Source organism: Silene latifolia, chromosome 8, assembly GCF_048544455.1.
Source record: "Silene latifolia isolate original U9 population chromosome 8, ASM4854445v1, whole genome shotgun sequence".
In the NCBI taxonomy this organism is placed as follows: Eukaryota; Viridiplantae; Streptophyta; class Magnoliopsida; order Caryophyllales; family Caryophyllaceae; genus Silene; species Silene latifolia.
This window is the reverse complement of record NC_133533.1, coordinates 104,668,572-104,739,784: the sequence shown is the minus strand read 5'-3', so window position 1 is coordinate 104,739,784 and position 71,213 is coordinate 104,668,572. Positions and strand designations below refer to the sequence as shown.

The 71,213-nt window shown below is 42.6% G+C and overlaps 5 protein-coding genes, 1 non-coding gene and 1 pseudogene across 6 annotated transcripts; 2 read left to right on the top strand and 5 right to left on the bottom strand.

Moving 5' to 3' along the window:
- Positions 1-4,284: 4,284 nt before the first annotated feature.
- LOC141595811 (uncharacterized) lies at positions 4,285-7,406 on the bottom strand. The gene is made up of 9 exons (XM_074415777.1): positions 6,939-7,406; positions 6,590-6,665; positions 6,161-6,472; positions 5,960-6,063; positions 5,531-5,573; positions 5,283-5,416; positions 5,158-5,189; positions 4,933-4,997; positions 4,285-4,848 (listed from the first exon to the last, which is right to left on the bottom strand). The coding sequence occupies exons 1-9, from the start codon at positions 7,355-7,357 to the stop codon at positions 4,600-4,602; spliced, it is 1,434 nt and encodes a 477-aa protein (XP_074271878.1). The 5' UTR covers positions 7,358-7,406; the 3' UTR covers positions 4,285-4,599.
- Positions 7,407-23,500: 16,094 nt separating this feature from the next.
- Positions 23,501-23,607, top strand: LOC141597698 (small nucleolar RNA R71). Its single transcript, XR_012522918.1, has one exon. It is a non-coding gene; the product is annotated as a small nucleolar RNA R71 (small nucleolar RNA).
- An 8,507-nt stretch (positions 23,608-32,114) lies between these two features.
- On the bottom strand, positions 32,115-35,435 carry LOC141595810 (uncharacterized). The gene is made up of 9 exons (XM_074415776.1): positions 34,976-35,435; positions 34,635-34,710; positions 34,217-34,528; positions 34,016-34,119; positions 33,670-33,712; positions 33,422-33,555; positions 33,297-33,328; positions 33,073-33,137; positions 32,115-32,988 (listed from the first exon to the last, which is right to left on the bottom strand). The coding sequence occupies exons 1-9, from the start codon at positions 35,392-35,394 to the stop codon at positions 32,740-32,742; spliced, it is 1,434 nt and encodes a 477-aa protein (XP_074271877.1). The 5' UTR covers positions 35,395-35,435; the 3' UTR covers positions 32,115-32,739.
- A 1,574-nt stretch (positions 35,436-37,009) lies between these two features.
- On the top strand, positions 37,010-40,030 carry LOC141595639 (uncharacterized). Its single transcript, XM_074415603.1, has 2 exons — positions 37,010-37,300; positions 37,361-40,030. The coding sequence occupies exons 1-2, from the start codon at positions 37,010-37,012 to the stop codon at positions 40,028-40,030; spliced, it is 2,961 nt and encodes a 986-aa protein (XP_074271704.1).
- Positions 40,031-53,628: 13,598 nt separating this feature from the next.
- Positions 53,629-55,346, bottom strand: LOC141595638 (uncharacterized). The gene is made up of 3 exons (XM_074415601.1): positions 55,299-55,346; positions 54,512-54,791; positions 53,629-53,663 (listed from the first exon to the last, which is right to left on the bottom strand). Exons 1-3 carry the CDS (start codon positions 55,344-55,346, stop codon positions 53,629-53,631), a joined length of 363 nt encoding a protein of 120 aa, XP_074271702.1.
- Positions 55,347-57,747: 2,401 nt separating this feature from the next.
- Positions 57,748-58,601, bottom strand: LOC141595637 (mediator of RNA polymerase II transcription subunit 4-like; annotated as a pseudogene).
- A 1,086-nt stretch (positions 58,602-59,687) lies between these two features.
- LOC141597173 (F-box protein SKIP1-like) lies at positions 59,688-63,827 on the bottom strand. The gene is made up of 2 exons (XM_074417544.1): positions 63,383-63,827; positions 59,688-60,636 (listed from the first exon to the last, which is right to left on the bottom strand). Exons 1-2 carry the CDS (start codon positions 63,736-63,738, stop codon positions 60,066-60,068), a joined length of 927 nt encoding a protein of 308 aa, XP_074273645.1. The 5' UTR covers positions 63,739-63,827; the 3' UTR covers positions 59,688-60,065.
- Positions 63,828-71,213: the final 7,386 nt, after the last annotated feature.

Sequence of the window (71,213 nt, the reverse complement as noted above, 5' to 3'; positions counted from 1 at the left end):
ATAATCGCAAAATTGGTTTGCGTCGCCCTCCGCCCTCGTCTTGGGGGGTCTTGCCCACTTCTGCCCATCATTCTTGCTCAGGGCAAAGACCTCGGCCGGTGATTTGACCAGGGGGGTGAGACCGTGGTACCGCTTCTGGGTGTATGGTCCCGAACTCCCCCCGGCGCCCGCCGAGCTCTGTTTCCTGTTAGATCTTTCAGGCCGTGACCTATTCATGTCACGACGACCTTCATCAGCATTCTCCCGGCGGCTCCTCCTCTCTTGGTGCCCAGCTTCACTGTAGCCTACCCAGGTCTTGTGGTAATCCTCCACCTTTACGGCTCGGTCCGCCATCTTTCTGGCGGAGTCCAGGTTGAGGACAACGCACTTGATCAGCTCATTTTTGAGCTCGCCTTTCGGGAGGCCTTTCATCAGTGCGAAGGCCGCCAGTTCGGTGTTCAGCTCACGGATCTGCTGAGCTTTTGCGTCGAACCTCTTCACATAGCTTCGTAGAGACTCGTCCTCCCCCTATTGGATAGTGAGGAGATCCGATGTCTCCACGGCCCTTCTCTTGTTGCAGGCGTAATGAGCTATGAAGTTATCCCTTAGGTCGGCGTAGCAGTATACCGAACCATTAGGCAGCTCCTTGTACCAACTCTGGGCCATCCCATGCAGGGTTGTTGGGAAGACTCGGCACCATACCTCATCAGGCTGCTCCCATACCGACATGTAAGACTCGAAAGCCTCGGCGTGGTCGGTTGGGTCACTGTCCCCTTTGTATGATAGGGACGGCAGCTTCAGTTTGGTCGGCACGGAGACTCCGAGGACATAGTCACTGAGGGGCTGTCTGACCATGTGTCGAACGACACGCGGCGATCGGCTCCTCGCAATCCTTGTCCGGCTTCTCTCCCCGTGGCGGGAAGGGCTTCTTGTTGTCTGACTTTGGATAGTCGGACTTCTTTCTTCATTTCTTCGGGGCGGGCCTCGTTGTTGCCGCGGCGACGCTGTCCTCCCGCGAGTGGGGGAAGGACTTTGGTCTGCCACTGGAAGCACGGGCTCCGCCGGCGTCCTAGTATGCATGGCTCCTTGTATTGCCCCGGACAAGTTGTTCGGGGTCACTTTATGGGCCCTGGTCACCTGCGGGTGTGCTGCCGTCACCGTCGTTGCGGCGGGGGTGATCGGCGTATTACCCATTAGGTCCAGGAATAGCTTTAATTTGGCTGCATCGACCACATGTCCCATGACGGTGACTTGGCCGGCAGGCAGCAGTGTTTCCGGTAGTATTGGCATCCCGTACGCCGGTTGAATTACTCGGCCGGTGGGGGACTGCCCAATCTCAGAATTATGGACTGTGTCATCCTGATAGAATGCAGTTTCGTCACTCACAACTACCTCTTGTTGTTTTGACATCTTCTTAGCTTGCTGGGTGGGTTTTGTTTTTTTTTTTTTTTGTAAGGGATTTGACTAGCTTTTAGTATCTTTTCCCCATAGACGGCGCCAATGACTTTGCTTGACTCTTCCTTTCGGCCTCTCCTGAAACAATGAACAAACTGAGGGCTCGACTTGGTACCGAGCGTACTCACTCTGACGCTCAAGTCAGTAAACTTAAAAGGGATTAAGTTGTGTGTTACTTGGCAAAGTATATTGTAGAGAGATAAGGGAGTTAATACCAGATGAATAGTGAGTTTATTTGATTATTTTCGGATCCTTTCCTCAATGAGGGTTGAGGAGTATTTATAGACTTTCACCTTTTGTCACGTGGTGGCCAAGTGGCCAAGTGGCAGAGCAGGTGGAAAGACTGTTCTACCCTCGGCCGAGGGACCCATGGCGGGCCGGCTGGCCGAGCTGACTCCATGCCGAGGGGTCTTGGATGTGAGTACGCGGATATGTCTCCCATTTGGTGGTTGCCCACCGAGACCCAGTGACAGGCCGACAGGCGCGTCGGTTAGGCTGTCTAATACGTTAACTTGCTGTCTTTTGGCTTTGACCTTGTTCAATATGTTGACTCGGTCAGCGGGTGCAGAATATGCCCCATCAGGACACTAATTACAGCAAAGTGAAATTTAAAAATTATGAGAGAAAAAAAATGTAATAAGCAATATATAAGGAAATTATTAGGAAAATAATTGAATTAGTTCTAAATATATGATAGACCAAATTCTCAAAATAAAAATATTTAGATGAAATAAAATTAATATGGAGTAATATTTTGGGAAAGAAACTAATAAGGGTAAATATATAAATTTTAAATCTACGTTAATGCTTAAATGTTAAAAGAAGATTTTATTACATGGCCCACCGCTACCACGTGTCACAATGTTACTCGTAGTGTATAAAAGATTCTATACACTGAGTGTAACTGTAGCCTTTTCGCACACTATATTTCCCCATTTATATCCATTTCTATCTCCAACCCCATCCCTTCTCTCCATTTTTTAGTTCATTTTAGTGAAAATTACAAATTACCACCTAGTATTTACCGTATTTTACAAACTACCACCTTATATTTCGTTTATTACAAATAACCACCTACAGTACACTTTATATATCCGAACTTCCACCATCTTTTATTCCCGAACATCATTTAGCATAATTCTCGACTCGTTAAGTTAATATACTATATAGAAAGACCAAAATACCCTTATCTTAATCCACTCATACCACATACTAACACCTAAAACTAAAAGAGTAAACAAACATCCATTCAGTCACAACACCCTCAATAATTCATTTATCTTCCATCATCAGATCGTCAATCACCAACACCAAAAAAAATTATCATCATCAAAACAGATTGTTATGCCTCACCACCACCAAACTCAAAACATCTCTTGCCATCGCCACCTCACCATATCTGACATCTCCCACCACCAGCACGAACTTTCACTTGACAGTTAACCACCCACGCCAACCTGCTAAGAACGACATACTAAACCTCCCGGTAAACCCACGCCAACCTCCTGAGAAACCCACGCCAACATATGAACCGTCTTCACCACCCAGGAAAACCCTAGATCTACGTATTTCATGGATGAGGGAGGGAATTTCATAAAAAAATGGGGGGATCTGAAAAAAAAAAAAAACGGAATAGTCAGAGGGATACTTTTAGCATCAACCGCGGAACAAACTATCAATTATTTCGGAGCCTGCTAGCCTGGTCTGATTCCTAGCTTGCATGATTTGTATTTCTCTATCTCATTCTCAGGAATACTAACTGCATTTGACAAGCTATAGATTCATGATATTTATCATATTCATTTTGGCATATGGAGTTGGAATCTCGATAAAAAAATGAATGGTTCCTGGAAACTGGTTTGAGGAGTGATTTGATGGTCGAGTGTTTGGAGTTTGATTGTAATTTGTGTTGTATTATTCAGTTTGAGGAGTTTGGTTTTGTTTGTGGTAATGACTAATGAGTGTTTGGAGTGGATAAATAAAAGTAAGGGTATTTTGGTCTTTTTATAGTATATTAACTTAACGAGTCGGGAATTATGCTAAATGATGTTCGGGAATGAAAGATGGTGGGAGTTCGGATATATACAGTATAATGTAGGTGGTTATTTGTAATAAACGAAATACAAGGTGGTAGTTTGTAAAATACGGTAAATACTAGGTGGTAATTTGTAATTTTCACTTCATTTTATCTCTATTACTCTCTTAATACTTAATTATTACTCTCATCCCAAGCAAGCTTTTATTTTTAACGTGTCAGGGAAACCGGAACAAGATATGGAGACTGTGCAGCATATGTACTCCTGTTGCAGACTGTGATTAGGGTTTTGCAACCTGGACATGTAGGAATTATAGAGCACAAAGTTACCAACGAAGAGGTCCGTGAGACAGACGCTGTCGTTAGAAGAGCAGCGAACAAATTTGGAGAAAAGCAGTGTCCTGAAAGATTATAATGATATGTGATGGAGTTTAATCTCTGTGAACATCCTACAATGTTTGTGTATCGTTTACATTTGTAGCTCAAATCCTTGTATTTTATTGGGCGATAGTTCAGTTTCTGTTTTTCATCAATTGTTCAAGATCGAGGTTTTTGTGTTAACAATAAAATGATACAGTAGTTTTCATTGTGTATAATGTACTGAGATGGTTTATTGTGAAAATTAACTACATTTTTCTATTGTTTGCTCTTTTGTAATATCTCTCTATTGTATTCCCCGTTTGTGGATGAATATTAAGACGCAACTTTCATGCGTAAAAAAAATATTATATTTGGATTATCAATAGTAAAATAACGTTTAATAGCTTCAAAACACGTGTGTACAGGTGAAGCGTCTTTTGTCGTACCAGAAGAAGACGGCCTTGGGGAAGCTGGTGTTTTATCAACCATTAAATATGTTCCCGATAGCTTGATGCACAACTTCGGAAGAGTCCACCTACCTTTCGAGGGTTGTTTTCAAAAGTGTGTATTCGGCAAACCAGAGGCTGCTGCTGATGATAAAAAAAGTTGTTCATCCGATCTTCTCACACGAGGATAATTGTAATTCAATCTTCTTCCTTCCACCACCATGGCTTAAATCTTACTACAAGAATCAATGGAATGCCCCCGTTAAGTTCACTGAATGGTTTGATGATTCAATCTTTATGATCGATCAACTTCCAAGTGAGCCATTATTTTATCAGACGCTTTACCATATTCGAGAATTGTAACAGCTTCACGCGTGAAAATAGAGGATAAAGCTTCTTATTCGGCTTCATTAATTTGTTCCTCCAACTGTTTGTTGTGGTATTCCTGAAATCAAGCCTATATTTTGCACTAGCCATGTATGTACAGACTGATTGCAGACTACTGCTAAATCGGAAGGGAAACCCTTGAAGAAGCGGAAACTTTACTCCTTGGTTTGGTGTTCTGATAAAATCCTGCCAAAACCCAAATAAAAATCATCATTTTACGCGGTTAAAAATTAAACACCAACAAGTACCTAATATATGGAGGCCACTGACCTCGAGACGGCCATACAAAGTCGGCATTGATATTAACTTTTTCTCTATAGCATTATTTAGACAATCTGCAATAACAACAAAAAATGTACTATAAAAAAGGTTTTAGATAACGCCGAATGGTGAATGATCCATTATCACATGTGGTTTTCCATGAGTAATTGATGGATCTCCGAAAGATAATGAGGTGCATTATCAAAAGACAAACCAAGAAGCTAAGCAAATTACCTCCATCCTCAGTCGTGAGGTTTGGGAGCACCCTGATATAAAATATACACGGTAAAATTAAGGAGAACCTACCCGATAAGGGAATATTAAAAGCATCGTCGACTACACAAATAAGATGACTATACCTGTTGATATATTCTTGATCCAAATCATTTCTCTTGAGATCAAAGGGTAAGGCCTCCAAACTCATGTCGTCATCTGAGCGAAGCCAGTGTATCGGCCATGGCTGGGGATTGGGGACTATCTTCTCTCGCGGGATCTACACCAGTTAAAGGTTAAATAGTATAAATCTCATTCAAGTACACACATCTAGTAAATAGATATGCATATGACATAGATAAAAGTGACGCTAACTTAAGGGTTGTTTACTTACATTTCTCAGCTTGTCAGCTACTGGTCTCATGGGCTTAAAAAAACTGAAAAAGGCACAGCTTGTGAGACGGAGCATCAGGAAAGCAAGCAAAATCGCTTCTAAATCAACATTGCATTTAGGGGTGAAGTCTGAGGCGAGGAAATTAGGGTGGCCGGGGACTATCACCCCCAAATGGGGGGTAATACATTATTCTAGTGGTAACAGATTGAGGTATCGTGACAGTAGGTCACAGGTTCGAATCCCTCTCCCCAGTATATGTGTACGGGCCTTACACCTCATTTGACGTCCAAACAAGGAAAGCAATCGTCCAGATATCCAAACAAGGCCATAAGTGAGAACACAAAAAAAAAGAATTGGAGGGGAAAGCCCTCCCCTCCCCTCCCTTCTTCTTTTGATATCCAAACAAGGCCATAAAGTGAGAACACAAACCGTAAAAAGTAGTCATCTGGAGAAGGAAGTACTTGTTTGTTGCGAGCAAATTCACGAACAAGGAAAGCAACGTCCAGATATGCGCGTTTAAAACCTTCGTCTCTCTAGATAACAAAAAAGGGAATCGACAAGAAACAAACTAACTCATTGATATGTCTATAATTTCTGAAAAATGGAATTAGGGTTGAAGAACGTACATACGTTTCGATATGGAAGCCTAGTATATGCCACAAACTTAGGACCAGCCATAGTGAAAGCATCAATCAGTAGCAACATAGCCTCTTCATCATCCGTCCTCTTTTCCAACGAGTTAAAGACGTGGTAGAGCGTGGCAATTGAAGAAGACGATGCAACTTCTGAGTATGAGGACAAAAAAAGTTCCGGGGCAGCAAAAAACAGTAAAGCTATAGGAACCAGTTGCCTCTTCTCAGCATAGTCCATGAAAGTTTGCCTGACACGCTCCTTGTTTTGGGTATTTCTCACAAGCATCCTTATTATTTCGACATCATATCTCTGCGTCAAGACTCCAAGGACTCAAACAACGGTGTTAAGGAAACAAACACTAATAAGAGGAATCCATTTAACAAATTTATAAATATACATTGTTAAATAGGTGTTTCGAAAACAAACCATGCACTGGCAAAGCAGGACAAGTAACTCATAGACCGACTTATGCGGGGTCCATGTTTTGATGACTAGAAGACCGCTAGGGAAATGAAAACAGCTTACCATCAGCATAGTTATTAGATTATCGGAAAAAGAAGAGCGAAGGCAATCTACATGATAAATAAGAAGCGTTTGGTTACATACAGGAATTTACAATGCCTAGGAAGTGTTGTATCACATAATTTTAGAATTGACGTGAATTTGAAAAATAAATATTGTTTTGTTACAGGTAGGCATTGTAATTCACGTAGTCATTAATTCCACCTACCTAGAGGGGCCTAGGTAAGCAACTTCGGAGGAATAGAGAAATTACGATGAAAGTTTTTCGAGAATGATGTCAATAGGAGTGGCCTGTTTGAGATTGAGATCGGCGAAATCAGAGTGAACATCAGCACTATCGCCCCTTTCAAGAAGATACTTAGTAAGCCAACGAGAAGAATGTAGAGCGGCAATATGCAATGGAGTAAGTCCTTCCTCAACTTTGATATCAATAATTCCTTTAGTTTCGCCATTTAAAACCGCAATACCGCAATTCAAACTATCATGTCTAAATACACCACGAACACCATAAAATTTACGAATACGTTTAAAATCAGGGTCCTTGATGAGCCTCAAAAATTCATCTTTATCGTCGAAATCAAGCGCATTGTCTAATGCTTCCCGAAGACTCCGTGCCTTCTTTCTGCGAACACGGATATCATCACGCCACTGAAAGCGAATAGGCTCGTCCATCTTAATTACTATAGGTATGCGATATTATTTCTTCTGTTGCATAAAAATTAAAGCTTGAGTTAATACAATAAATTAACCCAACAATCATAATAAAATAATAATAATAATAATGATAAACAACATCCCCAACTTAATTACAGTCAAGAGATGAATTCATAAGATTGACAAAGGGAAAACAAACCTTGAGAAAGGTGGTTGAGATTTGAAAGTTTTTCAAGGGTTTTTTCTTTTCCGTAAATCTTCCTGAGACGAATATATCCGTTTTAAAATAAAACGGGTTAAATAACAGTTCAGACGGACAAATATTTCACCTGCTTAAAGTTAAGACGTTAAGACGGGTATGCCTAAGGGTAATAATGAGACGAGACAGCTCGTGAGCAACTCGATATATTGCACGAAACGAGTCAAACTGAGCTAATGCCAAATCATTTTGTTTAAAAAAAGTTTTCTTTTAACCCCTATCAAGTTCGGTTTTTGTGTTCGCATGAGTCAAAAATCGAATATCTAACCACTCAGTTAAGATTTAAGAGCTGTTATCTCTCACGCCAACTAATTTTTAAATGAATGAGATGAGAAATGGTGAAGTGTTTGATTATCTTGACCATTTGTGAGTAAATGATTATGTTCACTGATTTGGATGGACAAGAATACAAGAACCACTCTTTTCAATTAATTGAAGTCCACAAGAATATATACTCCGTAATACGTAAGTGGACTATGACAAAATCTATTGCACATTTGCACGTCAAATACGTTATACTATAACCTCTCATTCCTTTCTTCGTAATTTTCATCCAAATCATGGACATGGATGGTCCAAAAGATGAAAATAAGCATAGCCATAGAAAATGGAGTAATCTCCTTGATGAACTCTTACACAAAATATGGCAACAACACATTGATCCACAACTACAAACCGATGTTCGACGTCGACTACGTGCCGTCTGCACCTCATGGCGCGCCTCCGTTCCTCTCACAATCGCCACCCCAAACCAACGTGTCAATATACCCAACTCCTTCGATGTCTCCCTCTCTGACACGGCTTTTTACCTCGTCGAGAACATATTTTACCTTGTTACTCCTCTTCAAAAACCGAAGGCAGCCTGGCTTGTTAGGGCCGAAGAACGAGGCCAAAATCTATATCGAATGCGCAATCCATTGTACGGTACTTACTGCCTCTTCTACATGTATCACCCGTTTTGTATTACTTCAAAGATTGATAATTTATTAAACTATCAAATCTGGGAAGTTCACCGATCATATACTTTAAAGAGATCATACCGTTCTCTTCCCCACGTACTCTTTCAGCTCGAACCTAGCGCACAAAAGCCACTTCGTAAAGTTATTACCTCAAATGTTGACGATTCTACCCTTTTTACCGCGCTAGGCTTGAGCTGTTCCGGGTTTTTAGTTTTTTGGAGGCAGGGGGACACCAACTGGACAAAACTCATGAAGTTCCGTGATGAAACCCATAAAGACCGTCTTGTTGAAATTGTCGATGATGAAATTGGGGATGACGATAAATTTGCCTTGTTCGTTGATATAGCCATACACAAGGGTAAATTTTATGCCATTGAAATGGACAGTGGTAACGTATATGTTATCGACTTGGTAAGCATAGCCGCGAATGATATCAGGCCATTCACAGTCGTAGTTAGAATGTGTTTCTCACCGTGTCAATCCCCTGTGACTCAAGTCATGATCGACAGGGGTTGTTACCTCAGTAACTGTTCCTTTGTTGAATACAAAGGCCGACTGTATTACATCAACCATGTCCGACATCAGGGCGACCAGTGTGAAACAAATCGCTTATATGTTCTGAAAGCCAACCAGAAGGACGAAAGTGAGTGGGAATATGTCGAAGGCCAAGAAGCGATGGCAGATCAAGTAATTTTCTTATTAGGTGAGGCGTCTTTTGTCGTACCAGAAGCAGACGGGATTGGGGAAGCTGGTGTTTTATCTACCATTAAATATGTTCCTGATAAATTGATGCAAAACTACGGGCGAGTCCATGTGCCTTTTGAGGGTTGTTTTCAAAAGTGCACATTCCGCAAACCACAGGATGATGATGATGAAGTTGCTAGTCCAAGTTTGTCACGTGACGAAGATTGTAATTCAATCTTCTTCCCTCCACCACCATGGCTTAAATCTTACTACAAAAATCAATGGAATTCCCCTCCTGAATTCTCTGAACTGTTTGGTTTTAGCTTCTAATGCAAATAAAGCCAATTACTAACATTATTACGGTAATCTTAGTAATTGGCTTTATTTCCTCTGTTTGTGGACAGAGTCGTCCCCGAGATTGTAGGGGCAATTTGTATTCATATGTTTACTGTCAAAAATGTGCAAGCTAGTTCTTGTCAATGTTTGTCTATCATTTTCCGGAAAAAAAATACATACATTATCAAAGCGAGATTAGTTAATCTAAAGGTGTATTTGTATTGAGGGATTTTAAGGGAAAAGAATAGAGAGAGTAGGGGATTTAAAATCTCATGTTTGAATAGCAAATAAGAGTGGAGAGAAATAAAGGGGTGATTTGGAGGGATCTATTTTCCCTCCTCCAAGACAAATTAAAATTTAACCATAATAAGCAAGTGTTGGAGGAAAATTGTATCCAAACACCATTCACCCTCCCCTTCCTTTCTCTCCCTTTCCCTTCCCTCCTTCCCCCTCCCCTCCCCTCCCCTTCCCAGCATTTTTGTTATCCAAACACATAGCAAAAGTGGAGGGCAAGGGAGGGGAGGGGGAATGTAGGGTAGGTGTTTGGATACAATTTTTCTCAAAATCTTGCCTATTTTGAAAAGATTTTGATTAGACTTAAAGTAGGGAAAATTGATCCCTCCAAATTTCTCCCCCTTCATTTCCTACCCTCATTTGCTATACAAACAAGGGATTTTAAATCCTCTATTCTCTCTTCCTTTCTTTTCCCTCCAAATCCCACAATCCAAACACACCCGAAGTGTATACGGAGTGATTATTTTCATTATATTTTTTTTTGAGAAAAGTAATTATTTTCATTATTAATTTCTTATTATCATACGTTTTGTCCGCAATTCTTACGATAACTCAAAAGTCATTAGCAAGAACATACTCTTTGTTAATTACTCATATACGTAGCTTTCATAATACGTACTTGTTTGATGAAGGCAACTTAAACTATGGTTTTCCAGGATATAGTAAACTGTACATTATCCCTTCTTCATTAATGGAAATAACTTAATTTAAGGGAAAGTTAGATGAGTTTTAACGTTTAATACAGGTACTTTTAATAAAAAGGTTTGTAACAAGGGATTTTAAATCTCTCTCATCCCCAAAATCCCATCTCCTCAATCCATCACTAACTTCAGACCCATCAGCCTTTGTAACTGATGGTATCAAGCTATACCTCGCAAGTGCACGATTTTATCGTTGTACACTATTAAGGGTCGATCCCACAAGGAGTTGAAGAGATTACTAATTGTTCTAATCCGATCGTTTAGCTAAGTCGAAAATAAAAGACGATGGTTGTTATACTAATGCTACCTAAAACAAAATGAAATGCAAACTTAACAAAAGCAAGGAAAATAAGCAAGAACGAAGGATAAGTTGTAATTCAAATGATTAAACGGCCTAAGACTCGGTTCTTCCCATACAATTCGCAATTCCACATAGTTAAATCTCTAGGCTAATCACAAGGGTAGTTAGGTGAGGAGGTGACGGCTCTAATTCGCCTAAGACCCCCCTCTCGGGTTCGAAATAGGACACTAGCACTACCCACCAACCCCCCTCTCGGGTTCGAAGGTCGGAATCCCTAACTCAATACCCCACTACCCCAAAAACATGCATTTTCCCGAGGTGGTCCGATATTTGCTAAGGTCATTAAGCCCCATCAATTCCCGGGTCATCCCACTCCCTCTCTCGAGGGTCGATTTCAAACGCTAATTTAGAGGTGTCCTACCCCGGTTCTCCCTTTCGGTCTCAACCGAGGTCAACAATAGGGTCAAATCTCGGGTATCCAAATCACAACCTAACCAACTCTCGTTGGTGGTCAAGGGTCGTAAGTCGACACTACCCAAAAGTCAACCCATAAACCAAGTCATTCCTCTAAACTACCCTCACCAATTTCCCCAAATAATTAGCCTTTATGAAATTCAATTAATGAAATTACTCATGTTGGGTCAAACCGAGCCCTAGTGGAAGACTACTCACTAACCATGGTCCTAATTGCAAAATAAACAATAAAGATGGAAACCTTGGTCACAAACATGGTGAGAAGATGAAATTCACTACTAAACATGCAACAATCTAGCAATGGGTGTAAGGAAAGATGATTTAATCTAATAATGAGAGTGATTAAACCTAAAGACACAATCTTTAACCAAATCAACTCAAAGATTAAGTCTTTGAGGACAACTACCCAAAGATGAACAAATGAAAGAGGAACAAAGGAAAGATGAACAATGAAAAGATGAACAATGATGGAATTAACAACAACAAACAAACAACACCAACAATCTTAACATAAACAAACAAACAAACATAAAAGAAGAAGGACAAAAATGTAAACAAATGAAAATAGGGAGAGAATTAATACCAACAAAATAGTGAGAGAGGAATTTGGATAGAAATAATAAAGAAGGACATCCTTCAATCTTCTTACAAACCCAAATTCAATCACTAATTGATTGAAGAACTTCTCTAATTAAAGAAAGATTAACAAAGAGATTAAGAAAGTTTAAAGCTTGAAAGGGTAAAAATTCTGGATCTAGGGTTGTGTGTCAAAGGGTTTAAGGAGAGGGGTATATATAGGTTCCACAAGGATTAGGACAGAAATTGGAAATGGGCTTTGAAACACGTATGTGCACTCCCGGCCGGTCAACCGGCCGCCGGTGCTTTGGCCGGCTGGGAGATCTCTGGAATTTTGAATGAGTTTTGGAAGTCATCAGGTGTGCACGGCCGGTCAACCGGCCGCCGGTCCCAGACCGGCTGGGGCACCCTTGACTTCAATCTTGACTTTTGGCATATGGAGGGGCTCCCAGCCGGCTAGCCGGCCGCCGGTCATTTGACCGGCTGGGAGTTTCCTGTAACATTCTTCATTTTCTTTGTCTTCAAGCTCATATTGTCTTCCCAGCCGGTTAGCCGGCCGCCGGGCCACCGGCTGGGGATGCTTCTTCATACTCCTTCCTTCATTTCCTTGTAAATGTACTCCCAGCCGGCTAGCCGGCTGCCGGCCTACCGGCTGAGGGTACTCCTCAGCACAATTCCCTCCATCTTTCATGCATAGCTTAGAAATCCCGTCTTTCTAGCTTCGTTTCGCCCGTTCCCGCCTCAATTTCTGCAAGGGGGCCAAAGTGTCATAGTAAAGGGAATCGGGACTAGAAACGAGAGTAAAGGGGGTACAAAACCGCCTTAAATGGGGTCGAATATGCATGAAAATAGAGGGAAAAAGAGTGCAAAATGGTCCTATATCAAACCTCCCCACACTTGAACCTTACTCGTCCCCGAGTAAGTCCTCAAACCAATTGCGCAAAGCATTATTATGATAGATATGGAGAGTGGATGCACAATATAAGCATCACTCAACTAAACTACTACTTAAGCCGATCGAGTATTAGCGCACTCAACGCCCCTTCAACTCACAATTTGACACCCATGAGGGGAGAGTGCCCTATTGCAAGGCAAGTTGGGTCTTGCTACAAAACTTTCGACACATTCATCATGAAAGCACGTAATCAACAAGTAGAACGCATCTAATAAAATGATCCACTTTCCTCATCTAAGTGGCCGAATTTTTCAAACAACAAAACACGGTTTAGGTCGGGAGTACCGTCTCAGAAGTGCCAATTGAGGTGCCAATCCCCTAAGCATGACCCAAGCAACCCTTGTGTGACCAATACCTGAGAAAAAAATTCAAGAGCGGGGAAAGGGAAGAAAGGGCAAGTCCGCCGAGAATTACAAAACCGACACAAGATTCAACCAAAGGACCCATGACTAAGGAGACCAAGGCAACGACATCCTCGCGGTTTTTCACTCGTCACTCAATGAAAGAGCAAGGTGATTTTTGTGACAAAAAGTAACCAAAATCACTCAACTAACTCGACTAGCGAAAACGTGCCCGCAATCTAATGTGTAAAACCGTCCTATGTCCAATGAAATGCAAACAACGGGAAAAATGCACAAAACATGAAGCAAGGGTTTCAACGGGGCTAAGGAGAAGGCCGAAACGGGATTGGTGCAAGCACCATTTGGACATGTGGGGCTCAAATCAAGAATCGTCGACACATCACATCCCATTTCTTATTGCAACACATGAGACACGTCTATGCCCTAACATAGCAATGATGACCAAAACTATGCAAAAATTGCATAAACCCAACTCAAGTAGGAAAAATTTGATAAAACTCCTTTTATTTCAACAAATGGTCACGTCTACACCGTAACAACGACTCGGTTTCCCAAGCCATGCAAAAAATGTGTAAACCCGACTCATCTTTGGAAAAACATCAATTTGCCCTTTTATTTAGCAACGGCTTTTTCTACCCCAATTAATGATGAGGAGGGGTGTTGCTTTGCCTTTTTCTTTTTCTTGACAAAAAACAAATATATACAACACGACTTACTATATTTTTTTTTTTTTTTTTTTTTTTTTTGATTTTTCAAGACTTTTTCACTTTTCTATTTTGCTTTTTCATTACAATTTACAACCTCTTATTTATATACAACACCAAATGTAGACAAAGTTTTTGACCCAATGGACTTGTACTTCGTCCATCACCAAATTCCGACTCCACCACCTAGACACTTCTACAAATCATGACCCATTCTTGATTAAGGAGGGGTGTTTTTGGGATGTAGCTCTTTTAGTGGGTATGCCAAAAGGAATAGGCTAAGGCTCAGAGGGGTGAATCAAAAAGGAAATCAATGCAAGGGAGAAAAACATGGCTATTTGGCTATTGTGAGGTTCATAAAAACTGATTTTTGCTTCATATCATGTGCACAAAAATGTAATACAATTTCATGGTCTAAGGACGATGCGACACACTTATGCGTAATGATGTGACACGCCTCGCGAGGAGGCCTACTCTCAAACCTAGATGAGGGCGGGGTATGAATGTACCCACCCTAGGAGGCTCTACCCTTACCTTTGAGTAGCTAAGTCGAGCCAAAGGTCTAGTCTACGGCCCTAGGTCTCACAAGATCGGTCTAGACTCATTGGTCAAGCCCTCCTTCCTCGGCTAACTAAGAGGTCACGGGTGCGAGTCACGAGGAGGGGAAAGGCACAATTGGGCACATAAGCTCATCATGGGGGTACTTGGTTCCCTTCCTTGACCATGTTCTTTCTCAAAAATTTATTTACAAACTCAATGCAAAAAGAAAGAAATGCAACAAGTATATACATGTTAACAAGTGCATGCGGGAATTTAAACAAACATGAAATGAACGTGCAACAAATTGGCTAAACCTAGCAGCACATCAACACCAACAAATCCAAACGGTCTCCCAAGGAGACACCCAAGGCAACAAAAATCCCCGTTCTCCTTCAAAATATCAAGATACCAAGAAGAAAGAATAGTAAAAGGAGTGAGAGATAGGAAGGATTATACCAAGCGGTCTTCTAGCTCCTTTTTGCCTCAAGTGGTCAATGCGTCATGCCAAAGGTTAGACAAAACATATATATACAATGCAATTTTTTTGAATTTTTCAGAAAATTTTTTTATTTTTAGGCATTTTCTTGAATTTTCTCAAATTTACATGCATATAAAGGTATGAACAAATATAAACAATATTCACAAAGTGGATATTTCCCTCCCCACACTTGAAATGTACATTGTCCTCAATGTACAAAAGCATAGGGAGTGAATAACAAAAAGAAATGAACATATTTAGTGGATTTTTGTGATTTTTCAAAGGCAAAATAACATGTTTTTGTGATTTTTGGTTTTGAAAAATTTAAATGACGTATTTTTGGGTTTTTGATATGAAAACTCCCTCCCCACACTTATTTATTTACATTACTTCCAAATGGAAATAAATGTGTGGAGGGAGTACAAATTGAAAGACATATTTTTGTTTTTTTTTTAGGCCCTCCCCACACTTATTTATAGACATGGGAGGGCATATTAGTGAAATGAATTAACATGTTTTTTTGTTTTTGGTCATTTTTCAATTTTTAGTTGGTTTTTATTTTGAAAATGCAATGCATGCTCTATTCTATATGCTAAATTGAAATGACAATGCAAATTATGCTAAGTGAATGCAAGAACTAAATGTGACAATATATTACAAAATTGGAATCTAATGCAATCCTATATGATGCAACTAAATGCTTTATCAACTAAATGCATGCGAAAAATTTAAACATGAATGAGAAATTTGGATAAAAGGGAGACATCATACTTGTCATTTGGATTGATTGGGAGGATAGAAAAAGAGCCCTCATTACTAGGCTCTATTCATAATCATCATCACCATCACCGTCTCCATCATCATCATTACCATCACCATCACCTTGAATTGCCCCGAACTCGGACTCACGGATGAAATCGTCCGTGTTCATGTGGACATCCGAGCTAAAATCCTCCATGGCTTGGCTCGTACCAACAAACATCTCCGGGTGCCCTCCGGCACCACTAGACCCGCCCTCTTGGAAGATTGAAGGGGCACCCCCGAACCACCTCGCGTCATGTCCCTCCCCTTGGGTGGTAGGCGGGGTGGGAAAAACCGGGGCGCTAAAGTAGTCGGGCCGCAAGTTAATATCTCCGTAGCGGAAGGTCCCATCTTCCGGATGTCCGCCATCCGGGAATAAATAGTAGGAGGGGTGAAGTTTGGAGGGGTGCTTGTATTGGTTCCTCATATAGTCATCATAGACCGGAAATTGACCGATAGAATGGTCAAAGTAAATCCGGTCAAGTCGTTGTTGAAGCCCAAGCCGCTCACCGGCGGCGTTTGCCATGTTAATTTTCATCTCCTCCATGAAGGAAATGAGATCGGCGTGGAGAGGGGGCGATTGTTGTTGTTGTTGACTGGAGGTCCCCTCTCCTTGATGGAAAGGCCCGGGGACAAAAGGGGTAGATGGTGTGACAAACCGCAAGGTAGACCTTGCGGGAATGATGGGTCGGTCACGAGAATAACGAAGATTAGGGTTAATTTGTTGGGGGATGGAGGGATCTTCAAGATCTTCAATCTCAAGCAAGTAATATTCCTGGTTAGGCACTACTTTCATTTTGTCGGGGTTGGGAAAAGGGATAGAATTTCGATCGACTCCATCAACCCGAATTTGCCAATAGTCTAGGCCATCATTCGGGTTGGTCTTCAACCAACCGAGGTTGTGGTGGATATAGTTTTTGAAAAGCATCGTATCACCAATCATTGAACGCATGCCACCCAAGTTGACCCTCCGATTGAGCCTCTTCATCAAATGGGTGATGAGTCCACCCACGACAATGGCCGTATTAGAGGCCGGAGAATTGCTAAGCCTTTGTAATGTAAGGGCCAAGTGGTGGGCAATGTCAATTTTGAAAGTAGTGGGGTTGGAACGAAGATAAGAGCCGAGAATTTCCAACTCTTCCGTTCGGAAGTTGTGATTCTCCTCACGGCCGAAAACAGTCCACCCCATGAACCTATGCCAAACCCGGATAGCCGCATTATGGACAGTGTTGGCGGCTCTCTTGACCCCCTTAACATCATCTAAACCCGTAATAGCCTTCCATAAGGCCCCATGGTCAAATGTCTCGGGTGCCTTGTGAGGAGGGCTAGAGTCAAGCCCAAAATGGGAAGCAAAGGTTGCAAGGGTCAAGGAGTAGTCCTTGTTCATCAAGCGAAAATGCAAAAAGGCAACCTTTTGGGTTTGGCGATGCTTGTCAAGGCGGAGGGAACTCAAAAATTCCCAAGTAAGACGGACATAGGTCCGCTCATGAATTCCATACATCATCTTCATTCCCACCCCATCAAATAATTCAAGAGTGACTTGATCTAATCCTAATTCCCGCATGGATTGTCGATCAATAAATCGGGTAGGGACAATAGGGCATTTCTTGAATAAGACAAACTTACCTTTCATTGTGATTGAAGCGAATTGGATGTCCGGGAAGTCGGGATCGGAGCTCATGTCGGTCGCCGCCGCCGTTACCGCCTCCGCTTGTTGAAGGGCCAAGTCTCCTCTCCTCACTCTTTTCTTTGGGGCCATTGTTGTGATTTTGATGGTGGGTGAAAGGTTGGGAAGGAGGTTGGGGTGGTTTTAGGTGGTTGAGGTGGTGGTAGGTGGTGGTGGGAGAGGTTGTTGATGGGAATGAGGGAGGGGGGTTAGGGTTAGAGTGAGAGAGGAGGGAGGAAAGGTGTCGAAAAGAATGAAGAATTGGGGCAATTTTCGTGTAAAATTAGGCATCAGTGTGCTCCCAGCCGGTCAGAAGACCGGCCGCCGGTCACCCGGCTGGGAAAACGTATAGATTTCAAGTTTTTTAGAATTTTACAGAAAACTCCCAGCCGGTCAGAAGACCGGCCGCCGGTCACCCGGCTGGGAGGACACCCTTCTTTCAATTCCTTCAATAAATGCATTCCCAGCCGGTGGGCCGGCTGCCGGCCTGCCGGCTGGGACTTCCCTCTTTGGTTAATTGCTGACAATCCCCTATAAGCGTACCCCCAGCCGGTGGGCCGGCTGCCGGCCTGCCGGCTGGGACTTCCCTTCAATCCATTTTGCTATATTTCCAATTGTATACGCACTCCTAGCCGGTGGACCGGCTGCCGGCCTGCCGGCTGGGACTACTCTTACTTGTGTTTTCACCAAAATTCCTTAAAATTTACAGGGACTTCCCAGCCGGTCAGAAGACCGGCCGCCGGTCACCCGGCTGGGACTCCCTTTCTTCATGTTTTCTCCAATAAACCCTTATTCTAATTCCCATCATTTATTGGCCTCGTTTTCCGCGTTTTCGACTTTCAAACCCGACTCGGGACGTCGGATAAAGGCCAATAAATGGTCAAACGCTTGTTCATCAAACAAAAACCCCAAATCTTCAACAATCATGACCGACAACAATCAAATTGACAAGTAGTATCCATCCAAAATTCCTCAAATTCTACCTAAATGCATGATATATACAAAGTTGCATGGGTTGCCTCCCATGTAGCGCCCTTGTTTAATGTCGTAGGCTCGACGGAGTTATGAATGACAATCAATAATTTTGAAGGTAGGTAGCAATGGAGCTCACACTCTTGATGATAGGGGTTCCGGCAATGTAGTGCTTTAGCCGTTGTTCATTTACCTTAAATGTTTGGTCTCCATCGGATACCTCAACCGACCCATAGGGGAAAGCTCGGACCACGGTGAAAGGCCCCGACCACTTTGACTTTAGTTTTCCCGAAAATAGCTTGAACCTCGAGTTAAAGAGGAGAACCAAGTCCCCCTCCTTGAATTCCCTCCTTATAATAGCTTTGTCATGGAATCGCTTGGTCTTTTCCTTGTACAACCTAGAGCTCTCATAAGCCTCTAGTCGGAATTCTTCAAGCTCATTGAGGTCAAGTAGCCGCTTCTCCCCGGCGCTCTTCAAGTCAAAGTTAAGTAGACGGATGGCCCAATGTGCCTTGTGCTCCAACTCAACCGGTAAATGACAAGGCTTACCGTACACCAACCGGAACGGTGAAGTTCCTATTGGTGTTTTAAAAGCGGTCCGGTAAGCCCATAATGCATCATTGATCTTGGTAGACCAATCTTTCCGTGACCGGCTCACGGTCTTTTCAAGGATCATCTTGATTTCACGGTTAGAGATTTCGGCTTGGCCGTTAGCTTGTGGGTGATAGGCAAGGCTCCGCCTATGCTGCACCCCATGCTTCTTGAGTAAAGCATCAAGAGTCCTCTCCCGGAAATGAGTTCCACGGTCACTTATCACAATTCGTGGAACTCCAAACCGTGGGAATATGATTGTCTCCATGAGTTTGGTTACTGATTTTGCGTCACAAGTCTTTGTTGGAGTTGCTTCAACCCATTTGCTCACGTAGTCCACCGCAACAAGAATATACTCATTCCCATTTGATGAGGGAAAAGGGCCTTGATAGTCAATGCCCCATACATCGAATACCTCCACCTCAAGTATGTAGTTCATTGGCATTTCATGCCTCTTTGAAATGTTACCACTTCTTTGACACTTGTCACACTTCTTGACGTAGGTGGCCACATCGTGAAATAGGGAAGGCCAAAAGAATCCACATTGGAGCACCCTCGCGGCGGTTTTTCGTGAACTACCATGCCCTCCACTTGGCATGTCATGGCAATGAGAGATTATGGGTTGGACTTCTTCATTGGGGATGCATCTTCTAATTATCCCGTCGGCACAAGCTTTGTAGAGGCACGGTTCTTCCCAAAAATATTGCTTAAGGTCATGGAAGAATTTCTTTCTCTTATGGGAATCATAACCGTGTGGGATGACCCCGGATACGAAATAATTTACATAGTCCGCGTACCACGGGGTATCCATCAAAGCTAGTGCGAATAGTTGATCATCCGGTAATGTGTCATCAATTGGCAACCCATCCTTATCCTTGACATGGAGTAGCCGAGAAAGATGATCGGCTACCACATTTTCTACACCTTTCTTGTCTCTAATCTCGATATCGAACTCTTGTAACAATAGTATCCACCGAATCAAGCGGGGCTTTGACTCCTTCTTGATTAGCAAGTGTCTCAACGCCGTGTGATCGGTGTGCACAATTACCTTAGAGCCCACCAAATAAGAACGAAACTTGTTCATGGCATATATGACCACCAAAAGCTCCTTTTCGGTGGTAGTGTAATGTGATTGAGCTTCATCCAAAGTCTTGCTTGCATAATATATGGCATGGAGTTTACCATTCTTCTTTTGTCCTAGCACCGCTCCCACCGCCACATCACTAGCATCGCACATCAACTCAAAAGGTTCTCCCCAAGTGGGAGGTTGCATGATTGGAGCGGTGATGAGAGCTTCCTTCAACCTATTGAATGCATCCAAACACTCATTAGTAAATTCAAATGGCACATCTTTTCCAAGCAACAAAGTTAAAGGTCGGGCAATCAAAGAAAAATCCTTAATGAATCTCCGGTAAAAACCGGCATGCCCAAGAAAACTCCTAATTCCTTTTACATTAGTGGGAGGGGGTAGAGTTTTGATCACTTCAATCTTGGCTTGATCAACTTCCAAGCCCTTACTTGACACTACATGACCCAAAACAACCCCGGATGTCACCATGAAATGACATTTCTCCCAATTCAAGACTAGACCACTCTCTTGACATCTTTTCAAGACCTTACCCAAATTGGCTAGACATCCATCAAATGAGGTGCCTACGACCGAGAAGTCGTCCATAAACACCTCCATGATATTCTCAACATATTCGGAAAATATAGCTAGCATGCATCTTTGAAATGTGGCCGGCGCATTGCAAAGTCCAAAGGGCATGCGCCTATAAGCAAAGGTGCCGAATGGGCACGTGAATGTGGTCTTTTCTTGGTCATTAGGGTGAATCGGGATTTGGAAAAACCCCGAAAACCCATCAAGGTAGCAAAAATGAGAATGTTGGGCAAGTCTTTCCAACATTTGGTCAAGGAAAGGGAGGGGGAAGTGGTCTTTCCTAGTTGCCTTGTTGAGGCGCCTATAGTCTATACACATTCTCCACCCGGTCGTGACTCTTGTTGGAATTAGTTCATTCTTATCATTGGTGACTACCGTGACCCCGCCCTTCTTCGGCACAACATGCACCGGGCTCACCCATGCACTATCGGAGATAGGGTAAATTATGCTTGCATCATAGAGCTTCAACACCTCCTTCCTAACCACTTCTTTCATAGCGGGGTTAAGGCGGCGTTGAGGCTCAATGGAAGATGCACTCTCATCCTCCAAATGAATGCGATGGGTGCAAAAAGAAGGGCTAATCCCCTTGATATCATCAATTGAGTACCCAATGACATCTTTGTATTTTCTCACAACATCAAGTAATTTTTGAAGTTCGGTGTCATTGAGTGCACTATTGACAATAATAGGGTAAGTATCATTAGGGCCAAGGAAAGCATGTTTAAAAGTAGAAGGAAGAGGTTTCAACTCCACTTGAGGAGGCGTAGATCTCTCCTCCTTTTTACCATCTCCTCTCAAGCTTTCAAATTCTTTGTCCGGGTCTTCTTCAATTGTTGCTTCCATAGCTAAAGCATACTCCCGGTGCTCCTTGCAATCCTTTACCTTGCCCTCAAGGAACCCTTGCAAACCCTTGTCTTCATCAAATTTCTTCATATCAACCCATTCTTCTACCACATCAATCATATAACAAGACTTTTCTTCCGAAGGCTCTTTCATAGCCTTGTTCAAGGAGAATTCAACCTTATCTTCACCCACTTGCAAAGAAAGCTTCCCATTCTTCACATCAATCATAGCACCCCCCGTAGCAAGGCAAGGGCGCCCCAATATGATGGGAATATTTGAGTCTTCGGGGATGTCCATTACATAGAAATCACATGGAAATGCAAGTTTCCCCACCTTGAGTGGGACATCCTCCACAAGACCAATCGGGTATCTTACCGACCTATCCGCAAGTTGGAGAGAAACCCTTGTTGGTGAAAGCTCATAACCCTTCAACTTCTTGAAAATTTTGAGGGGCATAAGACTAATGCTTGCCCCCAAATCGCACAAAGCCCTCTCAATGTGCACGGTCCCAATCTTACAAGGTATGGAAAAACTCCCCGGGTCTTCAAGCTTTTGAGGAGCTTCATTCATGAGAATTGCACTACACTCCTTGGATAAGCTCACCGTAGTTGTTGGGCTCAAAGAGTTTTTGTTTGAGATAAGCTCCTTCAAGAACTTGCCATAACTTGGAATCTCCTTTACGGCATCAATGAAAGGCATAGTAATGTTGATACCCTTCATCATATCCATGAACTTCCCATACTTTTGTTCAAGTTTGGCTCTTGCCAATCTTTGTGGAAAGGGAACCGGTGGTACATAAGTTCTTACCACTTGTTGTTGAGGCTCTTCAACCACCCTTGTCGGTTCATCAATCACCTTTGGAGTTTCCACAACAATTTCCACGAGTTCCTCTTTCTCCTCCTTTTCTTCAATTACCTTTGGAGGTTCAACCACAACTTGAGGTTCAATGACATTACCCGGTCTACTACTCTTCCTTTTCTTGACAAATTCCCGGTCTTCCAAATCCCTACCACTCCTCAAGTGGATAGCATTCATGGTTTTCGGATTTTCCTCGGTTTTACCCGGGAATTTCCCTTGGGAGGCTTGAAGTTGGTTCATTTGAGTAGCCAATTGGGAGATTTGGTTGTCCGTCATCCGTTGAGAAGCTTGCATTTGGGTCCTAAGTTGGTTGATGGATGAGGTTGTCTCGTCATGTTTTTGAGTGGAATGATTGATGAATTGTGTTTGAGTATTGACAAGTTGGTTTTGTGAAGTCATCAATTGTTCCATCATGAGTTCCAAGCTTGACTTTGGTTGGGTGTTTTGTTGGAAAGGTTGGGTGGTTTGTTGGAAAGGTTGGGTGGTTTGTTGGAAAGGCGGGTTGGTTGGTGGGTTGAGTGGTTGAAATTGTTGCCTTGGTTGGAAGGTTCTCCCTTGGAAACCCGGTGGACCTTGATTAAATGTTGTGTTTTGTTTTTGAGTTTGGAAGTTTGGTTGTTGTGACTTTTGTTGGAAGGTTGGGTTTTGGACATTTTGAGAGCCATAGGAGAAGTTTGGGTGGGCTCTCAATCCCGGGTGATATTGGTTGTTGTTAAATGCTTGCTTGGCCGGACTAGACTCCCATATCCCGTTCACTTGCTCCATACAACTTCCATCTCCAACCACCAAGGGACACTTATTGGGTGGGTGTCCTTGGTCTCCACAAAGCTCACAACTATAGACTTGGTTCCTCATAGAAGGATTGCTAGATGTTTTGCTTGAGCTCATCAAGGCAACTTGTTGCTTAAGCTCTTCTATCATCTCTTTCACTTCCACATTGTTGGCCGATTCGACCGTTGACTTCCCTTTCCTTTTGTGCCTATCATTGTTCCAATGAAAGGTACGAGAAGCCATTTCTTCAATAAGTTCTTTTGCCGTCTTGTGATCTATCTTATCCAAAGCTCCCTTCCCCGAGCCGGAATCAAGGTTCATCTTCATATCATTGTTTAACCCTTCATAGAAATTGTTGATGAGCTCATCATCTCCAATACCGTGGTGAGGACATAGCCTTTGGAGGCCCTTGTACCTCTCCCATGCTTCATAAAGGGTCTCATCTTCTTGTTGGGTGAACCCTTGGAGCTCACTCTTGATTCTTGCGGTTCGTTGGGGTGGGAAATACTTGTTGAGAAAAGCCTTAGAGACATCGTCCCAAGTCCGAAGAGAGTCGGGTTCACAACTTTTAAGCCACTCCTTGGCACTTCCCCTCAAGGAGTAAGGGAAAAGCCTAAGGCGTACGGCATCCTCCGTGACTCCATTGGCCTTGAACATGTCACAACTATCCAAGAACTCGTTGAGATGCTCGTTGGGGTTTTCGGTGGCTCCCCCTCCGAATTGATTCCCTTGGACAAGTTGTAGCAAGGTGGCTTTCACATCAAAATTGTTGGCTTGAATAGGTGGCTTCACAATACTCGGATTCACCACCTTTTTCGGAGCCAAGTTATCTCTCATAGGGACCGCGGCCATTGTTACTTCCGTTTCCGGTGTTGCAAAAGGATTTTCGAAAGTTTCAAAGACCCGTGGTTCCCCTTGAAGGATCTCAATTACTGGATTTTCTTGAGGAATCGGTGTTTCTATAAGCCCTCTTCTACGGAGCGAATTTAGTCTTCTCGCGGTTGCTTCGATCTCGTGGTCAATCGGACGTACTGGTTGGCCTCTTCGAGATCTCCTAACCATGCAAGAAATCCTACACACTCAAGAGAGGGATTAGAAACAAAAGACTTAGTCTAAACAAGAACGAAAACAATTAATATCTAACCGAACTCCCCGGCAACGGCGCCAAAAACTTGATGGTATCAAGTTATACCTGGCAAGTGCACGATTTTATCGTTGTACACTATTAAGGGTCGATCCCACAAGGAGTTGAAGAGATTACTAATTGTTCTAATCCGATCGTTTAGCTAAGTCGAAAATAAAAGACGATGGTTGTTATACTAATGCTACCTAAAACAAAATGAAATGCAAACTTAACAAAAGCAAGGAAAATAAGCAAGAACGAAGGATAAGTTGTAATTCAAATGATTAAACGGCCTAAGACTCGGTTCTTCCCATACAATTCGCAATTCCACATAGTTAAATCTCTAGGCTAATCACAAGGGTAGTTAGGTGAGGAGGTGACGGCTCTAATTCGCCTAAGACCCCCCTCTCGGGTTCGAAATAGGACACTAGCACTACCCACCAACCCCCCTCTCGGGTTCGAAGGTCGGAATCCCTAACTCAATACCCCACTACCCCAAAAACATGCATTTTCCCGAGGTGGTCCGATATTTGCTAAGGTCATTAAGCCCCATCAATTCCCGGGTCATCCCACTCCCTCTCTCGAGGGTCGATTTCAAACGCTAATTTAGAGGTGTCCTACCCCGGTTCTCCCTTTCGGTCTCAACCGAGGTCAACAATAGGGTCAAATCTCGGGTATCCAAATCACAACCTAACCAACTCTCGTTGGTGGTCAAGGGTCGTAAGTCGACACTACCCAAAAGTCAACCCATAAACCAAGTCATTCCTCTAAACTACCCTCACCAATTTCCCCAAATAATTAGCCTTTATGAAATTCAATTAATGAAATTACTCATGTTGGGTCAAACCGAGCCCTAGTGGAAGACTACTCACTAACCATGGTCCTAATTGCAAAATAAACAATAAAGATGGAAACCTTGGTCACAAACATGGTGAGAAGATGAAATTCACTACTAAACATGCAACAATCTAGCAATGGGTGTAAGGAAAGATGATTTAATCTAATAATGAGAGTGATTAAACCTAAAGACACAATCTTTAACCAAATCAACTCAAAGATTAAGTCTTTGAGGACAACTACCCAAAGATGAACAAATGAAAGAGGAACAAAGGAAAGATGAACAATGAAAAGATGAACAATGATGGAATTAACAACAACAAACAAACAACACCAACAATCTTAACATAAACAAACAAACAAACATAAAAGAAGAAGGACAAAAATGTAAACAAATGAAAATAGGGAGAGAATTAATACCAACAAAATAGTGAGAGAGGAATTTGGATAGAAATAATAAAGAAGGACATCCTTCAATCTTCTTACAAACCCAAATTCAATCACTAATTGATTGAAGAACTTCTCTAATTAAAGAAAGATTAACAAAGAGATTAAGAAAGTTTAAAGCTTGAAAGGGTAAAAATTCTGGATCTAGGGTTGTGTGTCAAAGGGTTTAAGGAGAGGGGTATATATAGGTTCCACAAGGATTAGGACAGAAATTGGAAATGGGCTTTGAAACACGTATGTGCACTCCCGGCCGGTCAACCGGCCGCCGGTGCTTTGGCCGCTGGGAGATCTCTGGAATTTTGAATGAGTTTTGGAAGTCATCAGGTGTGCACGGCCGGTCAACCGGCCGCCGGTCCCAGACCGGCTGGGGCACCCTTGACTTCAATCTTGACTTTTGGCACATGGAGGGGCTCCCAGCCGGCTAGCCGGCCGCCGGTCATTTGACCGGCTGGGAGTTTCCTGTAACATTCTTCATTTTCTTTGTCTTCAAGCTCATATTGTCTTCCCAGCCGGTTAGCCGGCCGCCGGGCCACCGGCTGGGGATGCTTCTTCATACTCCTTCCTTCATTTCCTTGTAAATGTACTCCCAGCCGGCTAGCCGGCTGCCGGCCTACCGGCTGAGGGTACTCCTCAGCACAATTCCCTCCATCTTTCATGCATAGCTTAGAAATCCCGTCTTTCTAGCTTCGTTTCGCCCGTTCCCGCCTCAATTTCTGCAAGGGGGCCAAAGTGTCATAGTAAAGGGAATCGGGACTAGAAACGAGAGTAAAGGGGGTACAAAACCGCCTTAAATGGGGTCGAATATGCATGAAAATAGAGGGAAAAAGAGTGCAAAATGGTCCTATATCAGTAACACCACTTACAAGACCGTCACAAAGATTCTTGTTAACCGTCTTAAGCCTTTTATGCACTCTCTGATCTCCCCTAACCAAGGGAGCTCCATCCCGGGTCGAGGAACGGATGCCAACTTCATCATTGCCTCCGAGATCCTCCACTCCATGCACACCTCCAAGAGCAAACTTGGCTGGTTTGCTCTTAAACTTGATCTTGAGAAGGCGTTTGACAGACTTGAGTGGGACTTTGTCCGATCTTGCCTTATAGCAGTTAACATTGACCCCGAAACCATCTCTCTCATTATGAGCTGCATCTCTACAACTTCTGCCTTTGTGACCTTCAATGGCACACCTCTTGATACTTTCACCCCCTCCCGTGGAATCAGACAAGGTGACCCCCTCTCCCCCTACCTTTTCATCATTTGTATGGAGGCCCTCTCCCGCCTCATTCACCAGGCTTGCAACAATAGCGATTTGATCCCCTTTCCCCTTGGAAAAGGTGGTGTCTCCTTCTCTCATCTTCTCTTTGCCGATGACATCCTTGTCTTTGGTAGAACCTCTGAGAGAAATTTGTGTGCCCTTCAGGATACCATCCTCTCCTTCTGTTCCGACTCGGGTCAAAAGATAAATTGCTCCAAAAGCAAGATCACTTTCTCAAAGCTTACACCCCCTAGCGAGGCCACTCTCTTCGAAGACGCCCTTGGCATCAAGAAAACCAACACCTTGGGTACCTATCTCGGTTTCCCTCTCCTCAGTAAAAAACCAAAGCGTTCTGATTTAAACTACATTTTAGACAACATAAAGTCCAAACTTGCTTCTTGGAAATCTAAGTTCCTTTCTAGAGCCGGTAGGATCTGTCTTATCAAATCTACTATTAACGCCATACCCAATCATGCAATACAATGCATTCGTCTCCCTTCCTCCATCCTTCGCGACATTGACAAGACCACTAGGAGCTTCCTTTGGTCTAGTCAGTCCGCTAACAAACTCCATCTTGCTAACTGGGACCTTGTCACCCTCCCCCTTTCTCTTGGCGGCCTTGGAATTAAGGCCGCTGAACCTCTCAATGATGCTCTCTCAACCAAACTCTGTTCTAATGTCCTCCTCAACAACTCCTCCACCGCTGCTAAGACCATCCACAGTAAATACTGTACCCCCTCCCGACACTCCTTCTCTCGGGGATCCCATGTATGGAAGAACATTGGAAGAGGGTGGAACATTCTGAAAGATCACCTCCTCTGGTCTATTGGTGATGGCTCCACCATCAGCCTTTGGGATGACCCTTGGCTCGATCTTGGACCTCTCAGAACCCTCGTTCTTGGCCCCCTTAGTCTTTCCTCCTCCTCTGCTAAATTAAGCTCTATTATTTCCAATAGAGTTTGGGCCCTTGACTCTCTTGACTTTGTCCTCCCCGACCTCATCACCAGCACCATTCTCTCCACCCCCATCCCGACCACACCCAGACCTGATGTCCTCTCCACTTCTCTTGCCCCTAAAGGCAAATTCTCCATCAGTGATGCATACTCCTCTCTGTGCCACCCTAACCCGACCACTGCCCTTCCTCCCTTCCCTGCCGACTTGAACTGGCTTTGGGATATCCCCACCCAACCTCGTATCAAAGTTTTCCTCTGGCTTGTGTGGTGGAACAAGTTACCGCACAAGGCCTCCCTCTTTGGTAGGAAAATCCTGCCCTCTTCGTCCTGCTCCCTTTGTCCAAACCCCTCTATATCTGAGACCTCTCTTCATGCCCTCCGTGACTGTAGCTTCGCCTCCCATTCTTGGTCCATCCTCAATGTCACTAGTTCCTTTTTTGATGCGACCTCCACCCTTTGGATTTATGATAATCGCACCTCTCATCCCCCTAGTTGGGCTACCCTCTTTACCTTCGTCCTCCGGCGCCCCGCTTCGCCGTTGTGATTTAACCTTTTCCCCCTCCCCTTCCCTTTCCTCTTCCTCCCCTTCCTCTTTTCGTGCCTCGGTTGCTTCCCAATCCTTTGCCCGGTCCCGCGCCTCGACTGTTCCCCCCGCCCCTCGTCACGAGTTCCACCCACCTTGATGCCTTTTGCTACCCTTTGAGCTGGGCCCCTCCGCCGCTTGGTTGGTTTAAAACCAACGTTGACGCGCCTTCTCCCCTCTTCTTCCTTAGCTAGCCCGGGGCGTGTCATCGAGACGGTTTTGGTAATTGGGTTTTAGGTTGGTCCACCCGCTTCCTTGGTCCTAACCCCTTCCTTTGTGAGGTCCTTGCCATTCGGGATGGGATTTTTCGCTCTAGAGTCCTTGTGAGCAATGTCTTGATTGCCTCTGATTGTCTTGATGCGGTTACCTCTATTTTATGCCCCTCTGCCCCTTGTGGACCTTTTACTAACATCATTCTTGAGTGTAGGACCCTCTTGCAGGACTCCCCGCATTTGAAGCTTGTTTTTGAGAAGAGATCGGCAAACCGGGTTGCGGATGCCATTGCCCATCACTCCATTAGTGACTCTAGTGATTTGTTAGGCTGTTTTGAGTGGGACTTGCCCCCTCCTTTTGTTGTAGATCTTTGTATGTCGGACTCTGTTGTGGCATGTGCGCCTCTTTCCCCTGACCCGTCCCCGTGATGTACTCATAACTCTTTGTTCTCATTTATATTATTGTTCCTTTGTTCCAAAAAAAAAAAAAAAAGGTTTGTTTATACAGCTCGACCAACGAAGAGAATGAACGCGGCACCCTTAGGCAGGTTGTTCTGGTGGAAACACCTTATACAGCTAACCGCGCGACCAACAACGGTTGTAACTTCCTTGCTCTTATTATGAGTGGTTTTAATTCAAAGTTCACTCTTCCAAGAAAATTTATCCAATTTTTCATGAATTCATAATATTCCTCGAATAACCATACCGTCAAATAAGATCAGGGTATATAGTTTTCAATAACTATTGGAAAGTACCAAGATTTACAAATGTCATACCAAAATAGAACATCAACATTACAAGGCTATTATTCCGTATAAACAATGGGAACTGTTATATGATTGATTATTACGAACAATAAATTTGACAAACAAAACCAGACCGAATCGACTTTTGCTTTCCTAATAGAATAATTCGACCCTTATTCTTGTGCCTGGGTTATACCGAATTTTTCTACTGAGATAAGACGGTCCCCTCTGTCTTTGGCACTCAAAGATCAGAGACGTAATATAGAAATATTGTGTGTAGTTTGTTAAACGTTTGTTGATGTTGAAGAATTTTCTGTATTTGTTTCTTCTCTTCCTCTTTGTTTATATAGAGAGGAAAACATGGAAAGGAGGGAAGTTATTATGAAGAGTTGCAACTCTTCAAAACCAGGAATACGTTGAATTGATTTCCCTTGAAATTAATTAATTATCTTTTTTCTTATTATCCCCCGTCATAGTCATTCGTCCGAATACTAAACCGTAATTCCGTAAATAATTATGCAAGTATACTCTCCGTATTTTCCCGAACTTGCAATTTATTATTTAGAAATTACCCACTAACGAACCAACCTTAATTACGCAAAATGAAACCGGTAATTACTCTTAAATCACCAACAGGAACAATACACACACAACAAACATAAATTGTTGTATGAGACCGTCTTTGTTGTGAAATACATTATTAAGCATCTCGACGAACAGCAAATATTCACAGGTATTTGTGTTCGTTTCAAGAATGAGATAGTCTCATACAAGACTTATTTGCCAGAAAAGACGAGTTCATCTCTAAACCTTTACATGGGGTTTTATTATCGTTTACCTCTTTGGATTAACAGCTGCTAAGACATATTCTCTAAAAACAAACATTATACTGACAGGGCAAGTCCATAATATAACATCTTTAGTACTTTAGTGAGCTATTTTGCTTTCTTTCAGAGTGAAAGAATAGTCAGTGTTCGGCTTCAATGAAAATGGGAAATCAAGTGCAGAACAGGAGGGCTTAAGTAGAATAGTAGCAGTTAGATTGACCGAGAATATCATTTGCATTTCAAATTGTAAAAGACCTGGGCGACCAACTATCATGGCGGATCTGCCACAGAGACTTTCAGTAGAAGTGTCCGGCAGTGGTTCAACCGCCTTCAATGCTACAACTACTTTCTCCCAACAGTAGTGTATACATGTATATATTTATTAAAAGATCACACAACATTTCTTTGAACATCCCTTGCACGTTGAAAAAAGTATGTCGTGTTCTTTGGATTTAAGGACAATGGATTAAATATAATGGCGCTTGATGTGCGGGTAGAGGTTGTCGTACCCGATCAAACAAATTCTCAACTAGTAAAGGGTAGTCGAGGTCGAATCCACAAGGAGCATGGATGAGTACTAATTGTTTTGATTCTTATGTTTAGCTAAGTCGAACAATAATTGAGTGATTGATTATCTAATTAAACTAAACTAAATAACAAGTGAATAGAAATAACTAATGCAAATGCTAAAGAATAAAAGCAAGCTAAAATAATGCGATTTTACTCAATAAATAAGGACCTAGGGCACGACTCAACCACCGACATTTGTAATATATCACGAGTTCTTTCAACTAGTTTTCATCGTGTATATACTGAGATGGGTTTACTGTGAAAATTAACAACGTTTTTCTATTGTTTGCTCTTTTGTAAGATCTCTCTATTGTATTCCCCGTTTCTGGATAAATATAAAGACAACTTTCTTGCGGAAAAAGATATTATACTTGGATTATCAATAGTAAAATAACGATTAATAGCTTCAAAACATGTGTATACAGGTGAAGCGTCTTTTGTCGTACCAGAAGAAGACGGCAATTCTTATATTTTTTTATTGTTTGCTCTTTTCATTATATTTTTTTTTGAGAAAAGTAATTATTTTCATTATTAATTTCTTATTATCATACGTTTTGTCCGCAATTCTTACGATAACTCAAAAGTCATTAGCAAGAACATACTCTTTGTTAATTACTCATATACTTAGCTTTCATAATACGTACTTGATTGATGAAGGCAACTTAAACTATGGTTTTCCAGGATGTAGTAAACTGTACATTATCCCTTCTTCATTAATGGAATAACTTAATTTAAGGGAAAATTAGATGAGTTTTAAGTTTAATACAGCCTATACAGCTCGACCAACGAAGAGAATGAACACGGCACCCTTAGGCAGGTTGTTCTGGTGGAAACACCTTATACAGCCAACCGCGCGACCAACAACGGTTGTAACTTCCTTGCTCTTATTATCAGTGGTTTTAATACACATACACTGATACACTACAAACATAAATTCTTGTATGACACCGTCTTTGTTGTGAAATACAACATTATTAAGAAATCTCGAGGAACACCAAATATTCACACAAGTATTTGCGTTCGTTTCAAGAATGAGATAGTCTCATACAAGACTTATTTGCAAGAAAAGACGAGTTCATCACTAAAACTTTACATGGGGTTTTATTATCGCTTACCTCTTTGGATTAACAGCTGCCAAGACATATTCATGGAAGGGTAAAATAGCGGGTTTTTACGTGTATCTTTAAAAAACAAACATTATACTGACAGGGCAAGTCCATAAGATAACATTTTTAGTACTTCAGTGAGCTATTTTGCTTTCTTTCAGGGTGAAAGAATAGTCAGTGTTCGGCTTCAATGGAAAATCAAGTGCATAACAGGAGGGCTTATGTAGAATAGTAGCAGTTAGATTGACCGAGAATATCATTTGCATTTCAAATGATCAACTCACATGCAAACAGAACATTTGGATTGGTAAAATTGTAAAAGACCTGGGTGTACGACTCAACCACCGACATTTGTAATAAATCACGAGTTCCTTCAACTAGTTTTCATCGTGTATAATATACTGAGATGGGTTTACTGTGAAAATTAACAACGTTTTTCTATTGTTTGCTCTTTTGTAAGATCTCTCTATTGTATTCCCCGTTTCTGGATAAATATAAAGACAACTTTCTTGCGGAAAAAAAGATATTATACTTGGATTATCAATAGTAAAATAACGATTAATAGCTTCAAAACATGTGTGTACAGGTGAAGCGTCTTTTGTCGTACCAGAAGAAGACGGCCTTGGGGAAGCTGGTGTTTTATCAACCATTAAATATGTTCCCGATAGCTTGATGCACAACTTCGGACGAGTCCACCTACCTTTCGAGGGTTGTTTTCAAAAGTGTGCATTCGGCAAACCAGAGGCTGCTGCTGATGATAAAAAAAGTTGTTCATCCGATCTTCTCACACGAGGATAATTGTAATTCAATCTTCTTCCTTCCACCACCATCGCTTAAATCTTACTACAAGAATCAATGGAATGCCCCCGTTAAGTTCACTTAATGGTTTGATTCTAGTTAGTTTCTAATGCAAATACCAGATTCAATCTTTATGATCGATCAACTTCCAAGTGAGCCATCATTTTATCAGACGCTTTACCATATTCGAGAACTGTATTAGCTTCACGCGTGAAAATAGAGGATAAAGCTTCTTATTCGGCTTCATTAATTTGTTCCTCCAACTGTTTGTTGTGGTATTCCTGAAATCAAGCCTATATTTTGCACTAGCCATGTATGTACACACTGATTGCAGACTACTGCTAAATCGGAAGGGAAACCCTTGAAGAAGCGCAAACTTTACTCCTTGGTTTGGTGTTCTGATAAAATCCTGCCAAAACCCAAATAAAAATCATCAATTTACGCGGTTAAAAATTAAACACCAACAAGTACCTAATATATGGAGGCCACTGACCTCCAGACGGCCATACAAAGTCCGCATTGATAATAACTTCTTCTCTATAGCATTATTTAGACAATCTGCAACAAAAAAAAAATTGTACTATAAAAAAGGTTTTAGATAACGCCGAATGGTGAATGATCCATTATCACATGTGGTTTTCCACGAGTAATTGATGGATCTCCGAAAGATATTGAGGTGCATTATCAAAAGACAAACCAAGAAGCTAAGCAAATTACCTCCATCCTCAGTTGTGAGGTTTGGGAGCACCCTGATATAAAATATACACGGTAAAATTAATGAGAACTTACCCGATAAGGGAATATTAAAAGCATCGTCGACTAAACAAATAAGATGACTATACCTGTTGATATATTCTTGATCCAAATCATTTCTCTTGAGATCAAAGGGTAAGGCCTCCAAACTCATGTCGTCATCCGGGCGAAGCCAGTGTATCGGCCATGGCTGGGGATTGGGAACTATCTTCTCTCGCGGGATCTACACCAGTTAAAGGTTCAATAGTATAAATCTCATTCAACTACACACATCTAGTAAATAGATATGCATATGATATACATAAAAGTGACGCTAACTTAAGGGTTGTTTACTTACATTTCTCAGCTTGTCAGCTACTGGTCTCATGGGCTTAAAAAAACTGAAAAAGGCACAGCTTATGAGATGGAGCATCAGGAAAGCAAGCAAAATCGCTTCTAAATCAACATTGCATTTAGAGGAGAAGTCTGAAGCGAGGAAATTAGGGTGGCCGGGGACTATCACCCCCCCAAATGGGGGTAATACATTACCCTAGTGGTAACAGATTGAGGTATCATGACAGTAGGTCACAGGTTCGAATCCCTCTCCCCAGTATATGTGTACGGGCCTTACACCTCATTTGACATCCAAACAAGGAAAGCAACGTCCAGATATCCAAATAAGGCCATAAAGTGAGAACACAAACCGTAAAAAGTAGTCATCTGGAGAAGGAAGTCCTTGTTTGTTGCGAGCAAATTCACGAACAAGGAAAGCAACGTCCAGATATGCGCGTTTAAAACCTTCGTCTCTCTAGATAACAAAAAAGGGAATCGACAAGAAACAAACTAACTCATTGATATGTCTATAATTTCTGAAAAATGGAATTAGGGTTGAAGAACGTACATACGTTTCGATATGGAAGCCTAGTATATGCCACAAACTTAGGACCAGCCATAGTGAAAGCATCAATCAGTAGCAACATAGCCTCTTCATCATCCGTCCTCTTTTCCAACGAGTTAAAGACGTGGTAGAGCGTGGCAATTGAAGAAGACGATGCAACTTCTGAGTATGAGGACAAAAAAAGTTCCGGGGCAGCAAAAAACAGTAAAGCTATAGGAACCAGTTGCCTCTTCTCGGCATAGTCCATGAAAGTTTGCCTGACACGCTCCTTGTTTTGGGTATTTCTCACAAGCATCCTTATAATTTCGACATCATATCTCTGTGTCAAAACTCCAAGGACTCAAACGACATTGATAAGAGGAATCCATTTAACAAATTTATAAATATACATTGTTAAATATGGAGTAGGTGTTTCGAAAACAAACCATGCACTGGCAAAGCAAGACAAGTAACTCATAGACCGACTTATGCGGGGTCCATGTTTTGATGACTAGAAGACCGCTAGGGAAATGAAAACAGCGTACCATCAGCATAGTTATTAGATTATCGGAAAAAGAAGAGTGAAGGCGATCTACATGATAAATAAGAAGCGTTTGGTTACATACAGGAACTTACAATGCCTAGGAAGCGTTGTATCACATGATTTTAGAATTCACGTGAATTTTTCAATATTGTTTAGTTACATGTAGGCATTGTAATTCATGTAGGTATTCCCACCTACTTAGAGGGGCCTAGGTAAGCAACTTCGGAGGAATAGAAAAATTACGATGAAAGTTTTTCGAGAATGATGTCAATAGGGGTGGCCTGTTTGAGATTGAGATCGGCGAAATCAGAGTGAACATCAACACTATCGCCCCTTTCAAGAAGATACTTAGTAAGCCTACGAGAAGAATGTAGAGCGGCGATATGCAGTGGAGTAAGTCCTTCCTCAACTTTGATATCAATAATTCCTTTAGTTTCGCCATTTAAAACCGCAATACCGCAATTCAAACCATCATGTCTAAATACACCGCGAACACCATAAAATTTACGAATACGTTTAAAATCAGGGTTCTTGATGAGCCTCAAAAATTCATCTTTGTCGTCGAAATCAAGCGCATTGTCTAATGCTTCCCGAAGACTCCGTGCCTTCTTTCTGCGAACACGGATATCTTCACGCCACCGAAAGCGAATAGGCTCGTCCATCTTGATTACTATAGCTATGAGATATTATTTCTTCTGTTGCATAAAAATTAAAGCTTGAGTTAATACAATAAATTAACCCAACAATCATAATAAAATAATAATAATGATAAACAACATCCCCCAATTTAATTACAGTCAAGAGATGAATTCATAAGATTGACAAAGGGAAAACAAACCTTGAGAAAGGTGGTTGAGATTTGAAAGTTTTCCAAGGGGTTTTTTTTTTTCGGTAAATCTTCCTGAGACGAATATATCCGTTTTAAAATAAAACGGGTTAAATAACAGTTCAGGCAGACAAATATTTCACCTGCTTAAAGTTAAGACGTTAAGACGGGTATGCCTAAGGGTGATAATGAGAGGAGACAGCTCGTGAGCAACTCGATATATTGCACGAAACGAGTCAAACTGAGCTAATGCCAAATCATTTTGTTTAAAAAAAGTTTTCTTTTAACCCCTATCAAGTTCGGTTTTTGTGTTCGCATCAGGGGCGGAGGCAGCCATTGGGCTATATGGGCTATAGCCCAGGGCAAAAGGCTAAGTAAAATTTAGTGCAACCAATTATCATATCCTAGATGTAGCTCAGTTGGTTTTTGGCTCAACTTACAACCTAGAGAACTATGAGTTCCATTCCTTGTAAAAACATTTTGCAAGTTAATAGTGGGAGAAACTGCCCACTTATCAACCTAGACCCTTGTTATCCAATGTCCTCAAATTCTAGATTTCACTCTCATTTTTCTTCTCTATGAGTAGTGGTGTTTTACATAAACTTTGATTACCAAACAAAAAAAAAAATTTTGTAAAGTATAGAACTACTATAAGACTTTTTCACCATTAAATAAAAGTGTATCCTTTATTCCTTTCTCATTACTCTGCTTTACTACTGCAAGAAGTCTAGAACCATCCAATTCAATTGTACAATGGTAAATTGGTAATAAAGATCTTCGAATATCGTCATTCACATTACATATAATGTTGCACAAATTGTGATATGATTATATCCGTCTTAGAATAAAATGGGTCAAATACTAACTCACTTGACTAAATTAGACAATTATTTTGCTAGTCTCTTGGTTCTTTCTTTTTGTCGTACAGATGATATTTAACTCATTTTAAACTTAAGATGGATATGTCCGTCTTAAATTAAATGAGAACTTATGATACGCTTTATCATAGTTATCAATAAGACTGACACATAAGAATCCGCCGAGTTAAATCTTACTAATATGCAATGTTGTCAGGATCGGGATTCTACTTTGGATCGATAGGGAGGGTAGGATCGAATCGGTAGAATCGGATCGTAGAATCGCAAAATTCTACAAACTCACTATGTTAGAATTAGCTAGACGGTTCTAGAAGATATTAGTCGAGATTTGGTAAATAATATGATATGGAAAATAATGTATTATATGTAAAGTAGATATTTAGTTACCTAAATATTAAGTCTAGCTTAGGAAAGTTAGGAGTCTGGTTGTAGCTATATATGCTTGTAATTATCATTGATGGTGATATGAGAAATTACCTTTAACCTAATATACCCGTCTTCATATTTTCACTTGGTATCGTGAGCATTATCGATCCAATTCTTTCGAAATCAGTTTTTTTTTCCTTTTGAACGATGACAGTAGACAATAAACAAAAGGGAACTGGTCCAAAGACCATACCCATGTCTTCCCCCATTTACCTTCATCCCTCTGACAGCCCTAGTTTAAATCTCACACAAATAATTTTCGATGGAAGCAACTTTGATATGTGGGCAGAGGCCGTCAAAAACGGATTTGATGCGAAGAACAAATTAGCCTTTCTTGAAGGTAAGGTCGAGAAGCCCGAGAGCAACAGTGAAGAAGACACAATTGAAGTCGTGGCATGGAGGCAATGCAATGCTATGTTAAAAGCATGGCTTCGGAATGTGATCGATCCGAAGTTACACCCCAGTATTTCCTTTTCTCATACCATTGATGAGATTTAGAAAGAACTTGCGGATAGATATTCAGCAGGAAACGCGCCCCGTGTTCATCAACTCAAAAACGAGTTGAATGAATGCAAGCAAGGAGGAGACTCTGTCGTGGAATACTATACTCGTCTAAAGACGATATGGGATGAATTAGGCAAATACAGCAAAGTTAAAGAATGCACTTGTGGAGCGGCGGCTTCGTTGCTAAAAGAAAAGGAGGAAGAGAAAGTCCATCAGTTTTTGATGGGGTTAGACTCGAGACTATATGGCAACATTCGGTCTAATCTCCTCATGGAAGACCCAATCACCACGCTTACTTGTGCATACGCTTTAATTCTAAGAGAAGAAAGACATGCTTCTTTAACCAAAGTTAAAGAAGAGAGGAATGATGCAGCCATGGTGGTGAAAGAATTTGGTGGCAGAGGAGGCTATACCAAGGCCGAAGGTGATGATGAAAAGCCACCACAATGCACGTACTGTGGTCGTTACTATCACAAGGAGGAAGATTGCTATGAAAAACATGGCTATGAAGAGGTACAGGCTCGAAACAGAGGACGAGGAAGGCGTGGAGGAAACCGGGGTCGAGGCACGACTGGACGTGGTAGAGGTCGTGGCCGGTATAATTACCAGGCCAACGCTGCAAGTACTAGCTCGGGAGCGAAGGAAGGAGAAGCAGCAAAACAGAGTCAGTCGTTCTCGACACAAGAAATTGATAGAATTAGAAGTCTGATCATGGCAAGTCCTGATGGGGATGAGAAATTGAAAGGTATGAATGTTCATATTAATATAGACTGGTTGATAGATAGCGGTGCATCCCATCATATGACTGGCCGGAAAGAATTATTAGACAAGACGTGGACAGGGAGTGTGTCCACGGTCACCATGGCAGACGAAAGACAGGTTGCAACGAGTATTCATGGGGAAGTGAAATTGAATAAAGATTTTATTTTGAAAGACGTGTTGTTTGTTCCTTCTCTTACTTGCGATTTGATCTCCGTCAAACAATTAATCTCTGAAAATAATTGTGTGGTAACATTTTTTAATGACTATTGTGAATTGCAGGACCGGAATACGAGGACAATGATTGGACGAGGTGAGCATCGAGAAGGAGTCTATTATCTTCGAAGTTCGGGTCAGTTGTTAGCCGAGCATGTCACGGTTTCGAAGGAGGCACGGCTATGGCATAGGCGATTAGGACATCCTTCCAAGAACATTTTTTCTCGTTTTTCGGATTTAATTGGTTGCAATTTACATTGGACTTCCGATGAGGTTTGTGATTCGTGTTGTAGGGCAAAACAATCTCGCAATTTATTTAAACTTAATAATAAGAGGTGTGTTGAATTATTTGGTTTGATACATTGTGATAGCTGGGGGCCTTATCGTATTGCAAGTTTAACACGCGCACACTATTTTTTGACTATAGTAGATGACCATAGTCGAGGGGTGTGGGTATATCTCATGAAAGAAAAGAGTGAGGCTGGAGAGTATCTCAAGACCTTTTGTCAAATGGTTAAAACGCAATTTGATAAATGTGTCAAGATAATTCAAAGTGATAATGGAACAGAGTTATTATCTGGAGTTATGATTGATTATTATAAGGTGAATGGTATTTTATTTCAAACAAGTAATGTCGACACACCGCAACAAAATGGTAGAGTCGAGAGAAAACACCGTCATATTCTGGAAAAGGCGAGAGCCCTGCGTTTTCAAGGGAATTTACCATTGCAATTTTGGGGGGAGTGTATAATGACCGCTGTGTATTTAATAAATCGAACTCCAACACCTTTATTGGATGGTAAAACACCCTATGAAATTTTGTATCGGAAGAAACCCAATTTTGATAATTTGAAAATTTTTGGTTGCTTATGCTATGCTCATAATAAAGATAAACCTCGAGATAAATTTGGCGAACGGGGTAAACGGTGTATATTCATTGGTTATCCTCATAGTAAGAAAGGTTGGAAAATGTATGACTTAAAGGAACGACGAGTTTTTGTTTCTCGAGATGTTATTTTTTATGAGCATGTATATCCTTATTTGACCTCCAATACCGAAGAGACTTCACACCATGGGGATACAGCCGGTTCACAGCGGTTACCCGACTCCACCGTGGTAGATGACATACCCCATGTTGTGAGGGGGAGTGATGAGTTTGGAGGTGGTGAAAGGAATGGTGAAACAGAGGCAGAAAACGAAACAGAGGCAGAAAACGGTGTTGATGCGCTGAGAGAACAGAGTGAGCAGGACGAGCCTAGTGAAGAGGCAGCTGCTAGTAGCCCTGTGCGAAATGAGGAAGCCATTAATGTCGAGGAGAGATTAGGAAGAGGTGCAAGGGAGAAATTCGAGCCAGCTTGGAAAAAGGATTATCATTGCACATCAACAAAGATAATAGACTCCCGAGGCGAAGCTCATCCCGTGCAAACGCCGTCTTCAAGTTCAGGTACTCGATATCCATTAGTTAATTATGTTATTACCAATTGTTTCTCTAAGGCACACAGGGAATTTCAGGCAAGTATTGATGACAATTATGAGCCACGAAATTATTATGAAGCAGCGAAAAGTTCGAAATGGCGAGAAGCAATGGCGAACGAAGTTGAGGCCTTGGAGAAGAATGGGACTTGGAAACTAGTTGTTTTTGCCACAAGGAAAGAAAGCTATAGGATGCAAGTGGGTATACAAAGTTAAGTACAAAGCAGATGGGACGGTGGAACGATACAAGGCAAGGCTTGTGGCACAGGGTTTCACTCAAGTAGAAGGCATTGATTTTCATGAGACGTATGCTCCGGTGGCAAAAATGACTAGCGTTCGTTGTATGTTGGCAGTAGCTGTAATTAAAGGATGGCATATTGAGCAGTTGGATGTCAACAATGCTTTTCTACATGGAGATTTGAATGAAGAGGTGTTCATGAAAATACCACAAGGATTTGAGAAAAGTGGCGACAATAAGGTATGTAAGTTAATGAAATCGATTTATGGTTTAAAGCAAGCATCGAGGAATTGGTTTGCAAAATTGACTGATTCATTGAAGAGTTATGGCTTCACTCAATCACTTGCGGATTATTCGTTATTTACTATGAACCGAGATGGTGTTTTTATTGGAGTATTGGTCTATGTCGATGATATGGTCTTAGTAAGTAACGATAAAAAGGCTTGTGCACAGTTAAAACGATTTCTTGATAATAGCTTTGGCATTAAAGACTTGGGTAAGTTCAAGTATTTTCTTAGGATAGAAGTAGAAAATTGCAAAGATGGATTATTTTTGAATCAAAGAAAATATGCATTGAGCATCATTGAGGAGTCGGGAATGAGTGGAGTGAAGACAGCATACACGCCGATTCAGCAGCGCCACAATTTGGCATTAGCGAAAGGTGATATTTTGAAGGATATTATGAAGTACAGGCGCCTGGTTGGTAGGTTGGTGTATTTGACGATAACACGGCCAGACCTTGTGTATGCAGTACATATACTTTCGCAATTTGTGAGCGAGCCGAGGAAAGAGCATTGGGAGGCAGCACTTCGAGTTGTGCGTTATATTAAGCGAAATCCGAGTAAAGGAATATCCTATAAGAAGAATTCGACATTAGAGCTGAAAGGTTTTTGTGACTCGGATTATGCTAGCTGTCCGATAACGCGAAGGTCTTTGAGTGGATATTTTGTGTCTTTGGGTACATCGCCTATATCGTGGAGGGCGAAGAAGCAGGTGACAGTGGCCAAGTCGACGACGGAGGCCGAATATCGGGCAATGAGCGTGGTGACAAGTGAGTTGATCTGGGTAAAAGCTTTTCTAGCATCACTAGGAGTATTTCATGAAAAACCGATGCATTTGTATTGTGACAATCAAGCCGCTATCCATATAGCAAAGAATCCCATGTTTCATGATCGTACTAAACATATAGAAGTGGATTGTCATTTTGTGCGACAACATTTGGTCACGAGTAATATCAGTATGTTTCATGTGAGAAGTAAAGAACAAATTGCTGACCTTTTTACGAAGGCATTAGGCGGAGAAATATTTGATCATTTGCAGTTCAAGTTGGGACTCGGACTACCAAGTGCTCCAACTTGAGGCGGAGTGTTAGAATTAGCTAGACGGTTCTAGAAGATATTAGTCGAGATTTGGTAAATAATATTGTTCCGGGCGTAATTCCAGAGCAAGTATAGTTACCACCCGTGGCTTGTTGAATGATGTCTTGAGTTAGATTCTCCTTTGGTCTTAATCGTTCCTCTCGGCCTCTCCTGCAACAATGAACGAACTGAGGGCTTGGCTTTGTGCCAAGCGTACTCACTCCGACGCTCAAGTCAGTAAACTTAAGGGATAAGTTGTTACTTGGCTGAATGTATATTGTAGAGAGATAAGGAAGATATTACCAGATGAATAGTGTATTTAGGTTTCGTTGTGGATTAGTTGGATCCTTTCCTCAATGAAGGTTGAGGAGTATTTATAGGCTTTCACCTTTTGTCACGTAGTGGCCAAGTGGCCAAGTGGCTAGCAGGTGGAAAGATCGATCTACCCTCGGCCGATGGACCTATGGCAGGCCGGCGGGCCCTGTTGACTCACCGCCGAGGGGTCTTGGATATGAGTACGCGGGTATGTGTCCCGGCTGGCAGGTTGTCATGCCGAGACCCAGGCTGACAGGCCGATGGACTGCATCGGCTAGGCTGTCTAAGTCGTTGACTTGCTGTGGATATCTTTGACCTTGCTCAATATGTTGACTTGGTCAGCGGTGCAGAATATGCCCCATCAATTTGCCCCCAGCGTAGTCTATGCCGTGGTATGGGCTCCGATGTATGCTTGTGCGTATATTCTGCGTAAGTAATTTGTGGAAAATTTCCTGCATCGGCTTCTTCTGCGGCGGCCTCTTTTACCTCGGCCTGGTCTTTCTTAGGCCGTACCATATCCCCCCTCCACATGGATGTGTAAAGGGCATCCGATGTGGAAAAGAAAGTGACGCTGGCCGAGACCAGGATTGAGTGTGCCGGTTGTTTTTGATTGCCCCCGGCCGGCGCTTCTTAGCTTGGTTGATTATGTGGCCGGCGGAGAGCTGGTGCTTGGGAATTCGTTGAGGAAGGTGAATAGGCAAGGAGATATGAATAGGCGTGTTGAAGACGCTTGGTCACTGTTGCATTGATTGACGTCTAACTGTTGCAACGATTGACATCCCGTGGTTGCATGTCCAACACATGTCTGCACGCTGATTGGTCGACGCTTCATGGGCTGTTCGCTGATTGGTCCTTCTTTATGGGCTTTTCCCTATAAATAGGGCAGTTATCCCGTGAAATTGGCCACCAATTTCATTCTCCAAAATTTTCTTCTCTAAACTTTCAAAGGCTTCTTTGTCTCCTATTTCTCAGAGTTGTTACTCCGGCGAGTGTTTTTTCTTCAAGGTAAACAAACTTTCCAATTTCTTAACTCTATAAGTTATTATTGTAAACATGTCTTCTGCTGATGCCGGGCCTAGCAAACCGACGCGGGGGGGGGGGGGGGGGTCCCCGTCGCGTCTTGATGAGGGGGAGAAATTGGACGCCCTCCTGATAAGGCCTGGGGGCCCTAGGTCTCCTTCTCCTGAAGTCGATCCTCGAATTTTGGAGGAATGGGAGGATGACTCTGATGTCGATGATGACGCAGACGATTTTGGTGATGATGCTGAAGAGGCTCGTCCCAAAGAGGTGAGGCAGTACGTTATGGATCACGGTGACGTTTGTAAGGTACGCGTTGACCGAGCTTGGACCCATAAGTTGGCTAGTTGTTCTGGTGAGACGTTTTTCGAGGGCCATTTCTTCTTTGGCAAGGGGTACAAGATTGTTATCCCTGAGGAGGGTCAAGCCGTCTGTTGCCCTCCGCCGGGCCATACCGGCGTATACATGCGACACTTGGAGTACGGGCTCCGGTTTCCGCTGAATGAGTACGTCATGGCCATCATTAAAGCTATGAACGTCGCTGTGGCCCAACTGCATCCGTTGGCCATGAGGACGATAGTCGGCTTTGTGTGGCTTTGTCTCTTCAAGGGGGAGGCCCCGACGGTGAATTTATTCCGCCGGCTTCATTATCTCCAGCCGTCAATCTCTGGCCGCGTTGGTTGGTACAGCGTGCACACGGAGAAAGGTTATGTCTCTGTTGACAAACTTACTTCTTGCAAAGACTGGAGAGATCGGTGGGTGTATGTTAAGGTGCCGGATGACTATCCGCTACCCCTCTCCTTTCAGCACCAAGTGAATTTGCGGTGTGAGACTAAGGCGGAGCATGACAGATGGGTCACCCGGAAGAAGCTTAAAATGGATGCCAGCAAGGTCCTTCTTAAGGAGGACGAGAAGCTGGCGATGAGGCTTTTTGAGGTGGACAAGAGTGGGCTGCCGAAAAGATGGATCCCCCCAACGCAGATCATTCTTCAGGATGAGCCGCTTTGCCATGTCGGCCTCATACCGGCCTTAGCGCAGGGTGAGTGGGGTCGGTGTGAGGCCCATCACCGTTCTCATTGTGTCTCGAACTTTGGTTTATTTCTTCTACTTAACTCTTGCTTTGTCTCTTTCGCAGGCCACTTTGGACCGGACCTGTCTGAGGATATCCTCCGGAGAATAGGGCTGCACAAAGATAAAACTGTTGCTAACTTGCATCCCAAGGCTCTAGCCCATGACCGCAGGACGTCGCCGAATGATCTTATGGATCAGCAGCTGAAAAGCTTGAATGTGGTGGAGGCCCAGGCGAAGGTTGTAAGTAACATGCCGCGCCACACGCGAAAAACAAAGCCTTCGGCGGTGATGGCGTCGACATCGGCTCCGCCTTCCATCCCCCCTGTTCAGAAGGAGACGGTGGAGATCGTTTATATCTCCAATGGGGATGACTCCGATGAAGAGGAGGGGTCGCCCCTTGTCCGTAAAAGAAAGCAGATGACCTTTACCGCTGCGTTTAGCCTGCTGGCCGACGAGGAAATGCGCCCTTCGGCCAAGAAGGCGAAGCACGGTATTGATCTATCTTGTGGCTCAGACTTAGCCGGTTCCATAGGCGCTGCCGGTGACAGGCTCTCCGGCATGTCTGTGTATGTTGATACTGATGCTTACTTTAAATTTTGTAGATCAGCCGCAGTCGTCCGCCGCTCTTATTGAGCAGCAAGTGGAGGGGGATTCTGTGCAGGCTGGTGATCAAGACGTCACCGTGAACTCTTCGTCCCAGAAGGCTTCCCTCTCCCAGCTACAGGCCGGTGATCAAAATGTCACCACTGTTTCCTCATCCCAGAAGGTTTCCGTTTCCCAGCTTATAGAGGAAGGCACGGAGTTGATCAAGGAGCTGGCGAGGTGGAACGATCTTACCGGTGCTCGTATCGTAGAGCAGGAGAAAGCCGTGGCTCAATCCGCTTTTGAGCTTAATGCCACTAAGAAGGTGGCCGCGAAGGCGAAGTGGATCTTCTCAATGAGCGAGAGGCTTAGGGAGAGATCTTGAGAAGGCGCTCTTGGTGAAAGAAAACTCGGGCGGGGACGCCGAAAAGGAGGTCCTTCTTTGAGAGAGCCAAGGCCGAGGCTGCGGCAGCCGAAGGCGCGAAGCTCGCTGGAGAAGTGTAAACTTGTTCGGAGGCACGCCGACCTCTACCTCCAGCGAGAGGAACGAATCCGGGGACCTATTTAAGGCCCGGGCGGAGGTGATTCGGAGCAAAGAGGCCGTCATCGGGCAAAAGGAGAAGGACATTGAGATGCTCCAAACCGTCATGCTCCCTAACATGTGTCTTTGAATTCCGGGATTTGGCCGAAGGAGCTGCTAGGGAAGTGATTGGGGAGCTCTTCCCTCTTGATGGTTCCTTTCCGTGGGGCAGATATGATGAGCTGCTTGATGACAAGCTTGAAGCCAAGGAGAAGGCCGTGGCGGAGAAGGCCAAGGAGGCGGTGAGGGCGAAGATAGAGAAGGAGGCGGCCGCGGAGAAGGCAACTCTTGCTGAGAAGGCTAAAGCGGCCAAGAAGGAAGCCGAGTGGGCAAGGGCAGCTGAGGCTGCCGAGGCTAAGGCTGAGGCCGCCGAAGCCGAGGTCGCTAAAGGAACTATTTGGGTTACCCATCGAAGAAGGTGCCGCTGCCGCTGCTGATGGCGAGCAACAACGGACATAGGGAGATGATATCTGTAACCTTTTGTCTTTTGGCTTATCCTTGTAATTTCTTGTAATTCGTTGAACATTTTTAATAAGAGTTCGTTTCTTCTGCCTCCGGCCTGGCCGAGGTTTTTACCTCACTTCTTTTTCTTGCGCTAGTATTTGAGTGTCTCAATTGTACTTTAGCGTCTATGTCTTCGTCTGGGTTGTCTCCTTGCGTTATTAATTGAGTGTCTCTTTTGTTTCCACCTCGGCTTGGCCGAGGCGGTCTAGAGTGCGTATCCCAATCGTGTTAACGCTTCTGAGGCATTTTGAACGCTTTGCGAGTATCACCTGCGCTGGTCGTTACCATCGAGGTGTCTGCTTCCTGGTGGTGATTGCCGCTCTTGTCGGTGTGTGACAGTGTGAGCCAAAGATCGCTTCTTGTTATTGGCGCCGTGGCGTCTACCACTTGAGTGGCTGCGACGGCGTCAAACCTCTTGGGGTGACTGCCGTGGCGTCTACTACTTGGGGTGACTGCGACGGCGCCTATTTCTTCATGGAGCGCCGTGGCGTCTACCACTTGGAGTGCTGCGACGGCGTCAAACCTCTTGGGGTGATCGCCGTGGCGTCTACTACTTGGGGTGATGCGACGGCGCCTATTTCTTCATGGAGCGCCGTGGCGTCTACCACTTGGAGTGACTGCGACGGCGTCAAACCTCTTGGGGTGACTGCCGTGGCGTCTACTACTTGGGGTGACTGCGACGGCGCCTATTTCTTCATGGAGACTGTCGTGGCGTCTACCACTTGGAGTGACTGCGACGGCGTCAAACCTCTTGGGGTGACTGCCGTGGCGTCTACTACTTGGGGTGACTGCGACGGCGCCTATTTCTTCATGGAGCGCCGCTCTTGTCGGTATGACAAAGTGTGAGCCGACATCACATCGATAAAGACTACCGCTCTTGTCGGTATGACAAAGTGTGAGTGGCGTCACATCGATAAAGACTACCGCTCTTGTCGGGTATGATGTGTGAGTGGCGTCTCTGCTTCCTAGTGACTAGGGGAAAAATGAACACTTTGATGGAAGACACGGACGATTTTTCATCGGTAAAAACATGCGTCGGGATGCCCACAATTTGTTTTGGACACCTCCGCCGCTACATAGAGTATTCCCGAGATTACCGGCGTCCTAATGGCCTATCAAAGGCACACCGTCCTAGTCGGCCGCTAGTTACATCCATGAGGTCGCCCCCCGTTGTAAGGATAGACTTTTCCTTTTTTCGATTTCTTTGCCACTTTGAGGGATTGCATGTTGCATCCCCGGCGGCTATCCGGGACGTTGACCACCTCGTCATTCTCGTCTTTGGAGACGAGCTTATGCGCTTCCCCCGGTCCGAGACATACATCAGTGTTAGGGCCCGGATGGACATCACTGCGTCGGCCTCGCTCGGGGTGACTCGGCCTATGAGAACGTTGTAGGCGGACGAGCCGTCAATGACCACGAACTCAGCTAGGACATTTTTAGCCGCATTCTTTTCGCCGAATGTCACCGGGAGTCTGATTGATCCCAGTGGTACCAGGCCGGCCCAGAGAAGTGTATAGTGGGTTGGTGCGGGGCTCAAGTCCTTGACTTTCGGCCGAGGCCGAGGAAGCATTCCCGAACATGATGTTCGTGTACGCGCTGTGTCAATCGGGCACCTCTTGACTAGGTGGTTGGATATGTCCAAATTGACTACAAGTGGGTGGCTGTGAGGAGCGATGACTCCTTCGTAGTCCTTCCTTCCAATGGTTATATCGGGGATGTTGGAAGCAGGGATCGCTGTGTTGGGCACAAAGTTGATGGCCTGATATAGCTCGTTCAGGTGCCGTTTGTGCCCATGAGCGGACCCTCCGTTCTCGTTTGCCCCGATGACAACATGGATCACCCCTATCCGTTCAAGACGGATTTCTTACCTGAACTGTCGGCGTCAGTTTTTTGGCCTTTGGCAACGTACTTGCCGAGGCTCCCCTTCCGGATCAGCTCTTCAATGGCATTCTTCAGATGCCGGCAGTCGTTGGTTAGATGGCCGGTGTGGCCGTGGTACTCACAAAGATCGGCTCGTGTCACCGTCACTTTTTGGCTTGGGGGTCTCTCCCACTTCTGGCCCTCGTTTTTGCTCAGGGCGAAGACCTCGGCGGCAGATACGACCAGAGGGGTTTTATCACTATACCGCCGCCCGGTGGTACGTTCCCGAACTCCACCCGGCGCTGTCGAGTCCTGTTTCTGGCAGACTTGTCCGACCGTGACCTATTATTCTCACGGCGTCTTTCATCGGACCGTGACCCGTTGTTGTCACGGCGTCTTTCATCCGGTTTGTCCTCCCGGTGGCTCTTCTTTTCGGAGGGCTCGGCCTCGGCCGGGGCCGACCCATGTCTTGTGATAGTCTTCTACCTTGATGGCCTGGTCGGCCATCCTCATGGCGGCATCTAAGCTCGGGCCTCCGCACTTGATGAGCTCTTTTTTTAAGTCTCCCCTCGGGAGGCCCTTCATCGCAAGGTCGCCGGTTCGGGATTAATTTCTCGAATCTGCTGGACCTTTCCATCGAACCTCTTCACATAGCTTCGTAGAGACTCGCCCCCCTCCTGTTTGATAGTTAGGAGGTCCGATGTCTCCACGGCCCTTCTCTTGTTGCAAGAGTCTTTGGGCTAGAAAGGCGTCTCTTAGGTCGGCGTAATAGTATACCGAGCCGTCGGGAAGCCCTTTGTACCAACTTTGAGCCATCCCATGCAAAGTTGTTGGGAAAACTCGGCACCAGACCTCATCGGGCTGCTCCCATACCGACATGTAAGACTCGAAAGCCTCGGCGTGGTCGGGTGGGTCACTATCTCCTTTGTATGATAGGGGTGGCAACTTGAGCTTAGTTGGCACCTGGACTTCTAAGACGTAGGCGTTGAGGGGCTGTCTGACCACGTGTCGAACGACACGCGGCGATCGGCTCCTCGCATTTCTAATCCGGCTCCTCTCCTCGTAGCGGGAAGGACTCCTTCTTCGACTCGGACTTCTTCTCCAACTCTGCTGAGTCGGACTCCTCTGGTTCCTTTGGGGTAAGCCTCGTTCGTGTTGCGGGGACGCTGTCCTCCCATGAGTGCGGGAAGGACTTAGGTCTACCACGCCCACTTTGGGCTCCCCGCGACTTGGCGGGTCGCTTCTCCCGGTGCTCCGTTCAAATTCCTGAGTCACGTTTTGGGCCCCGGTCTCTGGACGGTTTCCGCCGCTCTTGTCGGCGTGACGGTGTGAGCAGGCGTATTACTGATTAGGTCCAGGACCATTTTCAGTTTTGCTATGTCAACCACATGTCCCATGATGGTGACCTGGTTATCGGGCGCGGCGTGTCCGGTATTATTGGCATCCCGAACTCCGGTTGGATTACTCCGCCGGTGGAGGGCTGCACGACTCCAGAATTGTTGAAGGTATCATCCTGGTAGAATGGGGTTTCGTCGGTCACGACTGCGTCTTGTTGTTTCGACATCCTCTTAGCTTTTTGGGCGGGTTTTTTGTTTTGTTTATTTTTTGTTTTGGGAATGAATTTGACTAGCTTCTAGTGTCAATCCCCACAGACGGCGCCAATTGTTCCGGGCGTAATTCCAGAGCAAGTATAGTTACCACCCGTGGCTTGTTGAATGATGTCTTGAGTTAGATTCTCCTTTGGTCTTAATCGTTCCTCTCGGCCTCTCCTGCAACAATGAACGAACTGAGGTCTTGGCTTTGTGCCAAGCGTACTCACTCCGACGCTCAAGTCAGTAAACTTAAGGGATAAGTTGTTACTTGGCTGAATGTATATTGTAGAGAGATAAGGAAGATATTACCAGATGAATAGTGTATTTAGGTTTCGTTGTGGATTAGTTGGATCCTTTCCTCAATGAAGGTTGAGGAGTATTTATAGGCTTTCACCTTTTGTCACGTAGTGGCCAAGTGGCCAAGTGGCTAGCAGGTGGAAAGACTGATCTACCCCTCGGCCGAGGGACCTATGGCAGGCCGGCAGGCCCTGTTGACTCACCGCCGAGGGGTCTTGGATATGAGTACGCGGGTATGTGTCCCGGCTGGCAGGTTGTCATGCCGAGACCCAGGCTGACAGGCCGATGGACTGCATCGGCTAGGCTGTCTAAGTCGTTGACTTGCTGTGGATATCTTTGACCTTGCTCAATATGTTGACTTGGTCAGCGGTGCAGAATATGCCCCATCAAATATGATATGGAAAATAATGTATTATATGTAAAGTAGATATTTAGTTACCTAAATATTAAGTCTAGCTTAGGAAAGTTAGGAGTCTGGTTGTAGCTATATATGCTTGTAATTATCATTGATGGTGATATGAGAAATTACCTTTAACCTAATATACCCGTCTTCATATTTTCACTCACTAACTATAATTTTTTATTTGGTAAAAACATATAATTGAAAATTAAAACACTTATTTATTAATATTTTTTTATAAAATATTGGTAAATAATGATTTTAGTGTCATTGTATGAACATGTTTCTACAACTACACAAAATTTGAGTTTACGGTGTCATTATATAAAAATATATATTAAATTAATTTTTTTAATTATGGAATCGGATCGTAGGATCGTAAAATCTCAGGATTGTATTATGATCCCATCTCTAGAAATTTTCAAATTAACAGGATCGTAAGATTCTACAACTGTGATGGAATCGTAGGATCCAGGATCGGTCAAGAAATTTTGGATCGTAAAATCGTAGAATCGTTGGATCGAATCGCGATTCTGACAACATTGCTAATATGTAACATCATGAGCGCTCGCCCCCACTACATTGGAGATTTCGGAAATTCAGCTAAATTTTTGTATTTTTTATAGTTTATCATATGACATTACCGATTTACCCTTGCTGGAATTTTTTGGCGCCCCTAGATCCTAACTCGGTCCCTCGGTCCCTCGGCCGCCTCGGGTAAGATAATGTAACGCGTGTTTAATTTTAAAAATTAGCCCGTGGTGATAGTAATTCCTGGCTCCGCCCCTAGTTCGCATGAGTCAAAAATCGAATATCTAACCACTCAGTTAAAATTTAAGAGCTGTTATCTCTCACGCCAACTAATTTTTAAATGAATGAGATGAGAAATGGTGAAGTGTTTCTGTTAGTAATTGGAATCCCCGATTTGGGAGTTATGGTCATTGCAAATATATACTCATATGTTACAGGAAACCTAGTCAAAACAATAAGCTACATACAAGGAAACTAACTAGCTAACTAGGAGAATAATACGGGAAGATATTGACTAAAGATATACAATGACTAACTACCAAATATACAAAGATATTTACGTCTAACACGCCCCCGCAGTTGGAGCGGGAGGAGACCGAACGCCCAAACTGGATCGAAAACGGTCGAAGAGGTGTCGAGGTAAGCCTTTAGTAAAGATATCCGCATACTGATATTCCGAGGGGACGTGGAGAACACGGACCTCGGCAAGCTTGACTTTATCACGAACAAAGTGGATATCGAGCTCGACATGTTTGGTTCGTTGATGTTGAACCGGATTGCCGGACAAATACACGGCTGAAACATTGTCACAGTAAACGAGGGTGCACCTACGGAGTGGGACATGAAGTTCAAGAAGAAGGTTACGTAGCCAACTCGTTTCTGCAACGGCATTAGCAACCCCGCGATATTCAGCTTCATCGCTGGACCTAGAAATTGTAGCTTGACGTTTAGAGGACCAGGACACTAAATTGTCACCTAATAAAACACAATATCCGGAGGTTGAACGGCGTGAGTCGGGGCAGCTACCCCAGTCAGCATCGGTATAGGCAGTGAGGGCATGTGACTGGGAAGGACGGATGGTAAGACCACGAGTACAGGTGCCTTGAATATACCTCAGTATACGTTTCAAAAATTGAAGATGCGGGGCACGGGAATCATGCATAAATAATCATACCTGCTGGACAGCATATGTAATGTCGGGATGGGTAATAGTAAGGTATTGTAGTGCACCAGCTAGGCTACGATAAAGAGCGGGATCTTCGACCTTAGGACCCGAACCTGCACTAAGTTTAGCACCGGGTTCCACAGGTGTTGTGCATGGCTTACACGAAGACATGTTGGCCCGAGTCAGGATGTCTTTAGCATATTGAGTTTGTGACAAAAATAGACCTGAAGTGGAGCGACTCACGTTGATTCCCAAGAAGTGATGTAAAGTACCGAGATCAGTCATAGCAAATTCCTGGGAGAGACGGGAAATAATGGACCGAAGTAGTGTGGAACTCGAGGCGGTTAAAACGATATCATCAACATAAAGAAGCAGATAGGCCGTTGCATTGGAAGAAGTATAAACAAATAGTGAGGTGTCACACTTACTACTCGTAAACCCTTGCGAAATAATAAATGTGGAAAAGCGGTGATACCAGGCGCGAGGCGCTTGTTTAAGACCATAAAGTGACTTACGAAGCTTGCACACATGACTAGGAACGGAGGAGTCAACAAAGCCCGGAGGTTGATGCATATATACAGTTTCTTCCAAATTACCATGTAAAAATGCATTCTTGACATCTAGTTGATGTATGGGCCATGAGCGTGATACCGCAAGGCTAAGTACGGTCCGTATAGAGGCTGGCTTGACGACCGGACTAAAAATTTCATCACAATCAATCCCTACCTGTTGAGTCTTGCCATTGACAACAAGACGGGCTTTATAGCGCTGAAGGGAGCCATCTGCATGAAACTTATGACGAAACAACCACATATAACGAATAATAGGAGCATCAGCCGGTCTAGGTACCAAATCCCATGTATGATTGTCCATCAATGCGGAAAATTCGTCCTGCATAGCATTTTTCCAATTTGGGTCCTGAAGGGCAAGGTGAGGGGATTTAGGTAATGAGGAGATGGGAGAGGAAGCAACTAAGGCTTTGGGTTTAAAAATGTCGTGCATAGCACGAGTGGACATGGTGTGGGTAGGCTGGAGTGGTTTACGTGGGGGAGGAGGAGGTGGGGGAGGAGGTGTTGGGGTGGATGTGGCGGAAGCAGGGGATGTCGTGGGAGGGGACTGGTCAGAGGGCGTTGTAGGTGGGGAAAGGGGCTGGTCAGGAGGGCGAGTAGGGGTACGAACAGGTGAGGTGGTGGCGGGTTCAGTGGGGTTACTGTCGGGGTGTGGCTGGTTAGTGTTGGCGGTGGGCAGGGGAGTGGATATGGCGTCATAAAGGAGGGGGTGAAGTGGGTCAGGTGGTGTGGCGAGAAATTTATAGGGGTCAGGCTGGGCTTGTGAAGAGGACGCGAATGGGAAAACGCTTTCATCGAAAGTGACGTGACGGGACACATAAATTCGCCCGGTGGTAATATCAAGACAGCGATAACCTCGTTGGTTAGGAGGGTACCCGAGAAAGACACATTGAATGGAGCGAGGGGCGAGTTTATGAGGACGTGTAGCGGACATTTGGGATAGCAAGCACAACCAAAAATGCGTAAGTGGTCATAGGACGGGTGTTTGAGATAAAGAGCGGAAGTGGGTGTATGAAAATGTAATGTGGAGGTGGGTAGGATGTTGTGGAGGTGTGTAGCTACATGGAGTGCATCGACCCAGTACGAGGGTGGGAGTGATCCGTGTTGAAGAAGCACGTGAGTGATATTGTTTAAGCGTCGGATCATGCGCTCGGATTTTCCATTTTGTGGAGATGTTTGTGGACACGAGAAACGAAAGACAAGTCCATGTTTCTGGGCAAAATTAGTAAAGCTATGGTTATCAAATTCCCGACCCATATCACATTGAAATGTCTTAATTTTGATATTAAATTGGGTGTGCACAAATGTATGAAATTGTAGAAATTTTTCGAACACCTGAGACTTATATTTTAATGGATAGACCCAGACAAATTGAGAAAAATTATCGACAAGGACCATATAATATTTGTAACCGGTTTTGCTTAAAATGGGCGAGGTCCATAAGTCACAGTGGACGATATCAAATGGTGCAAGACAGCGAGATGACGAATGAACAAAAGGCAGACGATTATTTTTACTAATTTGACATGAAGAGCAAACATGAATATTATCTGGTTTATTACATGAAATACGACTCGAGGACTTTAATAAACTTAAAATATTAGTCCCGGGATGACCGAGACGGGAGTGCCATACATCATGAGCGTGGACCAAGAGAGCAGTAGGAGGACTTGTTTTGTGATGAGGAAGACTCGAGGATGGAACGTTGGACACGGGGTATAGCTCGCCGTCACTGTCACTCCGCAAAATCGTTTTCCCAGTCGGAATATCCTTCACAGAGAAACCAAAGGGATCAAATTCAACACTTACATTATTATCCTTGGTAAATTGGCGTACGGAAATTAAATTTTTAATTATGTGAGGGGTGTGAAGGACATGGCGTAATTGGAGGGTGCGGTCGGAGGTATGGATCATGGAAGTGCCCGAACCCAAAACGGAAATACTATTGCCATTACCAACATAAATGGAACGAATTTTGCTCGTATTGAAAGGACTAGTAATCATACCTTGGTCGGAAGTGAGATGAGAAGAGGCGCATGTGTCCATGTACCATGGCTCCATTTGGTGTTGCACCGACAATGCTTGGAAGGCTTGAGTTAAATCAGTCGGTTGCGGTGGTTCAGTGTCCATGGTGTAAGCTTGGCCATGAGAACGAGTGTTCATCTGAGGACGAGAGAAGGAGGGCCGAGGTGAAGGGGTAGACCATGGCTGAGCAGGCCATGGTTGGGTCCAACCAGGGTAGGTCGGGTAAGGACATGGCGGGGGGGTCCACGGAGATGGCCAGGAAGGGGTCCACGGTGAAACAGGTGGGGTCTGGGGGATTTGATTTTGTTGTTGGCGAGACTGATTATTTGAGGAGCCTGTATTGTTGTTATTGCCACGACGATAATAGCGATTATTGTTATTGCTATTACCAGGGGGACGAGGGAAGGTTGGGTAGAGGCTTTAGGGGTGTTGTCGACCTAAGGGTCGGATGGAGGGGGTTGCCGGTGCTGCCAAGGCAGTGGCCGGTTCATCATTGCCATTTTTTCGATGTAATTCTAATTCGAGCATGCTGCGGGCAGTCTCAAAATTGGGTGTGGTTTGATTAATATAGGAAGCAACAGTATCATACTCACCAGGGAGACCACGAACTAGTTGAATTACGAGGCGACGATCGGTGACAGGGGCATCGACGTCTTTGAGCATTCCAGCGAGTTCTCGAAGGCGTTGGCAATATGCTTCAAGGGAAGGCATATTAGCGAGACGAAGAGTGTTAAACTCTTTCTCGAGGGCAGCAGCGCGGGCCCCTTTGTTGTTGTTGAAGATGTTTTCAACCCGGACCCAAGCAGCACGGGCAGTGGAGTCATCTTCAAGGACACGGGGCAAGAGATCGTCGCTAAGTGTACCGTATATCCACTGGAGCACATGAGCATCAACTTCAGCCCACGACGCATACGAGTCGCTGGACTCGGCAGGAGCAGGTGTGCCGTCAATGTGCGACAAAACCTTATATCCTCGGGCATGGAGTTTGAAGAGGCGAACCCAAGATGCGTATGTGACTTTCGTGCCGTCAAGAACACGAACTTTGTTTGGATATTAGTGACGGTATACACGGGATGCAGTGGTGGTTTTGGGGAAGAATCGTTCGTCATAATGGTGCGTGAGGCAGGGGCTTAATTTCGAAAAATTAAGAAGACAAACGAGAGAGCAGGATCGGGAAAAAAATCGAAATTTTAATCCTTTAGCTCGATACCATGTTAGTAATTGGAATCCCCGATTTGGGAGTTATGGTCATTGCAAATATATACTCATATGTTACAGGAAACCTAGTCAAAACAATAAGCTACATACAAGGAAACTAACTAGCTAACTAGGAGAATAATACGGGAAGATATCGACTAAAGATATACAATGACTAACTACCAAATATACAAAGATATTTACGTCTAACAGTTTCATTATCTTGACCATTTGTGAGTAAATGATTATCTTCACTGATTTGGATGGACAAGAATACAAGAACCACTCTTTTCAATTAATTGAAGTCCACAAGAATATATACTCCGTAATACGTAAGTGGACTATGACAAAATCTATTGCACATTTGCACGTCAAATACGTTATACTATAACCTCTCATTCCTTTCTTCGTAATTTTCATCCAAATCATGGACATGGATGGTCCAAAAGATGAAAATAAGCATAGCCATAGAAAATGGAGTAATCTCCTTGATGAACTCTTACACAAAATATGGCAACAACACATTGACCCACAACTACAAACCGATGTCCGACGTCGACTACGTGCGGTGTGCACCTCATGGCGCGCCTCCGTTCCTCTCACAATCGCCACCCCGAACCAACGTGTCAATATACCCAACTCCTTCGATGTCTCCCTCTCTGAGACGGCTTTTTACCTTGTCGAGAACATATTTTACCTTATTACTCCTCTTGAAAACCCGAAGGCAGTCTGGCTTGTTAGGGCCGAAGAACGAGCCCAAAATCTATACCGAATGCGCAATCCATTCTACGGTACTTACTGCCTGTTTTACATGTATCACCCTTTTTGTATTACTTCTAAGATTGATAATTTATTAGACTATCAAATCCGGGAAGTTCACCGATCTTATACTTTAAAGAGATCATACCGTTCTCTTCCCCACGTACTCTTTCAGCTCGAACCTAGCGCACAAAAGCCACTTCGTAAAGTTATTACCTCAAATGATAACGATAACGATTTTACCCTTTTTACCGTGCTAGCCTTGAGCTGTTCTGGGTTTTTAGTTTTTTGGAGGCAGGGGGACACCAAGTGGACAAAACTCTTGAAATTTCGTAATGAAACCCATAAAGACCGTCTTGTTGAAATTGTCGATGATGAAATTGGGGAAGACGATAAATTTGCCTTGTTCGTTGATATAGCCATACACAAGGGTAAATTTTATGCCATTGAAATGGACAGTGGTGACGTATATGTTATCGACTTGGTAAGCATAGCCGAGAATGATATCAGGCCGTTCACAGTCGTAGTTAGAATGTGTTTCTCACCGAGTCAATCCCCTGCGACTCAATTCATGATCGACAGGGGTTGTTACCTCAGTAATTGTTCCTTTGTCGAATGCAAAGGCAGACTGTATTACATCAACCATGTACGACATCAGAGCGACCAGTGTGAAACAAATCGCTTATACGTTCTGAAAGACAACCAGAAGGACGAAAGTGAGTGGGAATATGTGGAAGGCCTAGAAGCGATGGCAGATCAAGTTATTTTCTTATTAGGTGAGGCGTCTTTTGTCGTACCAGAAGCAGACGGGATTGGGGAAGCCGGTGTATTATCTACCATTAAATATGTTCCTGATAAATTGATGCAAAACTACGGGCGAGTCCATGTGCCTTTTGAGGGTTGTTTTCAAAAGTGCATATTCCGCAAACCACAGGATGATGATGAAGTTGCGAGTCCAAGTTTATCACATGACGATGATTGTAACTCAATCTTCCCTCCACCACCATGGCTTAAATCTTACTACAAGGATCAATGGAATGCTCCTCCTGAATTCTCTGAATTGTTCGGTTTTAGCTTCTAATGCAAATAAAGCCAATTACTAACATTATTACCGTAACCTTAGTAATTGGCTTTATTTGCTCTGTTTGTGGACAGAGTCGTCCCTGAGATTTTAGGGGTCCTGTCTGAAATTTGAAAAGTATTCATATGTTTACGGTCAAAAACAGGATCAGTTAATCTAAATGTATACGGAGTACTTTTTTTCATTAACAATTTCTTATTTTATCATACATTTTGTCCGCAACTCTTACGATAACTCAAAAGTCATTAGCAAGAACATACTCTGTTAATTATATACTTAGCTTTCATAATACGTACTTGATTGATGAAGGCAACTTAAACTATGGTTTTGTGTTCCAGGATATAGTAAACTGTACATTATCCCTTCTTCATTAATGAAAATAACTTTAATTGAAGGGTAAGTTAGATGAGTTTTAACGTTTAATACAGATACTTTTAATAAAAAGGTTTGTTTATACAGCTCGACCAACAACGAGAATGAACGAGGCATCCTTAGGCAGGTTGTTCTAGTGGATACACCTTATACAGCCAACAGCGCGACCAACAACACGGTTGTAACTTCCTTGCTCTTACTAGTATTGGTGTCCGGCGTCGTCCGGGCTACCTCTACTTATCATTAATTTTTTGCTATAAAAGTTAATTCTACTTTGCGACGAAGAATAATGCAGTATATTTACCATTAAGATGGACTAAGATAGACAAGACTGTCATTTAGAAAAAAAGACGATTTTACAAAAGCACTTAATACAGTCATACAGAGCAGTTGAATACATAACATCTGACATCGGGAAAACGCCGCTAAATACCTAAAGCCACCATGATACTCAAATACTGGACAATGTTACAAAAGCACTTAATTATATGGACATCTGAAAGGACAATGAATGAAATACAAACACCCACTGACGGAACATCTGTTAAACAGCCGAACAAATAGCAACTTTATATCTGAATTGCCGACTAAAATTCACGAAAACGCGAGTGTAGCTAGCTAATCCTCGTCGTCTGAGATATCTTCTTCAGAAGTAGAATATTCATCACTACTGTCATCATCACCAAGAATATTGATGTCAACCCTGTTGACATGTACAACTTCAGATGCTCTTGAAGGAGCAGGAACAGGAGGACGTGGTGGTTGCTGGTGTACATTGTTAGGAGATAACAATGGAGCTGATTCCATTATTGGAGGCAATGTGATGGGATCCCCCGGCTTCCATCCAGGAGGGGGCATACTGGATGATAAATTTAGGGGGGGAGACATTGGATCAGGCTCGGTTATAGTAGGCAGGCCCACATCGAGATTGGCGAAAGTGTACAATTGTGAGGCCCGCATCTGATCCTCTTGTGGAGCCGGTGGAAGAGCACCCGTAGTGGTCCCCCAGCACCAAACTCAGGTGGTGTGAATGTTGTATAACTGATCTTCTGAGCATACTGCATGATATCTGACAATTTTAACTGAGACATAACCGTTGTGGTGGTACCCGAGTTGTCAATATCTTCTAGTTTTGATCGTTTAGGGTGGCGATAATCAGCATAATCGTCTAAAAGAAGGTCGAGGAGTTGCTCAACCGCATTGATTTTCTGAGTAAAGGTAAAAACCGGCGAACCCTTGATTTCACTTTCACGGCGAGGCACAATTTGTAACATTTTGAATATTATGTGCAGCAAGATGGACGAAGAAACCTGACAATACTTACTTCTTGTTGACGTTATATATTTAGTTCTTCAGTGATCTCCCTCGCAAATTTGCAAGCTATAGAGAAACTTGGTTGTACTCTTTGAAAAGTGGGGCGAAATCAAATAAAGCTTGTGAAAACACCCAATTTCTTCTTCGTTATATAATGGATATATGGATATTTAATCTAATCTAATCCACCTTTTTCTATTAGAATTAGGAAATACTTTTCTACTAGAATTAGGAAATACTTAATTATTTATAATTATTATTCTGTTAAAATTAGGAAATCTTCTTTAGTATTTTTAAAAGTAATAATTTTTTTGACAGTTTTTTTTTTTTTGACAGTTAAAAGTAATAATTTTAGTTATAACATTCTACCATAAAATCAAATGGTTATTTTTATTATTATAAAATGGTTACATTTTTCTTAAGTTAACACGGTTTTATTAATTTTCTTACCTAATATAGTAGTAATATCAGCGAACTCGTTTTAATTGTATTTTGAGTTAGCAACATCCATATTTTTTTATATCCTTTCTTCTCTACTTCGGGTCGACAAAAAATTGTTTGAATTAAAAATCCCAAAAATAAAAAGAAGGTTCATGACAAATGAAAAGATGTCCGAATAAAAATTAAAAAAATATCAAAAATAAAAAGAAGGTTCATAGCTAAAGGGAAAGATGTCCGGGTAAAAACTATGATAATTACCCTCTTAAAATACTTTATGCTACTTCCATTCACTATTCTTTTGTTTAGTAAACTTTCAACAAAAAGTAAAAGTAGCACAAACTGTTTTAAGAGGGTAATTATATTAGATAATTAAGACGATCAACTACCCGTGCTAATCCTCAAATCTCAATTCTCTATCCTAGACACTAGTCCTAATTGTCCCTGTGCATCAAAATTGTCTTTACTAGTATTGGTGTCCGGCTTCACTCGGGCTACCTCTACTTACCATTATGAGTGGTTTTAATTCAAAGTTCACTCTTTCAAGAAAATTTATCGAATTTTTTATGAATTCATAATATTCCTCGAATAACCTTATCGTCAAATGAGATCAGAGTATATAGTTTTCAATTAACTATTGGAAAGTAACAAGATTTACAAATGTCATACCAAAATAGAACATCAACATTACAAGGCTATTATTCCGTATAAACAATGGGAACAATACACATACACTACAAACATAAATTCTTGTATGAGACCGTCTTTGTTGTGAAATACAACATTATTAAGCATCTCGACGAACATCAAATATTCACAAGTATTTGTGTTCGTTTCAAGAATGAGATAGTCTCATACAAGACTTGTTTGCCAGAAAAGACGAGTTCATCTCTAAAACTTTACATAGGGTTTTATTATCGCTTACATCTTTGGATTAACAGCTGCCAAGACATATTCATGGAAGGGTAACATAGCGGGGTTTGGGATTAAATCCGAAATATGTCAGTCTGAAATCGCTCGTCATAAAGCCTCCAATGCCCATACCTCTCGGTGTGATAGACCGATCTAGGAATGTAGAAGTTCGGCTTCTTAACCGTCAAATTCTTGGAATGCAAAGATGCATTGTTAATATCACGACTAGTCAAATTTGCACACCCATAAAGATCCAAGTACTGCAGATTTACGCATCCTTCGGAGATCATAATGAGACCCTTACCTGTTAACTTCAAGAACCTTATCTCAAGCACCTCCAACCCTGGCATATATTTAGCAATGGCCGCAGCTTCATTATCGCCATCTTGGGGTAAAGCATCGAGATATCCATTTGGCACAATTCCCTTATGCTGAGAAGAATCCATCCAATTCATGAAGTTGCGTTTTAGTATTTTTAATTCAGGACAATTACTTCCGAGTAATGCCAAAGATTCATGAGAAATCTCATGGCAGAAGCTAATATCAAGTTCTTTCAGCTTTGTACAATGCTTGGCCACCTCAATCATAGCGGTATCAGAAACATTCTGGCTGCTTTTGATTGAGAGAACCTCTAGTTTTGGGCATCTGAGAGCAAACAGAAACAAAAAACTAACGTAATCATTGCAGTCAGCCAAGACAGGATGGCCTCTATGAAATCTATATGTTAGCATTTCTCTAACAGCCAGACTCTCGTCTTGTCAAACACAGGGTAAAAACTATTAAGTCCACAAAAATTTCATAAGATACTGAGAAGAAGCTGGAGGAGACAAACTTCAAAAATTTGGGCCGCGAATGTAAGAATGGTGCAGGGAAACTACTAAAAAAATCATTGGTAGCAGCAATATACGTGTATCTTTTAAAAACAAACATTATACTGACAGGGAAAAGTCCATAACATAACACATCTTTAGTACTTTAGTGAGCTTTTTTGCTTTCTTTCAGAGTGAAAGAATAATCAGTGTTTGGCTTCAATAGAAATGGAAATTTAAGTGCATAACAGGAGGGCTTAAGTAGAATAGTAGCAGTTAGATTGACCGAGAATATCATTTGCATTTCAAATGATCAACTCCCATGCAAACAAAACAGTCTGATTGGTAAAATTGTAAAAAGACCTGGGTGTATGTAGACCATTAAGACCAACATGCATGATCCATAGACCAAGTGACCAACTATAATGGCGGATCTGCCACAAAGACTTTCCGTAGAAGTGTCTGAAGTTGTTTAACCACCTTCAAGGCATATATATTAATGAAAAAATCACACAACATTTCTTTGAACAGCCATTGCACGTAGAATGAAGTATGTCGTGTTCTTTAGATTTAAACACAATGGATCAAATATAATGGTTATTTCAATTGTCTGCAATGTCTATTTGTCAGGGAGTTGCATAACATCAACGCTAGGTTATGAAGTGAAAAACAGCATCTCTAAGATTTTCAACACGGGTACACATGCATACATCCCCGATCATTTGTTTTCATGGAACTTATTACCTATTCTATTTCACCATAAATCCAAAAAAAATAAACATTTACGCGCTTTGTACCTTCCATAATCAGTATTCATCTCATGACTATCTAACGAAAACTGGTCCTTCACATCCAATTTAGGCCACTTTAGTAAGAAAGCACATGAAACCACATGGGGGATTAATTACGACGCTAAAAAACTGATTTAGTTTAGCCCAAGAAGTCATAAATACTCCTTTCTCAAAATAAAAAATAATACTACAAGCTTTCAGATATGATCATCGAACATTCCCATTTTCTTACGCATTGTCTAAAGGGAATGCAAAGAAAAGAGGGAGGGGGGATTATTTTTTATAGCTAAGATATGGACAGATCCATTGACCACCTTTTGGTAAACGAAATTCTTTCATGTGGTTTGGAAAATTTGGATGGGAAAGTGAAAGAAATTAAGCCTCCGGTATGTGTCTTATAAGGACCATGAGGCCAACTTAACATATGTGGTCAAGCCCTTAAGAGGGAGAGACCGAGAGAATGAAGCATTGCTGCCCTCAAAAAACTCACTTGCTTCAAATGGGACGTAACAAGATGTGTGATGCCTTCAGATAAGATTAATCAACTTTCTTCATGAGGAAACTCATCCTAATCGTCTACCTTATTAGCAAAGAAAATGTAATAGACAAAGTGACCTCCATACACCTCAAAAAGATGGCTAATTAAATATGGCTAATATGCGCCAGATAATTTGCAAGATAGGCTAAAGTGCTAAACCCAGCAAATTGCAACCAGGAACCAGTCTTCACCTATAAATTGTATTAGTCAAAGAAGAACTGAAACTTGATGATATAATACTACAATCAAGTCATAGAGACATTCAAAAGAGTAAAATGGCGTGAAGATAGGTAAGAGCACAAATCCACATCATATTAAAACCACATAATTCACGGCTTCATGTTATACGTACTCCCCGTTCCACCTTTTAGGTTTTCAAATCGCGGCAAGATGTAAAAAAACTGATATAAGACAAATTTCATCAACCAAAGAAAGATAATTGCCAAACTGGAAACAATCATGTAAGCCTACACTGACACCAAGCATAAGAGGCAGTTGAAAAAAACTAACATTGCTTCAAAGATTGGGGTGCATATGAGAGGACATTTTGCCGAACAAACAACTAATTCAATGAGCCTCATAGAGGAGTAGAATTGCCAACAAACAACTAAATTCAAGACATATGCCTGGAAACAATCCTATATGAATGCGGAAAGCCGGAAATGTATCCTGTTTCCTTCCATTAACACAATTTAGAGCTTTCATAAGAATTCCCTTAGACACATTGCCAATATTATTTCCGACAATAATTTCCTTTTTGAATGGCTTGGCATACAACCTAGAGGTCATCGTCCAAGGTGAGTATTGAAAGATCGCTCGAAAATTATTGTTTTATGGATTCAATTCCACTCCACGTCTATCACCTTCCCAAATATCCAATTGTCATTTTGGTCGCAATTAGTAAAGATCAATGAGCACAACATACAACAATTAACGGTTCGACATGAAATCTTTTGTCATCCCGCACCTCAATTCACTATAGAATACCCAATTATTATCCCAATTCACAAACACAATTCATTGCAAACACCGCCACATTTTTCAATCAACAAATCATCAAACTACCAATTTCAATTGCACAACGCTATGATATACTCCGTACAATACTATAACTTATACTAGTACTAATCATTTGTTTACCTTTAATTAAAATACGTCTTAACACAGGATAGAAATGTAAACAAATGATTGGGACGGAGGGAACGATCAGAGCAAATACTCGAAAATTCGGAAGAAAGACGAAAAGATCAAACCTTTGAGCAGCGTAAACGAGAGAATGATCAGAACAATGCCTAAGGCGGATCTCCAACAAAGACCCATCACTCCAATCAACAACAGATTTGAGAATTCCATCGATTTTTCTCTCAAACTCGGGAGACCACCACCGAGTCGACTCAGTGGAGGATTCAAAGTAATGTTCTAAATCAAGCACTTTATGAAGAGAAGAATCTTTGCAAGCTTCCATCCATGGCTTGCAGACCGCCATAGCTCCCTTCCAGAGCTCCTCTAATGTCAGACGCGAGAGGATGTTGATCAGGCACTCGTGAGTTAACTCGGTCCAATCCGAGTTGTAGTGGGTTGACTCGGTTGTGAGATCATCTTTGTTCATATCGATTGGACGGTTGGTTGGGGATGTTTGCGGGGTGGAAATATGTGATTCGGGCCTTTAACGGTTTTCTCTAACACTCGCTTGTCATTTTTTTAACACAAATTCTCATTGAAGACATAACATATTCGTCACAAGCTGAAGACGAATACCATTTTACCTCACAATGTACCCACTTTTTCTCTCTCTGCAACACTATTCATGTGGTCCCCTTTCTCCACTAACCCATTTTGTTACCATTTTATCTCACAAAATATCCGTCACAAATGGTAACCCGTCATAAGGGAGACCAATTGTTTTTTTTTTTTTTAAAGAAACCCCAAAAGATTAAATATCATTATCATTTATCACGATCAAAAGACATTATCACGATTAAAAGAGACAAGCTCGTCAAGAAGTTCTCATCTTGACGTAATTCATTTTTACATAAATTTGATTAAGGTAGTGGTTTATAACGGAACTAATTCATTTTCATGATTTCGAATAAAAAATTTAAAATGTTAAGCAGTCCGTCTCATTATAGACGGTTATTATCCGCTTATAGTTATACACGGATAATAATCTGATAGAATGATAATCCCTGATTAGGGTTTTGCTTCTCATTAGAATATATAGGAAAATAATACAATGTGGTTAGCTAATTACAAGGCTACAATATCTCCTAATATTTCTAACTAAGTCAATTATATCAAAAGATATACAAGATAATATAAACATAATATATAATCACTAATACACCCCCGCAGTTGGAGCGGGAGTTTGTCGGACGCTTAAACTGGAGCGAAACCTGGTAAATAAATGCTTGGGAAGTCCTTTCGTAAAAATATCAGCATATTGATATTCGGCCGGAACGTGGAGAACCTTAACTTTCCCAAGGCGGACTTGTTCGCGAACAAAATGAATATCAAGCTCAATGTGCTTAGTTCGCTGATGTTGTACCGGGTTGCCGGATAGGTAAACTACTGATACATTATCACAGAAAACGAGGCTAGCGCGAGAGATAGGAACATGAAGTTCCAAAAGCAAATTATGAAGCCAGCTCGTCTCGGCAACGGCATTAGCAACACCCCTGTATTCTGCTTCTGCGCTAGACTTTGAGACGGTGGGTTGACGTTTGGAGGACCAAGACACCAAATTGTCACCAAGAAAACACAATAACCAGAAATAGACCGTCTAGAGTCAGGGCAACCCCCCAATCAGCATCGGAATAAGCAGTTAAAGAATGGGAGGCAGACTTAGTAAAAGTGAGACCGTGATCAAGAGTACCCTTGACATAACGCAGAATACGTTTCAAAAAACCAAAATGAGGCTCACGGGGGGCGTGCATAAATAGGCAAACCTGTTGTACCGCATATGATATATCGGGTCGAGTAATGGTTAAGTATTAGAGCGCACCCGCCAAACTACGGTATAGGGTAGGATCGGCCATGGGTGACCCGGCTGTGGAGCTCAATTTCGACCCAATCTCAACCGGCGTAGATACCGGATTGCAAGTGGCCATTGAAGCACGTGTAAGAATATCACGAGCATATTGGGACTGACATAAAAATAGGCCAGAAGAGTTGCGGTGTACCTGAATACCAAGAAAATGGTGTAGTTTGCCAAGATCCGACATAGCAAATTCTTGAGATAAATCTTTAATAATCTGTCGAAGTAAGCGTGTGCTGGATGCGGTCAATACAATATCATCGACATAAAGGAGTAAATATGCCATGTCGGGACCATCACGATAAATGAAAAGGGATTGGTCACAAATGCTACTACGAAAACCCTTCGATAAAATAAAATTCGCAAACCGCGTATACCAAGTCCGTGGAGTTTGCTTGAGACCATAAAGAGACTTGCGGAGGCGACACACATGACGGGGCATAGAAGGGTCAACAAATCCCGGGGGTTGGTGCATATAAACGGTTTCAACTAAGTCTCCATGTAAAAAGGTATTCTTGACATCCAGCTGATGTAGAGGCCAAGATCGTGTAATAGCAAGACTAAGTACCGTTCGAATCGTTGTGGGTTTGACCACCGGGCTAAACGTCTCATCGCAATCAATACCAACCTGCTGACATTTCCCATTCACCACAAGACGGGCTTTATAGCGTTGTAAGGTTCCATCAGATTTAAATTTATGTCTAAATAACCACATATAACGTATGATATGAGCATTGTCCGGACGTGGGACGAGTTCCCAAGTGTGATTGTCAATTAAAGCACGATACTCGTCAGTCATAGCGGCATTCCAATTCGGGTCGTGGAGGGCTGTTTTGGGGTCTTTCGGAATGGGAGAGAGAGGAGATGTGTGGCTGGTGGTTAAGACGCGGGGTTTGAATATGCCATTCATGGCACGAGTCGTCATAGTATGGTCACGGTTATTGGCTGGTGGCGGGTCAGGACTGTAGGGGGTTTAAGAAGGGGAATGGCGTCGGGAATGCGGTGATGGTGTGCTGTTGACCGTGACAGGGGAAACAGGGGGTTCGGGTTGGGGAGTAGCTGCGACAGTAGGGTTGGATGGTGGGGCAGGGGTGGCTATGGTAGGGTTGGATGGTGTAGTTGCGGGTGTGGTAGGAGGGGAGTGTGGTGTATGGCGAGTGGGAGTGGAGGGAGGTGATGGTGGGTGTGGTTGGTTAGGACACGGCTGGGCAGGGGGTATGGGATTGATAAAAGCATCAATTAAGGCAGGGGAGAGGTCGGAGCTTGGTTTTTCGAGGATGGGAGCCATGGTTGAAGGTGTTGGGGAAGAAGCGAATGGGAAGACGGACTCATCGAAGGTGACATGACGGGAAATAATTAATTTGCCACTAGAAAGCTCAAGACACTTGTAACCGCGAAATTCTTGTGGGTATCCTAAGAAGACACATTTGGTGGACCGGAGAGCAAGTTTATGTGGACTCTTAGCAGTTTGGTTGGGGTAACAGACGCACCCAAAAACACGTAAGTGAGAGTAGGAGGGATTTTTGTGAAATAGAGCGGATGTGGGAGAGCGGAAGTCGAGAATTTTGGTGGGTAGAATGTTGTGTAGGTGGACGGCGGTATGAAGGGCATCGACCCAATATTGTAAAGGGACGGAGTACTGATGGAGTAAGACTAATACAATTTCACTAATGCGTCGAATCATGCATTCGGCCTTTCCATTTTGTGATGAGGTTTGTGGACAGGAAAATCTAAATACAAGACCATTTTGATTGGCAAGTTGTTTGAACTCATTATTATCGAATTCGCGGCCCAAATCACATTGGAATGTTTTAATGGGTCGATTGAATTGGGTTTTGACATAGTTCCGAAAAGAGATAAATTTGGAGTACGTTTCGGACTTAAACTTTAACGGATACACCCATACAAATTGAGTAAAATTATCAATCAATATCAAATAATATTTGTAACCGGTCTTACTAACAACGAGAGATGTCCACAAGTCACTGTGAATTATATCAAACGGTGCAAGAGTATGTGACAAAGAATCCTTAAAAGGCAATCGTTTGTGTTTGCTTATTTGACAAGAATGACATAAGTGAGAGTTCGATTTGCTACTACAATTAATATGAGAACGAGACTTAAGACAATCAAAAATAGAGGCACCCGGGTGGCCTAGACGGGAATGCCAAACATCAGGATAAAAGGCCAGGAGAGTGGGGCTGGACACGGCTTTGGTTGGACTAGACTTGGGTGACACGGGGTAGAGATCACCGTCACTGTTGCTCCTCAGAATCAGACTCCCATTCGCTAAATCCTTCACAGAAAAACCAAGGGGATCAAATTCAACGGATACATGGTTGTCCTTAGTAAATTGTCGGACGGAGATGAGGTTTTTAATAATTTTAGGTGTGTACAACACATTTTTGAGGTGAAGGGCACGGGTAGGGCTTGGTATGGTCGAGTGTCCAGATCCGAGAACCGGAATGCGAGCACCATTACCAACATAAATAGAGTGTATCGTACTAGAATTGAGAGGGGAAGGGAACGTACCTGCGTCCGCACTTAAGTGGGACGATGCACCAGTGTCCATGTAGAACGGTTGCATAGACATAGCTTGAAAAACGATTTGGGTCGAGTCGTCTTGCGCAACATACGCCTGGCCAGCAGTAGGCTGTTGCGTTCGATTGCTGGAGTAAGAGCCTCGGCTACTGGTCCGAGAAGCTGAAGTCGAAGGCTGATGAGAGGGCCACGGTTGCCATGGTTGTGTCCAGCCCGGGTAGGTGGGGTAGGGACAAGGTGGTGGTGTCCACATACCCGGCCAGGTTGGCATCGGTCCCCAGACAGTAGGAGCCGTGAAGGTGCTATTAGGCTGCTTCTGCTCTGATACCATGATAGAATGATAATCCCTGATTAGGGTATTGCTTCTCATTAGAATATATAGGAAAATAATACAATATGGTTAGCTAATTACAAGGCTATAATATCTCCTAATATTTCTAACTAAGTCAATTATATCAAAAGATATACAAGATAATATAAACATAATATATAATCACTAATATAATCCTCTCACAAAGTTAAAGTGAGAGGCAAATGAGAATATCCATTTCTCACCCACTTGCACTACTCACTTTCATTTGTAAGGACACTATTTGTTTATAACTATAGACGAATAGTGTCCGTCTATAATAAGAATTTGTGTTAAAATATTTAAATCTACATAATATAAAAGCTGAGTTTATTTAAGCTTTTCGATTGGCAAAGAGATATAAGAAAACATGCATTTGTTTTGTTAGTGGTGGACCCCATTTGAAAAAACAAATTAATTAATTTTTCTTTTCTTTTGCGCGTTTAGTTTTACAAATTTATGTATATTCGCTAAGTTTTACGAAACACTATACCAAAGTTGCATTATTATATTAATAAAAATTGTCATTTTAAATTTACTTTATGCGCCCCTACACTTTAAATTTTAAGAAATTACTTTACAATACCCAAAAAAAATTTAAGAAATTACTTTAAATTTTAAGAAAGTACTTTTAGTTTTGCACAAATTTAAGTCAACAAATAAAATTAACTTGCAAAAGGAAAATCGATTTTTAAGTAGAAATAATATAATGTGATTTCAGATTATGTAATGTTTTACAATTTTTAAGTAATTTTACTCTTCAATCTGTCCAGAGTAATGTATTTTTTTATATCTGGCTTAATGTATTTATGAACTCATGTGTTACTCTTTTCACGTTTCTTAGTAAAATTCAGTATTAAAAATACTCATGCATTTTTTGCACGAGATTAAAACTAGTTCAATTTTAAATTCAGTTTCATAAATTCTTATAGAGATTTTGTGTAATTGTATTTCAAATTTTAATTTTTTTTAGTGATATTTTGAAAACTGTGAATTTAACTAAAATTAGGCATGGTATGTATAAGTTAAGCTCACCAAAAAAATTGATTAGAAACATAGTTATTTGCTCTTAAAAAAAAATTATTACGGCTCAATTTGCATCGCAAAAAACAAGTATATGGTAGTAAATTTGATAATGATTGAATCAAAATGACTATAATGACTAATAAGGTAGAAATTTGAGAATCCCAAATTTTAATTAACTTGGAATTGACAAAGAATTGAACATAACTCCAATTTCAAATTGTAAAGTTTCTTGAACGCTTGAATAATCTTGTGAATATGAATAAACTGTAAAGAAATAAACGATATTTTTAATTGTATTGATGATATTTTGAGTACATGATGATGGTATATATATACTAGAATACAAGAGCTAACTCTCCTAAACATAAGCTAACAAACACCTCATAATATGGATACATAAGACTAGCAAGGAAGAGGACTTTGACTAACAATATAAAAGAGAATAGGAGGAAGAATAGGAGTTATGTATGACTAGAATTAGCAACTACTTTAGTGTTGAATGTGGACACTTTGGAGACGGGATTAGTATCTTTAATATCCTTAACACGCTCCCGCAAGATGGACGGTCGAAGAGTAAAGTAAATCTTGGAAGTAAGTAGTGTGAACCGTGACCTTGACAAGGGTTTAGTAAGAGTGTCAGCGATTTGATCGTCACCATTAACATGTTGAATACGAATAGTACCTAGCTGAACTTGTTCCCGAACAAAATGAAAACTTAACGCGAGATGCTTCATACGGGAATGGAAAATAGGATTAGCGGAATAGTTAGTAGCACCTAGGTTGTCACAAAAAACGGCTGGGGCAGACGGTAAAGAAATTCCCAGCTCAGTGAATAGCGATTTCAACCATAGGAGCTCAGATGTAGTATCGACAATACCTCGAAATTTCGCTTCAGTAGAGGACCTAGACAAAGCTCGTTGTTTTTTGCTGGACCATGAGATAGGATTCTGACCAATAAAGACGACATACCCGGTGGTAGAAATATAGCCATGACGATCACCACCCAAATCAGTGTCACAAAAGGCGTGGAGGTTAAACGGAGTATGTTTAAGTAAGTGTATACCATGATTAATAGTACCCTTCAAGAATCAAAGCAACTTTTTTAGAGCGGACCAGTGTAACGATGTTGGATGTGTGAGAAATTAGGCAAGCTTGTTGATGGAGAAAGCAATATCAGGGCAAGTAAGTGAGAGATACTGGAGACTCCCAACAATGGCACAATACTTGGACTCATTTTCAATCGGTTTATCATCTTCACGTGCAAGGTGCGGATAAGAGAGCATAGGAGTGTTGGACGAGCTGCAATCGAGCATATCATAGCGTGTAAGAATGTCGGAGATATACTTCGACTGATTAAGATGTAAGCCATCTGATCCATTCCCAGGAAATATGATAGACAACGAAGGTATTTAAGCGAAAAACGAAAGGATATAGCTGCAATAAACTTGTTAACCTCAGTCGGAGCAGAACCTGTAACAACTATATAATCGACATAAACGAGAGCATATAAACGGATATTAGACCGTTCAAAAATAAAGAGCGAGGGATCGGATAATGAGCTGCGAAAACCATAAGAAATAAAGTAATTTTTGAGTTCGGTAAACTAAGCACGAGGTGCTTGTTTAAGACCATAAATAGCTTTCCGTAATTTGCAAATGTTATTGGGAAATTCGGGATTAGCAAAACCTGAAGGTTGGACCATGTAAACATCCTCGGTCAACCGGCCTTGCAAAAAGGCATTATTAACATCGATCTGACGAAGCGATCAACCATGCATAACAGCTAAAGAGAGTATGAGACGAATTGTGGTAGGTTTTATGACGGGGCTAAAGGTTCGGAATAATCTTGGCCGGGTCGTTGATAAAAGCCCTTAGCAACAAGACGAGCTTTGTGTTGCTTAAGGCTTCCATCGGGATTGTATTTGATTCGAAACACCCATTTGAAACTGATGATATTTGGAATGGAATCAGGTGGGACAAGGGACCAAGTGTCATTGCGAGTTAAAGCATCGAACTCGGCCTGCATAGAAGTGCGCCACAAAGGGTCGATTAGGGCTTCTTTGACAGTAGACGGAATGACAATTTGGGTAGGGAGAGTTGATAGTTGGGCATACTTCGGGTTGGGCATGCGGATA

Coding starts and splice junctions, on each gene's coding strand:
- LOC141595811 (XM_074415777.1), bottom strand. CDS start 7,357: ATGGACGAGCCTATTCGCTTTCAGTGGCGTGATGATATCCGTGTTCGC. Junction 6,666..6,938: donor ATTCTCGAAAAACTTTCATC/GTAATTTCTCTA, acceptor TCATTTCCCTAG/CGGTCTTCTAGTCATCAAAA. Junction 4,849..4,932: donor CTTTGTATGGCCGTCTCGAG/GTCAGTGGCCTC, acceptor GGGTTTTGGCAG/GATTTTATCAGAACACCAAA.
- LOC141595810 (XM_074415776.1), bottom strand. CDS start 35,394: ATGGACGAGCCTATTCGCTTTCGGTGGCGTGAAGATATCCGTGTTCGC. Junction 34,529..34,634: donor TCTTGCTTTGCCAGTGCATG/GTTTGTTTTCGA, acceptor GTTTTGACACAG/AGATATGATGTCGAAATTAT. Junction 33,556..33,669: donor TAGCTGACAAGCTGAGAAAT/GTAAGTAAACAA, acceptor TAACTGGTGTAG/ATCCCGCGAGAGAAGATAGT.
- LOC141595639 (XM_074415603.1), top strand. CDS start 37,010: ATGACAGTAGACAATAAACAAAAGGGAACTGGTCCAAAGACCATACCC. Junction 37,301..37,360: donor TAAAAGCATGGCTTCGGAAT/GTGATCGATCCG, acceptor GATGAGATTTAG/AAAGAACTTGCGGATAGATA.
- LOC141595638 (XM_074415601.1), bottom strand. CDS start 55,346: ATGGTCAAGATAATGAAACTGTTAGACGTAAATATCTTTGTATATTTG. Junction 54,792..55,298: donor TAAATATCTTTGTATATTTG/GTAGTTAGTCAT, acceptor CATGTGCTCCAG/TGGATATACGGTACACTTAG. Junction 53,664..54,511: donor ACTAGTTCGTGGTCTCCCTG/GTGAGTATGATA, acceptor TTCTCTGTGAAG/GATATTCCGACTGGGAAAAC.
- LOC141597173 (XM_074417544.1), bottom strand. CDS start 63,738: ATGAACAAAGATGATCTCACAACCGAGTCAACCCACTACAACTCGGAT. Junction 60,637..63,382: donor CTCGTTTACGCTGCTCAAAG/GTTTGATCTTTT, acceptor GTTTGCTCTCAG/ATGCCCAAAACTAGAGGTTC.